Consider the following 72,089-nt stretch of genomic DNA (forward strand, 5'->3'; position numbering starts at 1 on the left):
ACATTCCAGAGAAATTTATCATTGAAAAATTCACTAGTAAGAACCCTAATGCAGTGCAATGGATGGAGAATTTTGAAAAAGAATGTGAACGCTTTAATATTTCAAAAGATGAAACTAAAATAGATATATATTTCGGTTGTTTTTAGAAAAATCTTAAAATTTAAAATCATTATTTTTTTTCAATTTTCGAATTTGACGCGCTTCGCGCGTTGATAGGTTGTCCAATAAGGATAGAGGACAGCGGCCTGAGACGCGTGACAGAAATGGCGGATTACGTTTAGATTTCTTATTATTTCTTATTTTATGGTCTTAAAAAAGACTTGTTGAAATGATATAATTGAGGAGGTGATATCAGTGATCTTTAATGTCGTTTCTTTGTATTTTCAGAGAAACAAATTGTGGTTATATCGCAACTCCTCAATAATATAATATACTTATTACTTAGATTTAAACGATTACAATTTCCAGTAAGTCTGGCCTTTGCGATGACCATTAAGAAATCGTAAGGAAAGTCGTTACAAGTTCCCGAAATCAGCTTGGAATTTCCCTGTTCCACACATGGACAATTATATAGTTCGCTAGTTCGCGGGTCGGAAAACCGTCTTCATTGTTTATTTAACATAACCATAAGCACCTCACAGAATAAAAAATATAGTTTATAAGAAAGCTTTAAATTGATAAACAGACTGTATCTATCCTCAACCAAACCTATCATATAACATATTCATTATTTCTAAATAGCCGGTATTTCAGGAAGACTAGTTTTCTATGTAAGCAACATGTTGTCGAAAACAATAACAAAAATAACATATAATGTCAGATGTCAACAGGATGGTACAATCTCTGAATTGCTCTGATGGAAAATTCAATAAAATAAAAATCAATAATTTGATTGATTTAAACACGTTACTATGGTAACAGCGATATCTTACAGAATCATGATAATTATATATGGTTGCGCGTAATATGTATGTTAAGTTTTTTAATTGCGTCATCTGCCGGCAAAGCCCCGCACTTCATAATGGCCCTGCGGCTGTTTGGGTTTCGACAGAACCCCATAGTTGGCGCTGCATCGTAATCATTGACAATCATCGTGTACGGCGCTAAAATTCAAAAATACAAAAATTCAAGATGACAAGATGTCAAATATTTTTCCTTCTTCTCTGCTTGATTGTGCCTCCGCAAACGTTGTTCTTGCTTTTTGTGAAAAATAACCTTCGATAGACCCGCAAGGAGTGCAGTGTTCCACAACTGGAGTGCCGTGATCCTGCGACTGGTGAGTACGTGTAGTTTGACGTAGTTTTAATATTTGTCATATATATTGCCGCACCGCACCGCTCCGCCATCAACTTACGTTTCTTACCAGTCCGAATCCCTCCACTTGGCCTGGAGCTATTTACACGCTCCACCAATATATATTTTAGCTGTCAAATAATTCTGAAAATAAAGCATTTCACATTACTTTTTCCGGAATATAGCTAGAAAAAACATAAAACGATAACCGGTCATCCACGGAGCAACCACGCAATCTTTTCTATAGCATAGCATCGCATATCAAAACATTGCGGCTATACTACTGGGGATTCTGGTAACGGACACAGCGCCGTGCCGCGGACCAGCTGTCTGCGGGTCTCCCAGCAACAGTCGCTAGGGCGCCGCACGCCGTTGCCGTCAATTTGTTTTTTTTTGACTTTTTGTGGTGTTTGTTATTGTATGTTTTGTAAAATATTTATTTCAGTTAATTTTAAGTGTAATTCCTAGTTTAAGCTGTGGTGTGGGAGATAGTGCCAGTCAACCTTCTTCTCAGGCACGGTTTTTTAAAGGTAAGCGGGGTCTGAGTGTGACTCGGTTACGCAATTGCAAACCACGTCGACGTCTGGATCTAACCCATTATACAGTTCTTTATCAAAATTCAAAAATTCTATTCCGGTATTAAAGCGAGTTCCTCGAGGCGCCTTGGCACAACATTTAGCAAGCTGTATTCGCCTTGCTGCCCGAGAGAACTCGCTAAGTGCCTGGGAACATCTTCTCACCTTCTCAATTTTACATGTCACAAGAATTTGGCTTCAAAAAAAGCTTTAACTGCCCAAATTAAAGATAATTGTAATGTTTCGGCCAGCAATTTGAAAACCAAATTTCTGACACATAATTTCGACACCTCGACAAAAGGAATCTTCTACCTGGTCGCAGGAAAACTAGAGGAAGGTGACATTAGCGGAGCAGCCAGGATTCTCTTTAGCAGTGATGAGGTGGCACCTTGCTCTCCAGAAACTCTCGTAGCTCTCGAAAGCAAACATTCCATACCTGCTGTCGGTCTTTCCTTGCCTGACCCACCTGATCCGAACATTCATTCCCTCACCATTTCAGCTCGAGAGGTTAACACAGCCCTTGGATCCTACAGGAGCGGCTCTTCTAGCCTGAGCTCCCAACACTTTAAAATCTTACAAGTTCGGGGGCTGAGGGGTCTGGCATAAGCTCTTGAGGGGGCTTACGGCTCTGATCAACCTAATGCTATCCGGCATGGTTAATGAGTCCGTCATCAACGTCTTGTACGAAGCCAACCTGTGTGCCCTGCGCAAGAGGGATGGCGGTATTCTTCTTACTGCCGTAGTATTATTTCGAGTAAATTTCAGCCCCTGCAACTTGGCTACGGCTCCAAAGGGGGCTGCGAGGGCGCAGTACACGCGTTATCGACCTTCCTTAATTTTGGCAGAGGTCGTCTTAAAGGTTGACATCAAAAATGCTTTCAACTCAGTAAACAGGGATACCTTGCCCGCAGAAGCTAAAAATGAATTACCCCAAATTCATAGTTTCTTTTGGCAATGCTATAGACAACCTTCAAAATAATTACATCGGGAAAACCTGTTAGAATCCGCTATTGGCTGTCAGCAAGGTGATCCTCTTGGGCCGGTGATGTTTAATTCCAAATTTCAAATTAAATGTTTGGTTTAAAGGTAATTAAAATGGTTTCTGGATGATGGGACCCCAGGAGGTGATGTAGATGTAGTTCTAGATGACTTCCTTTTTTTTTAAATAAATTCAATTCCATAGACCTAAATATGTCCAAATGCAACCTTTTCTCATGTGATGGTACAGATAGACAACATAGTTTCAAAATTTAATGCTATAGCTCCCTCAATTAAAATCGTTGATAAAATTTCTCTCCGCCTCCTTTGGGCCTCCAATCTATGATGATTCCCTTCAAAATTTTGTTTATGAAATAATGCAAAATTTTAAAGATATTTCGGCCATTACACTGATTCGTTTTTGCTGTTTCGGTAAAAAATTGACATACTACCTCCGTGCGTCTCCCCTATGGAAGCACCCTAATCTTTTAGACAAAATAGATGAATTTATATTATTTGCACCCCTTTCTTCGCCTTTAAATGTATCCATGAATGACCGGGCTTGGACCCAAGCGACACTTCCCAATCGGATGGGAGGATTCAGTATCTGCAAAATTTCTAGTATTAGTTTACCAGCGTATCTATCCTTGGTCCCAGGCACTGATAAATTAACCAGGAAAATTCTAGCTCAAATACCGGTTGATTTTGAAGTGCCGTGCTTCACCGAGGCTGTGGATGCCTGGAGACTCGATTACCCAAGTGGAAATTTACCTGGTTGCCCATCATCTCAGAAGCTGTGGGACGAGCCGCTCTGCGGAGTAGTTCAGGACCACCTGATGTCTATTTTTGCCACTCGTCAACCCGACTCGACCCGACGTCACTCGTCGTGCCAACCAAAAAATATTTTACTGATTTTGAAGAAGCGACTATTCAGGCTTATCAAGAATTTTTTTCGGAAGCACAACATAGTGGTTGCTATGTTCATTTAAAAAGAATAAATGGCGTAAGGCCAAACTAATGAAAATAAGAAAGAAACATCACAAGAGGATTGTCGCCTTATGTTGTGCAATGTGTTTTCTTAGAGAGGAATACTTCAGATTGTTGGGATATATAGAATCTGCATGTTTTATATTGAACAATGATGAAAAAAAAACACCATTTCATGACGTATATGAAGCGTTTCTGGATGAAACCGAGGGTAATTATGTTTTGGTGTAGTTTTGACGAACGGCATAAAACTACAAATCAGTTAGAAGGTTGGCATCGCGCTATTTAAAACTAAACCGCCAACGATAGCTTTATTTTTGAAGAAAATTACTGCAAATTTCTTTGCTGTTCGTGGCTTCCAAAACACCTACAACATGAAGCCAGAATAGCTCATTGTATGGGCTGAATGCACTATAGCTCATAAGAAGTCACTGGAGGCACTTGACAGGACGTTGAAAGATCTTCGTGACAAACAAAATATATTTGATGGGGCCATGATCTGTCGCCGGATGGTCCGACACTTCCAGTTATTCTTTGATCAACTGTCGTTGGTGAATTAAATGCGTAACTAAAGTCAAATTTGTGGCAGTAAGTAAAGACACTCCAATTAACAACGAACATGCGAGTATTTTTGCAACAAGATGCACTGGAAATGTATCTGCGAAGCAGTTGTTAGATATGGGAAATAATAAAGTTGCAGTGGACACTTCGACCGGATCCGTCACATTACCCGCAGATTTCTGTCACAGCACAGACTCAAAAGTGTTCAATAACTATAATTGGCTGGGTGAAAGAGCAATATTGGAGGAAAAATAAAGATGTCGACGATCTGAATACTCGCATTCAGGATTTTCCTCCAGGACAGTTGGTTTCCTTCAAATCATGAACCAGGATGACGCAGACGGATTTATTAAATTCACTGAAATTGCTTGGATGACCATCTCACAACTTGCACTTAAAAGAAATATCAGTTGCCATCGTAACAATAATCAACCTCTACAATGAAATGGAACAAGACTATATGGGGATAAAGCTGATGAAGAACGTAATTGAGGCAGCAATCATAAAAGGAAAACACAAAGGAGAGGACGTGTTGATCCCGCGGATACCGATGGTTCCAACGGAATTACCATCCGCTTTTTTTTTACTTTTTTGCTGCACAAAGTGACTGTTTATTGAATAATTTATGAGAATGGTAAGTAATAATTATATTTTGATTATTATTTGTTGTTATTAGAAACATTAAAGAAACCAAAATATGAAATTATAAGTAGGGGACGCTATTGTCCCAATATGCGTAAAAGGCCAATTTTATAGATATTTTACGATACAATTTATGCATGTTTTGTGATTTTATACATGGTCTAAACACTTATTTTTAAATTTTAGGCGCTCAAAGGAAACAGGATATTCCGTTTGACTGATTGCGGAATCGAGGAATGTCTCATGGCTGAGATGCACTAGTGACAATGAAGATGCACTCACTTTGGATGACAAAGACCAGTCATTTTTATTACGACGACATGCAAGCTGAAGGTATAATTGAGCCACCTGGTCCATTAGAATCTACTCGAAATTCAGATCCTCCTTTATACACTTCAACTACCATCATTATTCATTCACAATTATTGTGATTACCTGTGTTCGAGAGGAAAAAGAACATTTATCGCTCGTATGTTTTTTCTGAAACCTATTATGAATTTGGTAAGATTAACATTTCTCAAGAACTTCAGTCTCTAAAGCCCATAGACATATTTGAGGCAGTCTCAAACATTAGATTATTAATTACGGAAATTATAATACCAGTCTTTACGACATGCTCATCATAACGGTTCGGTGTTCACAACAGATCTCCGAGAAATAACAGCTTTCATTGGCATGAATTATGTCATGGGCTACCCACATTGAAAATTTATTGGTCCACTGAATCTGACATGGGTGTGCCCTATATAGCTAAAGTAATGCCTCTATCACGATTTGAAGAGATAAGAAGAAACCTACACTTCTGTAACAGCGCGTCCCAACCCTCGCTGACTTCATCTTTATTCGACCGAGCTTATAAAATTAGATTAGTAATGAACCATTTCAATTCAAGTTTCCAATCAGCTATGAACAATACAATGACGCAAGCAATAGATGAGCATATGGTAAAGGTCACAATATTATGAAACAGTACATGCAAAATAAACCAATAAAAAGAGGTTTCAAAATGTGGTGTCGTGCCGATTTTAGTACTGAATACCAGAAGGTCTAGTCGAAGGTCTAATACGGTCCAGTTCGATTTATATACTGGCAAGAAGAATTCAGGACCCGAAATAGGACTGGGAGAATCCGTTGTCCTTGAACTAACGCAAAGTTTGGTGGGGCTTGGATGTGAAATTTATTTTGACAATTTTTTTAACTCTCCCATTCTGCAATATGAACTTGCTAAACGAAATTTAAAAGCTTTTACTGTTCGAACACAATGTAAAAATAACCCTAAAAAATTACCTTAAGATAAAGATATGAAGAGAGACGATATGTACGCTACTAGCTTCGACGGAATTTCTTTTATCAAGTGGATGGATAATAAAGCCGTACACGTCCTCACCAACTTTTCATCACCGGTGCCAACTCAAAAGGTTAAACGTAGGCAAGTAGGATCAGCACAATGTCTAGAGATAATATGTCCTAACATCGTTCATAAATAACAAAAACATGGGTGGCGTAGATCTAATTGACCAGAAGAAGGTTATAAGAAGTTGAGGCTGAGTTGTCTGAGGCTTTTCTTTTATTTAAAGGACATTGTCATTGTGAGGTGAGCATTCCTATACGCGCATCCGTCACATTCAAAAATCATGTGCCAGTCGTATTTCTAGAATAAAACAATTGGGTGGAAAAAATCCTGTCATCCACATAAAAATATACAATAATATTTCTACACAATAATTGGGTTTTACTTTATTATTGCTACATCGCTACTACGTTTTGGTGACCCCGAGAAGAAAATGATGGAACATAAACAAGAATTAAGTGAGCCTTCGGACCTCGCTGCCATCTCCGTGCAGTCACGACTTCTTCCCTTTTGCAGAGAACATCCACGCATGTGGTTTATTCAATTGTAGGCCCTCGTAGAACCACAGAAGACCAGCGACGAAAACGAATACCGTTACGTCCTCGGTCAACTACAGCCGGCAGATCTTCAACACATCTCGGACATCGTGATCAAGCCGCCAGAAACAAACAAGTACGAAGCCACCAAAAATCGCCTTCTCTCCTAGTACGAACAGTCCGAGGTAAAAAATTTTAAGAACCTAATTAGCGGATTGGAACTTGAATGCGACGGATGCGCGTATAGGAATGCGAACCTCACACCATGAACAATTCCTACATTGTTTACGAAAAACTGCATGTGTAACATCGCATAGAACGGCATTTACTCTAATCACATGAATACCGCCGTTTTGGCCAGGGCTACGATTGGCAATTATTCTATACGTAAACATGCTTTGCCATCCACTACTAAGACCAAAAATCCAAAATATAGGACACAAACACTCTTTACCTTCGCATGTTCTGATTAAAATCTATTACTATCTTTAAAAAAATACCTACTTAAGATAAAAAGGCAGGTTTGAAAACAATTAATGGCGTTAAAAAAATGATAGGAATGATAAATGTAAAAATTAAAAGTTTAGAAGTTGAAAAACAGGTTAATATTTTTGTAATAGATGAAGAAAACTTTGACTAAAATTACTTAATTGGATTAGACTATATACAAGAATTTTATCTAACTCAAAATAAGAACTTAAATATAATACAAAGTATCCCCATCAATACTGATAATAATAATAATGAACCTGTCAATCGAATAACTACCAAAAATATATAATTAAGGATGGTACAGTTGACATCTGTCGGGCATGTTACTCCTCCGGTGAATCCTTGAGACATATAGTTTCGGGATGTTCTCGTCTTGCTAACGGTGAATACTTGCACAGACATAACCAAGTGGCCAGGATTATCCATCAGCAGCTTGCTCTGAAGTACAAACTTGTGGAATCTGAGGTGCCGAATTATAGGTATGTGCCCGACCCAGTTCTCGAAAGTGGTCACATCAGACTGTACTGGGATCGGTCTATCATCACTGACAGGACTATTGTTGCCAATAAGCCTGATATAGGTGATCGATCGATCAGAGCGTCGGAAAATGATTGTTGATATCACCATCCCCCATGACGAGAACCTCGTGAAAGCAGAAAAAGAAAAACAATTGAAATATTTGGATTTAGCTCCCGAGGTTGTCGACTTGTGGGAGGTGGACTTGGCAATAATTGTCCCGATAGTAAGTGTCAATGGCTTAATAGCCAAGAGCCTCGATTAACATCTTCGGAAGCTCTCGTTGGGCGTTTGGGTCAAGGGTTTGATTCAGAAAGCGGTACTTCTAGACACGGCGCGCATCGTGAGGAGGTTCCTCTCTCTGGAGCCCTGACCACCTGCAGCTTGGGCCCTGTTCCCGTTGCCGGGTGGACACTATTTTTTATATTTTTAAATATATGTTGTTTTTTTACATACCTATATTTGAAAATGTAATTTATATGTTATATAATTTAAATAAAGGAAATAATGAACCTGTCAATCAGCTAACTTCTCTGAATATTTTTATTTTCGAACACCTTTACCATATTTATTCAAGAAACAATATATTTATGATATTATTTATACAGGGCGCATATATTACAAAATAATATAAACTCAATAAACCATACTAAAATAAAAAATAGATGGTTGCGCGCTATATGTATGTTTAATTGCAGCAAAGACCCGCACTGCATAATGGCCCGGCGACTGTTTTGGTTCCGATAGAAGCCAATAGTTGTCACTGCATCGCCACCCATAGACAATCGTGTTCGACGTTAAAATTCAATATGTAAATTTTTTTCATCTTCGCGTGATTGTGCCTCCGTAAACTTCGTTCTTATTTTTGTGAAAATAACCTTCAGTAGATCGGAGACCGGAGACCGAAGGAGTGCAGTGTTCCAATAACTGGAGTGCCGTGATAATGCGACTGGTGAGTCCGTGTAGTTTGACGTAATTATAATATTTATCATATATATTGCCGCACCGCACCGCTCCGCCATCAACTACTTACGTTTTTACCAGTCCAAATCCCTTCATCTGGCCTGGAGCTATTTACACGCTCCACCAATTGAATTAAAATGAACCCGACGTATGATGACATACCTATGTCATCACTATAAAATATATTATAATCAGAAATCAAGAATAGATTTAAAATGTTGACACGAAGAAGAGCCGCACGCCCACCATTCCCGGACTCGCCGCCGAGCTCCGCCTCGCAGCTGCCGCCGGACCGAGCTCCAGCGACGAGCACTACTCCCCGCCGACGTCGCCAACACCTGTACGTCGGGGAGGCACCGGCCGCCGAGCAGCTTGGCGCCCTCAGGCCAACCGGCCTCGAACAGGGGTCCCGCTCCCGGTGGTGTAGTGCAGGGCATGAGATGGACTCAACGAATGAATGAGAACGTCATGCGCGCCTACTATGAGGCGACAGGGGGAAAAATTAAACTCACCGCGTCACGACAAATGATTTTATAAAAGTTATAAAAATAGTAACACAAGATAATAAAATTGATACTATCAGATCAATATCCAGGCATAAATTCAAAAGATTTCAAAGATTATTTAGAAAAAGAAGAGATACCTGTAGTTTTCACAGCAGTAAATGAGCCAATTTCAAAGTTTGAACGAAAGCCTTCTTATAAGCTTTAGATTGATTGTCATACCCCATAAATATTTCAACTTCGGAATTAGCATCGAATTTTCTTTCTTTGTCCCCTTTTCTTTATAGTACATTCATTTGCTTCAAATGAATTTATTTTAATTAAAATAATTTTCACCAGCGTGTGAGAACAAAACCAAAAACCACTTCGACCGCCTTTTTTACCTTTGCAAATCAGATGAACTTGCAAAAACACTTTTGTTTGTCAGGTATCTCGGTATTACACGTGGGATACCAGAAGAATATGTTAGAAACGACAAGAAACTACTTTGTCTACGACATATTTTTTCTTTCTTAATTCTTACTCATTTATTTTAGATTTATAAATTGTTCCTATTGGCATATGTCAAGTAAAAATTTACAAAAAAAACATTAGTCAATATCAATATATTTTCTGAAAGAGCACGCTAAATTTACTGCTAAAAAGGACCAGAAAATGTATGCACAAAGTCTTATTTCTGATAAGAAAATAGTTAGCCTAGCCTTAGAATGGGGCAAATCTATGGAAGCCACAGCGATAGAAGCATACGAGGGGAAAACCGGTAAAAAAGTTGAACGCTGTGGTTTATGTTTTCGTAGACTACCCTTTTATTGGAGCTTCTCCTGATGTATTAGTTGAAAACAACACAATCTTAGGAGTTAAATGTCCATATTCCATAAAGGATATAATGATCGGATCTGACAATTATTGTCATGTAGAGCATAATTCAAGGTACTTTCAACTGAAACAAACAAGCAACTATTATTATCAGATCCAAACCCAGTTACTTGTCACAGCTAAGGATTGTTGTGCTAAAATCAATTTAATAAATGAATTGATACTGATAAGATTTTGTTATTGTTCATTATGTTTAATGCGGAACAAATCAATTTTTTCAGCATGTCGGGTAAAAGTGATCTATGGAATCATATTTTCATAAAAAAAGACTAGACATGCAAATGTTGTCACCAGGACGTAAAAACTAAAGGAAATACAACAAACTTGCGAAATCATTTATCAAGACCGTAAGTCAAAAAAAGAAGAGTGAAAGTGTTGGTGGTGGTAAATGTGGTAATGTGCGAATAGATGATGGAAATGAACAAGTCAGTGAAACCTATATTTCTTTTCCATATATCATACCTTTGTTTTTGAATGCAGTGTTTTAAAAATTAAGAATCAATGTTCAAGAAGTAAAAATAACTATATTTTCTTTTTTTTAGATTGTTGATACAACATTAGATATCGTTCCAGTTTCAGATTTGCAGTATTCGGATACTGAAAGTGTAGCTTCTTCTACTGCCTCTGTATCAGACAAGCAGAAAACATAGACTTCTTGCCTAACAAATATAAAATCATTTGGAGGTAAGTCATTGAAATATACGTCACAACATGTATCTGAAATCTTTTATTTCATGAAAGTGAGATGCATACAGGATCGATAATTGAGTGTTTTTTTAATGGTGTTAAGCGTGGTCAAATAATGATTAATATATCTTCATGATAGCAAAGGATGATTTGCCTCTGAATACTGTAGAAAATAACAGGATTTAATTATTTAATGAAATTAGTATCACCATTATATAAAGTTCCAGTTAGGAAAACAATAACTCATATGATTGATGATACGAGGGGCCGTCAAAAAGTTCGCGGAATGGAGGGGTTAGAGAGGGGAGGGGGTATTTTTTTATCTGTCACTGCTTAATGACTCAATTTAATTATAAATACTAAGTTTCAGCTCAATCGGGTCATTAACCTTCGAGATATCGCTGGATAAACAAGTAAATCGGGAAGAAAACACCAACTATGGAGAAAATCGAGTTTCTTGGAGTGATTAAATTCCTTACTAAGCAAGAAAAAGCGCAAGCAGATCATTATGGAAGAGATGTCATCTGTTTACGGAGACCTTTATCTTGTTGTTGAAGATGCTCGTCTAAAGAAAAATTGAAAAAGAATTATGGCCGTGCCAGCAAAGACGGTAAATATAAAGCTGCCGACGTAAAGGAACTTCTATTTATCTCAAATTCGGACAAACGTGTATCTCGCTGACATTAATGTCCAAAACGCAAGTAAAAATTGAGAAAATTGTTTCGCGCAAGCCAAAGGATTACAATGCCTTTAAAGTACTGGTACCGGGAGACGAGATAAATTCGTTTTTATCACGTCGCTTATGATACGATTAATTTCAAGAAAAGATGGCATTTTGATAATAATTTACAACATATATCACAATAAACTTAATAACATTGAAAGCACTTTTGCCAATTCAAATGGTAAATCCATTAAAAGTGGGTGGATTCTGTAAGGATATTATGACGGATACTGATATGATTGCCTTACGAGAAAATTGGTTACAGCCACATGATATTCCTTTTCTTGGTAGCATTGATTTGCAACATGATTTTGCGAGAAACAGAATATTTGACATGGACGAGCAAATGGTGGAGTTGCAATATTATGACGCAAAAATGCTTATAAATGGTGTCAGAATAATAAGGATCAAATAAATATGTATATTATTGCTAATCAGTATAAAAATTAACATTATGGAATTTTTTGGAAACCAACAAATCGTTTGAATTCTAAGCAAGGTTTGTCCATGAATGTAGATGTAAGTGAACCCAGCGAGATTGGAAAAAATTGTTTCAAAAAATCGTGCCCCGTTTCAACGTCATCTGGATCGAATGTTACGGGGAACAGGAGGTGAGCCAAGTTTTCGGCTAAGGAAATAGTTACTGCTATGTTTTTTTTAAAGAAGGAATAATCACCCGGTCATTGGAACATTTAAGATACGCAGGTAAGCATTCGCCTAAGTTCTGGCCATGTTTTTTTAGTTTATGTGCCTGTCATTCCTACCTTCCAGCTGACTTGGTCAAGACGATAATGGTTCCAATAATTAAGAACAAGATTGGTGATAAAACTATAGGCTTATTTTGTAGGCACCAAAATAGCCAAGCTTTGGATAGCTGGACTTCTCGACAGTTCAGCATGCATCCAAATTACATAACGCTGAGTTCGGTTTCGGACGTCACTTGTCAACAGAAACTGCTTTCCTCTGTCTTAAGCGTATCATTCAATACTACGAACGAAACGAAAAACACCTGTTTACTTGTATTTTTTTTACAATAACTAGAACAAGTAATTTATAAACTAAAGTTTTAGATTTGCGACTGCATGAAATTTAAAATGTGGTCACGTGACCAGACTTGTCGCTGCAAACGAGCGTCTAGCGACTGCATGAGGCCGCACCTTAAAAACGAAGTGGACTATTTAGGTTATATATAACGAGACAAGGAATACGCCGATCAGAGGAAACATATAAACCAATCATTGAAAATCGTCGATCTAAAAAGAAGAATTAAGAACATTTTTGCGTAAACAAATTTATTGCAAAACTCTAGGAAACTGAAAACTATCCCGTTTCTTGGCTAACAGAAGCAAGGTTTTTGATAAATGCAAGGAAAACATCATAAACAGTTAGCAGTCGATATCTTAAAACACTCAAATAAATAGTTTCACGAGTCACGAGTCTCATTACACCCTTTGTAATCAATTTTCATCCTGGCAACAGTTTGACTGAATGTGATGCTACATTCAGTTTTGAACATGTGACTCCACTAGATATAATAAATGCTTTTAAGTAACTTAATAAAGACACAACTAAAGATTTCTGCGGCTGTTTAAACTTTTAAGTAAGAAATAAGCATAGCTGCTTCAGCTACAATTGACAATAAATATGTGTAATGTGGGCACAGATGTGTTCAGAGCTTATGAAGTATAGCAAAAGTTATACCATTCATGCTAGATAATATAAACGACATTAGTAATGTTTGACCTATTTTAACAGTCCTTAGCAAAATTAAGGCATTTCATTGCGTTCAGTTTGAAGTGAAGTGCGCCGGTAAAGCATCTATAACACAAAATTATAAAAACTCTGTACTAAAGATTTACCTTTTCTTCTCAAACTAAGCCATTGTGAAAAACACATGATTAAAATGTAATGTCATTTACTTTGATGGCAGCAAAGAAGACGCATTGTCGATTACATAATATCTGGTATGTAAATAACTCGAGAGATGTACATCGACCATATATTTCTGCAATAATTTGAATTTAATAGACATATGTTGCCTCTACAAAACTGAACACTACATTATCTGAAATCAGCGCGAAACGGTCAAAGCATAAGTTTCCCGCCAGAGGCGCTGCTTACATTCTATGTAAAATTTTCTTGTCTTATACACATTATAAAGACATTTTAAAATCAAGTGAACTCACAAACGTGCTAAATTAACTAAAAACAATTAAATTCAATGCAACTCAACTAGAAATTTCTCATCAGTACCTGAAAATTGTTTTGCTGGGCACTTCGCTAGATGGCGATAGTAGTCAAAATAGAAGTCGCAATGGTTTCGTTACACCGATTTGGTTACCTCGCCGGCCGCCGCCATTGCCTTTACTCACCTTCGAAACGTGTTCTTCATGAACGCCTTGAATTTTTATAGGAGCTCACCACACAAAGTGTTGGGAGCTTCAGAATACTTTCAGCTCTTCCCTACTCGTTAGGGATATCAGAAACTGGCATGTTTCTGATAGAAATTACCACTTTGTGTCACAGACAAGTTGGTAAAAGTCGTTTTAAACGTAGAACAATTAAACAGAAATAGTTAACAATACCAAAAAAAGGTCAGCTATTTAATTCTACGTTCAAAACCAAAGGAAAAAATTATCACAATATGAGCTCATTGCTGACTCCGAACGTGCACTTGCCAACCCTGTGGATAATGCTAGTGAATGTTCAAAAAATAAATTGCATGTAGATTAACTATTTACTATATAACACGTTATCGAAGCACAATGCTCTGGATATAACATGCAAATTACAAAATTCAAAAGAGACATAAAACTTATATTGTTATCAAAGTTATAATATTTTTATCACTGTGATTTTTGTTGTGTTATTTCGGTTTTGTTTTATTTTCTTATTTACACTGTCATTTTCACGCCCGTATTTTTTTTTTTATTTGAATTTATATTCAGTTTAAGATTGTACCAACCTAGTTATTAGTAAATGACGTGACTAGTATTGTACGCATTCTTACGTTAACATGTATGTTATTGTGTAGCTTCTGTTGGCGATCTAGAAAAACTTGGTAATTTTTGCATAGTAATCGAAAGCTATGTTGTAAAATAAGGTAAAAATAAGTGGTGTTCCATACGAAAAACTTGTAATAAGCGCTAATCGACCGACTAACGTTGTCAGCGGCAAGCAGCACCACATAATTATATACAGAATGAGTCGACGAAACAGACTGTCGATGATATTTCAACAAGAGAGCAAAGGAAGTGCTGAAAAAGAGCGAGGATAATTCATAATTAATTAATTAACTGCTGGATTGCAAAACGTTATCACGATTAAATTAGCTACTCGAGTTATATCGACCATGAGCATGGCAATGCCCGACGCAAATCAGTAGTATAATTTTAATATATTGGATGTATCAATGTATCTTCCACGATGACAACAAGGAAAATTCCACTGGCAATAGTAAAGGATATTCGTTATGACACTCAATCAGACGATTGGCGAATAATTTACGACGAGTGCTCTCAAGAATTGCCCCATCCGTCCGCGCTGTGTGAACTGTGTTCCCTCCAATTTGCTTTGATACAAATCACGTGGCTGTTCAACAAGCGACAGAACAGCATACCGAGTACAATGCTGATAGTGCAGTAAGAATATACCCAATTAGTAGCACCTCGACTGACACACGAGTATTTTGATTTAAAAAGCGAAAAATGAAATCAACCTACAAAAACAATCGCATGAGAGACGTTAAAAATACATTAGAACGATTCAATTCCGACCCAATATTCATAAAACACACTGACATGCAAACTAGTCAACAAGCTTCAAAGTGACGTCTTCCAACTCACCAGAAACCGAAAACCGGTCAATCAAAACTCGTCAAAGTTGACCACAAAGCAACCAAAAAAAACCGTTTAGTTTAATTTATAATTAGCACATCGAATTTACTTGTCGACGCTGGTGTCCGGTTCAGGTTGTGTGTTTGGAATCCATCAGTTTCTGCATTAAAATGGTATTTCTGCTTAAATAACTCAAAATTTTGTACCGAATTGTATATTGTATTGAATTTACTCAAGAGCGCTGAACACAGAAGTTGACTGCATTCCATTGGGGTATATAAATTCAATTGCATTTATTGGCTACCCAAACAGCTCCAAATTTATATTTCCCGCTGTCGAGATGATCCTGAGGCCACATTAGCGATCGAAGCTACAGGTCGGTTTGCACAAGTATTTGGCAAATGCGCTAGCTTGAACGATTATTATCAGAGCTTTACGACGGTCTTGTGAACAAATCGATGTCACTGCCATCAATATTTATGCGATCAGATGTATGTCATCTATTGAAGGTGGTTACTCAATGGCCAAGTTTAAAAGTTAAAGACAAGTCTTTGGTGCGGCGATTTTAGAAAAGTTGCGTTGGAAAGGCTTGCCAAATATCAATACTGGAAGACTTATCGTACTTTATAGAATCTGTTCTCGTCGTTGCTCTCAGCAAATGCATTGGATAAGGACCAGATGGCAAGCCACTGCCATCAATTAATCGAACACGTCTTCTAAACGACCAAATCAAAGGAACAGAACTGAAAAGCGACAGCGAACATGACGACGGTGAAGCTATAGAGAAATGTGACGACAGTGCAAGAATTGCAGTCATTTTCTAGAAGCTAAGTGGGATATCTGACTCCGAAAACTGGAAATTTATGATGCGGATGTATTTAGTCCATGGACAATTACGAGATTGAATCGAAGAATCTGCACCACGTGTTCCTAAGTTTAATGACAACTGCAAATCAACCTCGGCAAAACTCTAGTCTTGTTTAAAAATGCAGCCACTAGCTACGAAGCATACCTATGAAGATAGGGGGCTGTGTCGTCTTGGAGTTTTACGCACGTTATTTGAATAACAATTTGAACAATCTTCAATCGAATTACGGACTAGGATCAACAATTACGAGATATAAACGCTCATTAGAATTCGAAATAATAGAATAATTTGCAAAGGGAAAGGCAAAATAAGTGTTTTCAATCTCCCCCAGCAACTCCGGCCGTCACTCCTGAACGCTACCTAACAATTTGGCTTATTATTAACCCAAGCCTGTATAAATAAATGGTCATGTTTGGGTACCATAGCGCAATAAATAAATGTTGTTTTCGACTATACGAATAACTATTTTTATACTAATTATTCATGCAATTCTGCTGGCGCTCTCGGCCCTGATAAGAGACAAGAGGCCGGTTGACTGATTTCAAAAAATCCTTTTTTATGTACGACGACGGAGTAAGAGGCAAGATCCTAGGGTGAATGGAACCCGTTTGTTTTGGTTTCTTTCGTGAGTAGAGAATTTGAAAAAATGAGGCTTAATTTGCCGTTGCTTTTGATAGTGTTATTATTATAGATGCTTGATTCTGTTAAACCCTAAAGATAATAAAGACTTGACTTGTTTTTTTTTAATTTTACTATTACAACTGAAAATTGACGGTTGCCTCATTTGTTCTTATCAAATGGATTGTATGTAAGATTCTGAGTACACAGCTGGAAATGTATCGGACATTAGTATCAACGAAATATAGGACAAGGACAAAGAAATAAGGAACAAAATAAAGGACGGTACAGAGTTCTTCATATTTTAAGCTTGATATATGATATACGCTGTCTTGAAAAAAAGTATCGTGTCCATTTCCATTTTTTAATTTCGGACTAGAAAAACTAAAGTACGAATTCTACACACTTTATAGTCCGCTCTGTTAGGATTTCAAAAACTTAATCATAATCTTGTATTTTGGCGCTATGTGGAGCTGACACTAGACATTCTGCAAAAATTTGTTAAAAGCTTGAATTTATAACATAGAAGAGTCGCATAACTAGGGTACACTATCCCCTAGAATAAGTATGCTGACAGAATCAGCTGGTAAAATGCCGGATACATTGTTTTGCTGTTGAGACAGACATTCACAAATAGGTACAACAAACACTAGAAGATAATACGCAACAATATTAGAAAATTCAAAAGGCTATTCAGGAACATAGGCGAGGATATTTCCGATGGCTATACGTTTGCTTAAAATACAACGCTCTGGTTCACAAAAGCGCAATGGATGCCTTATGAATGTGGGTTTGAACATCTTGCGCACTTTATAGGTTTTCACTTTTTTACAAGTTTAAATACGAGTTGAAAAAAGCTATCGTAGTTTACACCCAGGAACAAGTAAAGCTTTTTTTTTATTGTGGATTCAGAAACATTCTGGACGCCTCCTTTTGAGTCAACAGTTTAGGATTTTAGATACTAAAACATGGGGAAAATCTAAGACAAGCAGAAAAACTCAAAGGGTAAGATGAAAGGCTGCAGGAGTTTACCCACTAGAGCCGGGAGTGAGGTTCGAAAAGAAGTTTTGACGCAGGCCCAAGTACCATCACTCAGAAGATTATATCGAGAAAATGTTTTTTGGATGCATTGTTTTTATTTTCTTATTGTATTTTAATTAAAGTTTATATAAATTTCATTGCAGTTTACATCGTACATTTTATTAACAATTTTATTTCCTTTAAACATCTTTGTTTGGTGATATTTTATTTTGACATTTCTTCATTCCACTTACTTATGGCCAACATTGTGTCAAGAAATTGCATTTTTTTCTCAAATAAAAAAACAAACCCAATTATTAAAGCTACTACTACTAAGGAATATTTAAACTACGACCACGAAACAAAAAAATAGACACCTGAAGCCTGTAGTGACCCTTCACCGCTTTCTAACTGCTGAAAAGCAACAAGTTTAACAAAAAAAAAAACGACCGACAACCTCATTCCTTATCAAATGACAGCAACAACTAAGCAATAAAGGGGAAATAAAACAAAAATAACAAACTTTAAATGACTTTATTTAATAAAGATACATTAACAATTAGTGACATACAGTTGTCCACTTAACATTAAACTTAGATCAGATAGAATACCTGTCTATAAAATACATATGTGTATGTACTATACTCGAAACATCTTTGATACCAATCGTCCTGACTAGGCGTATAAATTTTAACAATGTCTTTAGACAATCATCATAAATATAACATTATATAACACATGGAACACAGACATGTAGATGGAAGAGATGGAAGACATGTAGAGGTTTTACTGAAACCAGAGTCATCGAATTCGATTCATACGAATTTAAAATAATTGGAAAGAGTTAAATTTCAAAACTGACCGAAAGATTTCTTTACCGTTGTTTATGCATGCGAAAATCAAACAACTAGGCATCATTTTTATTTTATTTTTTTGAAGACAACAGAGCGTCGAAAATTAGACTGCGAAGCCAAAGTAGAGCCACGCGCGTATCCTTAGCGCCACTTCCTTCTATTTCTATGTTCCATGCTATCACGACAATACTTGTTGACAGTGTGACGTCACGCCGACAATGAAACTAAGAATAGATTTGTGCCAATTACACTGCGAGTGCACTGATACGTCATTATAACTAATGTTCATTAAATCTAAATTACATTATGCAGAGAACTTTATACAGAAAAAGACACTTGTGTCAATATTCATTTGTGACCTTCCGGGCGTCGACGTACTCGAATACGATCGATATTTACTACGATACTAGTCTAAATATATTACTAAATAATAAAGCTACGTATTATGCGAATATTAGGTATACACTGTATTGACTAATTATAAAATGATTACGATAAATTGCACCGTCTTACACATCGACGTACTATAAGGATAGTAAAAAACATATATGAAAAGTTTTCCCGACTTCCAAGTGGCGATTTAGCACGCCAAATACGTATGATGTATATCAATTTAATCCAATTAAAAAGTCATACTTTAATTATGTATTTAATTAATATAACAACAGCGTTTTCAAACCATCGTGGGGAAACTAATAACATTAATTAAAATAAATTGAATATGTGATTGTACGTCAATAAAATTATATAATATCGAATAAACTCTAAAATAAAAACATAAAACAACACGAAAGATGATTACATTTAAAAGAAATAAAAGTGTTCAAGATTTCCCCAAATATGTGGTCATAAAATATATCCTCTGTACTATGAGAGCGTGACAATCAACGTCTTTTATTAAAATATATCTTACTACATGTATAATGGTGTTTTTTAATCAATTCCTGAATTACCTTGGTACTTATTCATATTTTTAACAATAAGGTTATAAAATAGTTCTATTCCTGTGTAAATTACTTAATCGACCCTTTCGCGAGTGATTTTGGGGCAACAAATACGTACCTGCCATCATGCTTTTACTATTTATTTGGCGTAACCGGTTCTCTTTGTTAAGGTCAGGTTTCAATTCACAACTGGCAACCGCACTTTACAAATCCACAACCCACAACGACTGGGTATCACAGCCCCCCATCGACACAAGCTTTTTTCGGTAGTTACCTAATACAGAACTCGTGAAAGGGTTTGAGTATACTACGACTATACTTGCAGGCATGGGCGACAAACATAGCTAATAGGAAAATATACCTCTCAAACTTTGTAGGCTAACCAGAATATATTTATTAAATATAAATATACGTATACTACATAAACTTTTAAAATTTTCAGAAACGTTTATCAACAGTTGCTACGCATTTATAGACTAATCGATTGCTTTATGGGAAGACGACAATTTTTAGTCACCTATGTGTTATTATATTTTTGATTTGGCTCACAATTTTTTTTTGTACTGTAATAGAACAATATTAGAACTAAAAAGCAATTAATTTGATTATAAAATACACACCAGTATCTTTCTTGATCCTCGACGCAAAAACGACAGGATTTTTTTTTCTGTCTTTGGCGTTATAGCTCCTTTATTGTGACAGAAATTTTCCTGCCAAATTAGCCATCGGTTCAGTCTGTACATTTGGAAAATACAGCTGTCCCACACCGAAATAAATTCACAAAGCTCGATACATTCTCATATACACATTGCTAGTAGTTATAATTTCAGTTCAACATGTCATGTGATGACACTGTCAATTTAGTTTAATCTGCAATCACATGCCCACACCGACAATATGTCTAATGTGTCTACTCTATTGGCTTTCCTATAAGGCCAGTATTCGCACCTCCTTACATGTTATACGGCCTTCTTACTAAATAGATGGTAACTTTTTCACCGTGATGCCTACATTTTAATCTAGTGTGACTCTAGTGTGACATTCGTGTGACGTTCATGTCTTGATGGCAATCACCGCTGGCGCTAGCTGGGACCAACAAAATCAACACTTTAAGAGGTGGTGATCCCGAATAAAGATTTCGCTTAGCGGTCTTGATTTTAGATACTTGACGTTTTACCGGACTGCGAAAATTGAATCTTTTATACATAGACTTGGCACTGATTACTAGCTTTTTGAACTGAGTTATTTCTGCCAGAAAATACAAATGCAACCCAAGATATATTTTTTCTTGAATAAGTATTTCCAAATATTTCAACATCCACTATATGGGGTATGGTTAAGTGAGCTGTAGTTCGAGAAATAAGAGTGAGTTGGAAGTGAGTGGCCCGGCCGTAAGCCAGGCTAAGCCTAGGAAGATACTACACTAGTTAGTCAGTGTTTACTTAAACATAATGCCGCAGAGCTCATCGAATGACAAGAGAAATGTACAAACTTATCATACCTACGATAATCACTAAAATCTAAATTAACATAATTATAAAAATCTAAAATAAAACTGAAAGCTTTTATATTTATTTGTACGTTCTAATATCAAAATCGAATTGTTCGAATTGCAAATCTTTTGGCGTCTGACAGTTCAAGTAACGAGGAATCCTTCAGGCTATCGATTTCTAAGAGTCAACAAAACCAGATTCTTTCTGGTCTTGTTGACCCTTAGAAATCGATGTGTTGACAGGTGAAGCCGCGGAATTCATGTTATACTGAATATGGCTCGTTACACTGGCATAGCAGGATGGTAGATACTAAGCGTGTGGTCATTCTATGGTATTAGCGGTATACAATTCTGCTTCCTAGCAATGGGCATAGGGAGACATTAATAAATTTTGCCGATGACGGTTTAGACAAAAAAAAACAGATCAGAAAAAATCAGAATCCTTTACTTAATTGAGTTATAAATGCCATGAAACGACTGCTTGGATAGCAAAGCGAAACACCAGACCAGAACACATATAGCCCGATGTGCTGCAAGCTGGATCCCCGTATGGGGATTTGTGTGATCTGGATTTTTAGGTGCGTCATTTAGATTGTATTGGTAAACGCCATTGGGATATGTGATCCTATCTACAAGCGAGGGCTACTGGGTGAGAGGATACACAATAATCCTCGGTGCCTATTCAACTCGTTCCTACAAGCAGATGCGATCACGATCTAAATTGGCGACTGTATAATTTGACCCATCCTTCGTGCGTTCTGACGCGTAAACTGACGGTTTTTATTTTTGACATTACCAAATGTTCTTCGTTCCTTGAATTGCGCACGTGCGATGGAAACTCGTTATATAAATGTGCACAGCCAATGATGTAGCAATATTTATTAAAATACAAATAATTAAATGTTTTAGGCAAGCGTGGCGATCAATTGTAGACCATTTGACGGGAAACTTCCAAAGGGCGCAGCTGTTAGAGGTTTATAGGCTGGTATTACTATTAATTAGGACGCAAACGTTGGATAAACCAGCTGCTGGTGAAGAATCAGCTTCAGATTTGTTTTTGTGTTAATTGAACGATTACACAAGAAACAAAATAAGCGAAATCAATAATTAATAATTATTGGTATAAAAAAATAGTAGAAATTATAAATACGAATAGTATATGACAAAATAAAACTTTTTTTTCTAAAACGCCCCCTTTACTTAAGGGCTGTGTTACTTTTAGAAGGTTTGTCCAAAAATTCTGTTACTGTCATACGACCCAGTCATTTCCTTACAGATCCGAGAGTGCAACAATGCCAGGCCAGCTTACGAAGTCTCCACACGGAAGTACTCAATATGCTATTATCTCTATCTGAAGTTGCACGGACGCATGTAACCGGTTGCTCCAAAACATTGCGGTCATCCGCTTACAAACGATTCGACCGTCACTAATGCGTGCAGAAAAGTATTGGATTTGGGTCGTTTGGATAATTGTAAAGGTAAGGTAGGCACTCAGACCATATGGATTTTTTCTCATACATTATCGCCAGACATTGGGAAAGAATGTTATACTGGAAAAAGATAAGTCAGAGAAAAGCAGCAATGCGCAAATCTCCATGAACTTTTATTAGTAATTTAGGCGTTCGCAAAACGATTTTTCTGAACACATTCACATGACTTAGCATTGATCTTAATCTCAGCATGTTTGTATGCAGTATCAGTTCATGTCACAAGTCACAACGCTAAATATAGCCTCTTGCGATATCGTTTGTTTAGTTTCTAATTATCAAGTTTACACACTGCAAGTGGACTTGAGGCGTTACAATGTATTCGAGGTTAAAATTCTGACGTCATTCTGTTAGATAATGATTATGTGGATAGCTTATGGCCTTATATCTGGTTATTTTTCCTCTTGCTTTCCTAATTTACCTGTTACCCTATATTGGTTTTATGCTTTGCGCTATGCTGTTGCTATTTTTACCCGGCATGTTGGTTCCCGGTTTTACTAATGTAGGTCCTTGTTCAACTATGCTGGTTTGTTTCCGAGAGTCTAGCATACGGAACGTTAGACCCTTGAACCCGTATTTTGCTTCCAAGTTTCTCGTTATAGTATCTTTGTTTCCCTATTTTGCAGACATTTACTATTTAATGAGCACTTCAAATTTAGGCCACTTTAAGTCATTCACAATATACGTAGTCAATTAAGAAGAATTTAGGTCCAAATTAAATTTAAAATCTTAAAACTACTTAAATCGTCATAATATGAAAATTAAATTCTCCTCCTTTTGAAATTAATAAAAAATACTGTTAATATCACCAACCAATAAACATATTGAAAATTGAACAATTTATAACGTCGCTCGTCGCCAAAACAAAAAGGGATCAACTTGCGACATAAGACGCGACCTATTTAAAGTGTTTACGCTATCCCCCGGAATTTAAAATCCAAAATACATACATACATTCATAGTTGACACGGGATTAGCTGCATTTGGTAGTCGAACGGTATGCCCGTTGCATATATCAATTTTTACATACATATGTCACGACCGAAAATAGTTTAAAGATTTCTCTTTCGAGCGTTTTTTCACATCTTATGGCACAAATTCCTTCTATATTTGCCTCGGTCAAGTAATAACTTTCATAAAACTGAACGTTCTATCGATATACATAATACATATTATACATTATTTATTCTTACAAGCCTACAAGTAATCTCTAATAATTAAAGCATAAACACGCGGATTTTTTTCCAAATTCTAACCTAATAATAACTAACTAATACTAGAAAATTTTAATCGTATACAATATTAATAAAATAAACATAATTTCCAATATAAGAATCAGTCACACTATCGCCGATAGCTCAAGGATTTCAAACTTAATTTTAGAAGAATGTATCGCTATGTTATGAATCAAATAAGGCGAAAACTTCCGTATCTACCACAGGTGTTCAGTCCTGTTCGCGACATCTCACAAAACAGCCATTACAGCCTTATTTAAATAGGGTTAAGATATATAAATTGAAAAAAGTATTTGGAATAAATCTATCGATTGCCCTTGTTGACGCACTGACCAAAACTGGGCGTTTACGAGATCTATAGATCGTTTTAGCCATGATTGGTTTTAAATTTCACATAGTATTGGGCACTTAGTACTCATCTCTGCAACTAATGAATCTCTGCACCTGGCACGCTACCAAAATTTCAAGACAAGAAAAATGTATCAACCGAATTCATACACGGTCGCTTGAAGAATTGGCGAGAGCTGTTAATACCCGAGTTTTTGGAATGAAAACATCAAAGTTGGCATAAGGGGATAGCATGATACATACGTATATCTAATAAAACACTCATAGTACGAACCCATACTAATTCTGAGAGACCAAAAAGTGAGAGATTGTGAAAGCCGATTTAAATGAGATCTAATATGGGAGTTACTGCGCGGCCTAGTATCCTAGGGCACTAGCTCCTATACTGATGATATTTAACTAAAGTAAACCTTGATGTGGATCACTAATAATTTTTAAATTTAAAAAAAAATAAAACGCTTTCTGAAAACCAATGTTAAACATTTATAAAAATAGTTTTTTCTGTATTTATTTGTCTTACTTAATTCAATACCTAAGCAAAGGGTGTAGGCCCCTAGGCCACCAGACGAAAATAGACTAGGACACTAGACCCTACGATTCGAGGAACGTAGCCTAGAACTCTAGGACACTTGCCTAGAACTGTAGGACCTAGTAACCTAGGGAGCTAGACCCAAGGACCCTAGTAGGCTAGGGCTGACAGGCTGCGCGACCCATCCTCGTCTGAGGACGTCGCGCAACAGCCTGAGTACGAGCTGAGCGAGGCGCATGCACGACGCCGCTCTCTGAGGCGCGCGTACAGCGGCCGCGGAAACAGCCGCGCGCCGCACTCGGACGCGAACGCGGATGTCGCACGACACCATCGAGAACAGGACGCTGAATATCACATCGATACTAATCGATACAACTCTCGCCTCCGTATCGAGTCATACGATCAGATGCAATGATTTTTCTTACATTTTACGCTTCAAACGATTTTCTATTCGATACTTTTATGATCGATTTATACCGTAAGACGGTCTGGAATGGATGACGTTAGTAATCGGGCGCATTCGCTTCCCTTCGTTACAGTCACTTAAAGGTTTTTTGGTAAAGCAGCGAGAGGCGGTCCTGTCTGTCATCGTACGAATAGAGCAAGGTGATACAAGGTGAAATTTATGACATATATACCAATAATACTGAAAATGTTACTTTAAAATTCATATGAAATTAGATAACCACCACATACAGATAGTCATAGAAATACTAACACAACACATATACATCTCATGAAATTAGCTCAAAAAGAAATCTTAAAAATACTCGTCGTTCAAATAAGTTTATTTGATAAAGTAAGCAAAGTTAAAATTTGTTAAAATATATATGATCGAAGAGTTTACGTTAAGTGTATTTTCCTAGCGCCGCAAGATATACAATTTTAGTATAGAACGATATATAAATGATAATATAATACAAACATCCAATAGCTAATAGTCTCAAACAAAGGAATTAAAACGGTGTAGGGTAACGCAGGTCACGAGTTCAGTTTATAAGAGGTTCGAGTTCGTTCGGGGTAATAATGACCACATCTAGGTATGATAGTAGTTCTGTACTAGGCGAGTCTGGCTGGCGAGTAACCACCGCGTATGCCATGAGAAACACTCTGGCCGGGCGCGGGACACGACACACCTTATTACACGTAGCCATTAGATTACCAAACACAACACCTTTAAAGAAACTTACAGATACGCCTCAGTATCATGTGCCAAATTTTCAGAGCAGTCACTTTTAATGTCATCGTTATTTAAATACGTCAAGTATCAAAATTATATCAAACACCGCTCAGCTAGGGAATATGAGTCTAATGGAGACGTCAGCAGTGAATACAAGTGTAAATAGTTCGCTTAGCATACAATTAAAAAAATTGCATAAAGCTATTAGGTTCCAGAGTTTTGAGGTTTTGGGATCCTAAAATCTTTTACCGTCACTCAAATATATAATACAGCAGAGTAAGAATGATCACAAAACATTCGCAAAACAGTACAAAGCGGTAGGGGACTAAAACAAAAGTGATGAAGATGAACTGGCCCGAACAGTGAAGAATTATATAAAATAACAGCTTTACAACTGGTACAAGAGGCTTTGGTGTATTGCTATCAAAGTGAGATACCTTAAAAATAACACGTTTTTTCGAACTTAAAATCTAAAGATAATAATTTCTGTAGTCAGCGTCTGCTATTGCCCCGACGGGTCTGTCGTTTCCCCGAAGCCTGATTCAGAAACGTGTTCGAAGTCAACCAAGTGAACCAATTCAGGCAGAGTTCTAGAAGTTTCTTTCCAGTTCGCTCTGGTCCGCTCGCCGGGTCCGCTTCAACGTCCAATCGTCCAAATGTTGACAGCTCTAAACTATACGTGCTACGTACCGTCTAATCTAAGCAAAACATGAGAGTTGCGTGCGGGCTGGTGTCGGACGAGCCTAGTCGATGTTGTGGAACTTGAGGATGGCTCGGCCTTGGATCTCGGAGTTGCAGAGCTTCCTCACGACCTCCTGGGCGTCCTCGGCCGGGAACACGGAGTGCGGCGGCGGCTCGATCTGTGCACAAACCGTACTTCTTATGACCGAGCAACGTGATGCAAAATATATATTATATTTCCTTTCTTTAACCTTAAACATATTAATTACATTTTCAAATATACCGGCAACGGGAACAGGGCCCAAGCTGCCGGTGGTTAGGGCTCCAGAGAGAGGAACCTGTTCACAATACGTGCCGTGTTTAGAAGTACCGCTTTCTGAATCAAACCCTTAATCCAGACGCCCAACGAGAGCCTCTTAAGATGTTGGTCGAGGCTCTTGGCTATGAAGCCATTGGCCCTCACTTATTATTATTTATATCTCTTCATTTTTTCGGAATAACTTTATGAGAAGACACCGGACACAGGTTCAACATGCATAGGCCTTATTGAGAATTTTAATCTATTTTTTGTTAGGTTATCTATCAGGGGCCATCCAACCCTGATCGGAAAACAGCCCTACTCAAATCGATACAATAGGCAAGCGGTACGGTGCTGAAATAAAGACCGCAGCAGTCAATTTTATAACAACCCTTTTACTTAATACTCGAATAAAAATGTTATTTTAATGCTTTTATTAAAAACAAAACCATAAAAGGAACAGCAACTGAATTCGGTACCGCTTCATAGAAAGTATGTACATCTAAACTGTTCAGACAAATTATTGTCATATTGATTTGGTGATCAATTGTTCGCACTCCCATCGCACCGACCTAATACATTCGTCCTACCTGACTTTACACAAGGTTGACTCTGATCGCAAACAACAACCAACAGAACACTACCCTTATAACGATAAGATAAGGTTCAAATTTGTACTACACATGCAAAGAAAGTCTACTACTCAAAATCGACTTTATCACATGACAATAAGATTCAAAGTCCTCCTAGATGACAAACTACGTCGGATTCTCTAATTGGTCTTTCCGATTCCCGGCCAAGTGGTCTATAGTAGTGATATTATTTATACAAATACGTAAGTAACAACTGTCGGCTTCGAATTTACAACACATGTTTTTAGATCTTGAAAATCCTGACGCATTTACAATCAAAATACAAGCATTAAGAAGGAAACATGATACTAGAATATAAATCTGAAAATTTGTAAAGCCATCATTAGATATTAACAAAAATTTTGATAAAATTAATTTAAGAATAAGATCGGCCTATACAAAATTACACACTAATCAGACTGAAGAAAATATAAGTTTCAATTTTTTTAAATGAATCCGTCTCAAGTTTAAAACTACGTAAATAATATTAGTCTAAAAATAATCACAAAAATAATCTAAATTTAATCAAACAACGGCATCTTTAAATGGTGCTTGTAAAATGAATTGGACAACGAAACATCAAAATAAAAAACTAAAAAAGAACAAGTAAAGGAATATGAAAATTAGTTTTCTCTGCCAAATTTTAAACATACCAGAGAAAGGGTATTTACACGCACTTTACATTTTCATTACCGCATATTAGTTTATAAAAAAATCTACAAATTTAACTGACCGATTTGTAGAAAAAAAATAGAATACACCAAAAACAAAATCCATAAAAAACAACAGAACACAATAATATAAAACAGCACTTTAAAAAAGAAAAGAATTTCGCATAAGATGAAAAAAATAAATAGAAATAAAATCTTACGCAAGCGGCTTCATCGATGGACGCGGAGCGAGACACTCATGCGGTGCTATCGACATGGAAACAGAAACACGATTGCACTGGCGACATGCACCGCCGCGACTCAAATATCCACCGGCTATTGAAAAGTTAACACTGCAATTGGATGAATTGGTTTAAATTGGCCGTGCATTGAGGGAGTGAATAGCCCCTTGTGAATCAATCAGTGCAGCTCTATTCATAAGCTGTGTATATATAGGATGATGGCGCGTGGGGTCAGCAGTCCGTCGGCCGCGACCCGGCCTCGGCAGCCGCCGCCTTCCACGAAGGCTAGGAGGTAGCCGATACACTCCATGTTCACCTTTGATACCTACACGGACCTACCGTTTCCGAACGCCAGGATGACTTTAGGCTACGTAACAAATATTGAGAGCAGTTCCAACCAATAAGAAATTGGTCAATATTTCTCCAGTTTTTGCTCCGTAGCTTCTCGGTTCGGAGTCCTGTTAGGGATTAGGTCTATGCAGGAATCAAAGGTGAGCCTAGAGCTTATCAGTTGCTTCTGATCCTTCGCGGGTATGACGATGTTGACGACAGATGGCGTGGTGGCGGCCGATGGACTGAAAGATAACCTATCATACGAATTTGACTGAAGAGTCTTCATACTCTAAATAGGGTTCATTGTCTCACGTAGACCTTATTAGAGGAAAGATCTGATCCGGTCTGACCTTTAGACAAAGACTACATCTCCGAGCGCGATCGCCGATCGATTCAGCCAAATGTATTGAATTGACAAGTTTTTTAGATGATACGAAAAAGGTAGCTTGACAACTTGTCTAACGACTGCACTGATACGCCAATCCCCTAAACCGCGACGTCTAATAGATTTCACGTAAGACAAGCATTTGTGTGATCTGGGTGTCTTAATGCATGTCGTTTTTTGTAAGAATTAAATTGAACCTGATAGTTAACTTTATATCCGTAAGGCTGGACGGTTTTCCCGTTAAAATTTCAATATTAAATGCTCTCGATGATGAATAAATATTTATGGATCAACCGATTTGCACAAGAATGATATTCTTTACGTCATGGGTTCGATAGGGGTCACTCCACCCAAAGGCAGATTTAAAAAGATGGTCTTTTGGTGTAGAAGGGGAGGGGGATAAACGCCACTCCTGATATGCACAGTCAACACGAAATAAACAAAAAAAGTGAAAAATAGGTCTTTAGATTTTTTCTATATCAATAATGCTGAAATTACGCAGTGTTCAATAGTCAGCGTCACAGAATACGTAATTGAACTCCTCCGAAGCGATATTTTACCTCACCAAAGACTTTTACGGAAAAAGATCTAGCTCTTCTAGCCGCCTTCCCAGTGTTTCGGTAACGCCACCAGCTAAAATCAAGGAATGATTCTCATGTCCTCACCTCGCCCCGCGCCACTAACGTGACCAGTTCCTTCAACTGCTCTATGGAGCCGTTCGGCACGACGACTATGTTCACATTCGACTCCTCCACTTTCTTCGCGAATTTCGGCTGGAGTTTTTCACCGACGTCCTCGGTGACAAGTACTACACCACCCTGTGAAAGAGGCACAGCTGGTGAGATCTAGCGAATATCGTTGGGAAATATGTAGGCTTTAGGTTTTAGACTTTACAGTATCGCTTTTGTTGTGCGACTTGTTAAGCGTTGAGAGTACACAATGGATTAGGAGAATATATATTAAAGTCCTTAATAAGAATAAGTGGAATTCCTAGTCGCTTATATCACATCAAGCCTACACCCGTCGACCACTCAAGATAGAGCAGCAACTATACGTGTATCTTACTCTTACCTTTAAATCTTCCTCTTTTATGTAAGTCATGCTGATCTTAAATAGGCAAAAAATAAGTCTAACGGCACTTGGGAAGTGGGGATTATGAAACAATGCAACGGTTTACTCCTGCATTAAGGGATGGCCCGACTAGTTTCGTATCCAACCAGAGTGCCACCAAATCATGAGCTGACGTGCGAAGTAATCCGTTGCATCATTTCATAATGAGAAATTCTCACGACATTTACTACTATCTAATATTATAAAATTCTCGTGTCACGGTGTACGTAGTTGAACTCATACGAAGCGGCTCTACTGATTCTCATAACATTTTGTCTGCATATTGGATGGGTCTGAGAATCGGGCAACAATTATTTTTAATACCCCATTTTTCTCTGTCGCTTGGTACAGCTAGTAAAGATTAATAAAAGCGTGTTATAAATGATCAATCTTACATTAGCGAGGCACTGTAGCGAGCGATGCAGAGACCGGGAGGTGGTACCGAAGTTGAGAACGACGTCGACGGGACCGCCGCACGCGTCCGTCGTGCGCTCGATCAGCTGCTTCTCGTACAAGTCCTCCGTCCACTGCACCACGTTCACTCTGACACAAGAGCAACGCTGCCTTAATCATACATTAACAATAACAAAATCATTTTTTAGAATTATTCAAAAGAAGAAGACTCCCGCATCAAAGAATTGAATCCTTGTGTAGCGGTGGTTTCACAAACATTCAAGTCACACCACTGATGTGATGTCGGGCGTGGTGACCTCAACCAATGTGCAATACAGTGATATGATTTGAACCTACGCTCGGTAAACAGCTACACAAAGAGTTAAATCTCGATTGCTGCTCGATTGGCACAACCAAAATCGTTTTAGGACAAAGCCTGCAGCAGATCACGACACAAAGATAGATGAACAGATTTACTGCCACAGACTAGTCATATAGTCTGGGCGGTTTTTAGAAAAGGGAAGAAAAGTGGTAACTCACTCGTCACACCCCTTGGCCAGTATGAAGCCCTCGTCCTTGAGCGTGGCGACGCAGATCCTGATGCGGTTGCTATACGCGCCGTGCTTGAAGTGATGTGTGGCGATGCGCAGCGCCCACAGCGCCAGCCCGCCCGTGCCCACGATCAGAACCGTCGTGCTGTCCTTCTTAGAGGGCCCGTCCAACACCCGCTTGAGACACTCGCCCGCAGTGTACACCGTGTTCATCGCTAATAACGCCCCAGTAGGCAACATGGCCGCCACACTCAGCGGCAGCTGATCAGGTATGGGCACCAAACATTTGAAATCTGGCACGACTATATACTCGGCATAACCGTTCGGAACTCCCTCGTAAGGGTACAAAACGATCCTGCTTCCTTCTTTAATACCGTCGAGTTTCTCGGCTGCTTTGCCGATCGCGTCGACGACGCCAGCGACCTCGTACCCTGGGAACAAGGCGCCGTCCCTTAAACCTATATGCGCGGGCGTAGTGTGGGTGTGGATGCCGAAGTTCTCCATTTCGCCGGAGAGACTGCCTATGGAGGATATGGAGGAGGTACTGCAGACGGAGGCCGAGCGGGTGGGCCTGGACTGGCGGTAGCAAGCGCCGGCGTACACCACGCGGATGCGAGCGCCGTACATCGGTACGTCGGGAACGGGGACGTCGAAACTGAACACGCACTCGCGCAGCGTCGGCCCGGGGGACTCGATGGAAACCTGTCTGCACAGCTTACTCATTTTTGTATCTGCCAACAAAAGCAAACTTGTTCAAATGTGTTTCTAATTACGCTACACATGATTCATAGTCGTGAAGATGTTAACGGACCTTATCATGCGACACTCACTCGATCAGACAAGAACAAAACAGTTTAATAGAATTATTGAAAACGATAAAACTGCATACAATTCAGAGTCTACAAAAACTAAAGAATAAAATTTAACGTTTAAGGGATTTTCAAAACAATAGCACTAATAATATTGCCCCGACTTATAAATAAAACAAATCACGCACAGTATCGCGTTAAGACGAGATATCCCGAGCAAGTCTCACTCACAACACACGTCTATCAAATACTCAACCACTCGTCATTAACTAATGATCACTTAACGAGAAAGATAATCACGACACATATAGTCTGTGCACTGTAAGTGCATACGATATATCTCAATTAAACGTACTCTACGTGATTGTCCACACATTTATTGAACAGTAGTAAGAAATGATTCAACTTTATATAGACCGACCTTTTGACATTATAACGGGGCGCACGTGACTTGCACGTGATGGAAAAGGGAATGCGTTTCATCTGCCCTCGGAATCAATGTACAGTGAAAAACAAAGTCATGTTAGGTCGATTTCAGACGCATAAGTCCTAGGAACGTTGCCGCGATGATGAGAGCAGAGAGAAACAAACGAAGATTATTTTTTTTAAACACGAAATGTAGCCTGTGTTGTAAGAGAAATGCCAAAAGAAAATGCTTGTCTCAGACTGCTTTAGGCAGCTATCTATCAGCAAGTTTTAATAACATGACAATGATTAATGTTCGTTTCTTTCAAACATTCGAAAATATGATATCTACAAGCGAGTATCCAGAACATGAGAGCTTTGCAAATTGTCCGTCATATCGCGTAATTCTCAATTTAGGTAATGCTATCGCTTAAAACGATAATTTCAGTTAATGACTTGTTCAAAAAAATACTGTCTACTGAAAACTGTTGGACCTTGCTAAATGAATAAATGCATCATTTCTGTGTCTTTGGGAACAAGAAAACAAAACTATTTAAAGTAACAAATTGTGAAATGGAGCCAAATTCGTGACACGACAAGCTTTTGCGAATATTTGTGAAAAACATCAAAACTGTCCACTTTAGTAAATATTTACGTTGCTTGTGAAGGACTAAAAAACTGATTTTCGACACTTTTTAAGATCATTATCTTCAAAACGTCTTGACCGAATTTGATAAGATTATACAGTAGCCGAATTTAGCAAGTAACGCTTGCTTAATCTACCCGAAAAACAATATAGGTAATTATAAAATGAGCACAAAAAACCGCATAGTCAGACTCGAGACACTGACGGCAATAGGAAAAATACAAAAAAAAAAATGGTCGCCCATCAAAGTTATGTCCTTTACAATCGCTGCTTAACCATGATTTTTATTATTAGTATTTGTTATCATAGTGGCAACAAACACACATCATTTATAAATGATTCTACTGTTAGGTCATGTTTCATGCAATACAACCATATGACGGAAGGAAGGATAGACGAAAAGACAGCAAGCAAGTAGTAATAGGGTTACATTCACACCCTAGACGTATGGAACTCTAAAAATGTGATAAAGGAACGCAACTAAACGGAACCAGGAATACATAACGAGAACTCTAATAAAATTTGTATAAAGAGTTTTTACAATGTACCACCTCCTTTATCCGCGCAAACAACGTCACAGGTTCGAACTGGGGTACAACAAGGACATTGCAATTGGCTATATATTCTAAATCGACCGGTATTATCTGGCACTCGTGCGGATTGATTGTGATAGGCAGCTACAATATGCAATGCTTAGTGATAAATTGCAAGCTTCAATTGGAGCGAATCGTCGCCTTCCCGTCATCTACGAGGCGCGAACTTCATGAACCAACTCATATATTCCATATCTATAGGTGGCACAGCATATCAGTTATTAAACCTCAAACTATTTTCGTTTATTGACAATTTAGCAAGCTTGTTAGATACAATACTAACGTATGCTGGCTGAAATTAAAAGGTACATGGAAAGAAAAAACAATTTTATTTCCCAAGATGATGAGATCGAGTCGAAAAAACAGATGTCTTTAGTTTTCTTTAGTGAGTTGAGTAGTATCATATTGTTATATGGTCAGCCATCTATACTTCTATACTAATATATAAAGCTGAAGAGTTTGTTTGTTTGAACGCGCTAATCTCAGGAACTACTGGTCCAAATTGAAAATATATTTTTGTGTTGAATAGACCATTCAACGAGGAAGGCTTTAGGCTATAAACCATCACGCTGCGACTAATAGAAGCGAAGATACAATGGAAAATGTGAAAAAAAACAGGGCGGGTATATGTAAATCATAACTTATCTCTTCTACACACAGTGTTATATAAAATGCAAAATTTATACTTTATCAATCAAAGCTTTTCTATAAATATTTTTTCTTAAATAAAAATAATTATAAATATAAAGTCCATATGTGTTTATTGGTAGTTTGAAACTTTGCCAAATGAAGGATGTTTGATTTTTTTAAGATTAATTTTATCAGTCTAAGAAACTTACTGACTCCAGAAGATGTTAGGACAAACTGAGCAGAACAGCTATCGAATGTCTAAAGACAGTGAATAGAAAGACAAAAGACATTGAACCTACAGCCAAACAGTAACAAACCAAAATTATACCCGTCAGAGTTTTTATGTGCAAGACATTTTTTTTTTCTATTTAATAATACAATAGTTTCCAAACTTAAATGAACTTTGAGAACCTTCAGAGATAATCAAAAATAATGTAATAAACAAAACCTTATCACAACCACGAAATTTGAGTAAATGTATGGATGTTTGTTAAGTTTTCACTCACTAATGACTAGACTTATATTAGTAAAACTGAGTTAGTTGACACAAAAGAATTAGCAGAAATGCTTATTTCACCTTAACTGTATCAAGAACTGAACATATTCTTAACTATAACCAAAAACCATGCAAGCAAAATCAAGAAAAATACGATATATTTCTGATTTTTACCATAAACTTTTTGTTCTTCGTAACTAGAATGTTTGAAGAACAATCACTGATCAAAACATTTGACTAACTCAAGTTCTAATTACAAATATTTAAATATGAATCACAAATGTCAATATCACTGCCAGGAATAGTTCTTTTTTTTAATATTTCAAGGAACTTGTAATCAACCTCCTTTTATAAAACTTTAGTTGTTTACCTGATTATTTTCAATAATTTAATATACCACAATGTTTTCTTATGTGAACTTAGCTGAAAAGACATTTTTCATCTTCACAATGGACATAGGTATTAAAAAAAATATTGAGACTATTAAAAATAATTATAGTGTTGGGTACGGAAAAGGAAATAAAGATCATTTTTCATTTTATAGTAAGTTATCTAAGCCAAAGTCTTTAGTTAATCAGTTACATTTTAAAAATGGTTCAGACTATTTTACTTCAATTTTTTTAACATCATTTTTTATTCCTGTTTTGCAAACTTTTTTTTTAATCATCTGTATTTTATAATTATTTATACATTTTCTCTTTAAGAACTGATTTATTTTATGATATACATCCAACAGTTAATAATAAACATAACAAAAGATATTAAAATTAGTTTTCACTCTTGTTTGTATTAATTTATTCATTATGTAATATGCAGTATAATAGTGAACTTAAGAAATGCGAAGCAAACTGATAAATGACACACATTCAAGAGTGCGGACTTCATTTGTTTTGGTTCAAGATTCTTTGTTCCCAAGGATAAAGGAATATTAACACACTGGTATAGTTACATTCAAACAAGTATTTTAGCCTTAGCACACACGATCACACAACACAATAGTCACACTCACCTCTAAACCAGATTGGCCTAACCGAATTCGTATGTTGCGGACTTTCGAGCACTTTTTAATTGAATATTACATTACCAAAGTAAAGAACGCCGACATCGATACTAAAGTCCACTTAGAGATTCTATGCCTCTAAAAATAGTGAGAGAAAGAGGGGGGACCTGATAACAGGCGGCTGTTTTGGATCCAAGGGCCGGACAATGATCGCGATCACCCTACGCGCGAGTGATACAACGAAAACATTCACAAATTATATAAACATGTGGTGGATGACCTTCCCTTACGCTGAAGGTCACCATGAAATAGCAAAAAACAAACAATGAGCACGCAGGTACCAAACAAAAACACAACAAGAGTATGTTATTAGGGCAAAACCAATAACTCGCTCCAGCTATTACATAAAAAGGTATTTATAACGATATGTAGGCTCTTTTTCTCAAACAATAGAATAATATTTTTTAATCGACGTAAATAAACACCCGAAAACATTTATTACCTTATAATCCTTAAAACGAACACAGTTTTTGTATCAGCGGTAGCTAACTCCGCGTAAATTTTGAAATTCACGTTTTTATTTACAAGGACAAAAAGACAGGAATGACGTCAGTGACGGTTTTTTTTCTTACGTTTCATCACAGATGTTTAATATTTTATAAGAAGTTTTAATTAATCAAATGATTCTGTCAAACGAAGAAAAATGCGTAAAATGAAACGTAACTGTAATATTTTGTAGATGGCAACATGTCGACTACAATGTTGTTAATTATCATAGACTAATTATTATAAACTGTTAAATTATTGTACTCATTATATTGTTTTTTTATTTAAGTGTTTAATATAATAAGGCAGAGTAATAAATGCTATGCTCAGAGGCAGGTTTAATAAATCTTCTACCCGAGATTTTCGAAAATGGAGGCTCACTATTTGTTGTCCAGCATTTTCATATATATCGTCGTTTTTTTAACCCTCATAACCTGGGTTTGGATTATGCTAGAACAACAACATTTTCGGGATATATTATCAATAGCGGACAAGAACTATAAGAACTATTGTATTTAACACAAAAGTAATGAACAGTGAATTAATTTTTCACCTTACGTCTATGTGAATGTAGCGAAAAGGACCAAGTCACATATTTTGACTAAGGTGTAGACTTTGTGAAGTTAGGCCTTGTAGAGTAAGAGCCTGTAGTGTTACAAGCTTGGCGCTACATGAGATCTGATAACTTTCTGACAGTGCGAGTCATATGGGCTGGTCTTGGCAACATTTTACATGAAATTGTTTTTGGTGGGATAAGCAAATCTTCCAATAATAATTGATTCCAATAGTAACTGTTGTTAACTTTTACATCAAGGCACTAAACCAATATAAGTATATTTCACCACGCTAAATTAAACCAATTGAGCGCGAGGAACCGCGGTTCGATTCCAGCGCATGACAAATATTTGTGCGATCCACAAACGCTATATCTGATTGTCTCTGTGCTTGTGAAAATCTCGCGCCACAAAGATAAAATTCCTTATCGTGGGAGTCGTTTTATTTTCAAATAAATAATATATATAATAACAGAAGGAGCAACTACCAGTTCTTGTATATTCTCTCTTTGTTATGATCTCAATGCAGTTTATACCAGAATCCTGCTACAACGCGTCATTATCTTATCTGCTTTCTAATTGACATCTCCACAGTAAAATCTGGATAAAGACCTACGGATTACCACGGCAGATACCTTACGCTATCAACACAGAACTCCTTCCAGCAGTGTTGACTACTTCGTCCGGTCCTCTCAGGGTCCGGGAGGATATTTTGCTAACACGGCCATGGTTCAGATTAAGAATTCACGAAAAACATGCCTTTCAATTGAAACGTAAAATTAGATAATATGTATTTACTTTGAAAGATGGTGATTGTGAAGATTTTTCTTTGCCATAGAAAGTTGCAGAGTGGTCGTAAAATTATGTGGAGCCTATTACTATTGAATTTTATTGAGCACTAGTCGTCCCAGCGAACTACTTACCGCCTAACAGTTGATGTACATATTTTTTTGCAATTTTTCCATCTTTTGAAACTGTTTAAACCAAATCTACCTATTTCGAGGCTAAAAAAGCCCAAATCGGTTTAGCCATTCTCGACTTTTAGCGAGACTAACGAACAGCAATTCATTTTACATTGATATATATAATTGATATTATTTTCTTTTGATGGTTACATACACGACCTCTTTTACTTGCTCAGTTTTATATTGCACGACTAAAAATGTTGTAAAACAAAGTAATCGGTTTGGTCTCGACATGATCACATGAATAGATGGCGCCACGAACATAAAAGGTCCTGAAACGGCAGTAGCAAACAAAGTAGCAGTCAAAGAAGGAAGTAAAAAAGTGATAAATATATCAAACAACTAGTCACATTAGTGCCCAATCGTGGTTAACACGCACACTTTATAGAACAATTTTGTAACTTAGAATTCACAATATTTAAAATAGTAATACGATATAAGAAAATTAAGAAAAAAGTTCCTAGAAATAAATGTTTGTTAATGTTTTATTCACATTCCACTTCTTTTGTTCTCTATCACCATATAAAATAACAAAGGAAAATCGGTTACCACGACTCTCGTCAAATTTTATCCAAAATGAGCGTGATGCAGACCTAAGAATGCACTCGCATGCAAACTTTACCTTCAATCTTGATTATTGAAACACGAAGAAGAGAGTCACTCACTTCATTTTAAACATAAAACATGTATAATACTTAATCATTATACAACCTATTTTAAAATCGCTTTAAACTATTTTATTTTATTTTTGAAATTGAATACGTGAAAAATCAATATTTCTACAGAGAACTGACATAGTCAAAAGGACTTGTATCCAAATTTCTAAATTTCTGTAGTGGTAACCCAGATTGGCGTGGGTTTTTGTCTCTGATTTCGATGCATAAATTTGTTGGCGTGGGTTAGTTTAGTCTCTAATTATTTACAACATATAATCAGCAAAATACTCTGCTCGAGTCTCGTAGAGTCCGCTCGAGCCTAGTGCTCCCGATTAGTGGGTGAGTACTATTGTGCAATTAGTAGATTAGGTATAATAATTAGTCTCCGAGATATTTTCTTTGTTATTGATTGATTTCGTCTTCGAGGTGGTCTGTTGGTAGCGGATGAAGCTTATTTTTTACACCTGGAATTTTTGTGCGGGATATTTTTTGTAACGAGGTATGATTATATATGTATTTTATTATATTATTTATTGTTATTTACTGCTATCGTGTAATATATACGCATTTTCAGCTAATAGTGTAGTCCTTGCAATCTATTTTACGAGAATTTTCGTAAAATAGGTGTGTATTTTAACAAGTACCCTCAACTTTTTATCATGAATTAGTGCGGAAATCTTTCTTTTCTTCTATATTTTAAGTATATTCTTCAATGTTCTATTATTCCTAGGTGAATAATTCTTTATTTTTCAGCTTTTTTTGTTTGTTTTGACTTGTGATCAATGATATTTTGTTCTTGTTAAGATCCGATCTGTATCCCTTTGAGCTGATTATAAAGTAATATCTGAGATATTTAAATATATTTTAGGTGGGTTTGAACATTTCTAGTTCATTTTCAACTTATACTTTGAGCAACGGACCAACACCTTGTCATTTTTCTGATACTCAATTTCAGTTTAATTTTCATTTAAATGTAGGAATAAGCTGTTTAGTATTGAAATATTCTCATATTATTTAGTTCAGCCTAATTTCATTAACTATATTATTTACATACTTAAATTGGGAATTACTATTTGAACGGAGAAAAATCTACCCTCAAATAATTTTGTGAAGCCTCCATCTTGTCTTGAGTGGGATTTGAACTACTTAGTAGAATGGTTAAAGCCACATGGAGTTATAAAACCTTTTTTTTGTGTAGTCTTACTGGATTCAATGAGGAAGTCATAGTCGAGAGACAGTAGATGGAAAGAAACCATTCAATTAATGTTATGCTTTTTCCATTTTCCACAGAACGACTACTTCAGCCATCAAAATAGAACCTTCTTCGTGTCTCCAACAAGTACGTACACATAGCTTTTAATTAGTGCTTTCTTTTGCAATCAATTTCTTATGGTTGAAGTTGATGTAGTCGCTATGCGAAGAGATAACTATGTGACTGTTTGACGTGTAAGGTTTTCAGTTGACCAAGGCTTTTAACCAGTGTTAACAAGATGGTAGTTTTGTGATCATATGAGTGCAGTAAACATAATTATTCATTTTTTTTGTGATAAACTCAATAAGTTTGGACATATTGTGTCTGGCTGAATTTCAGAGATTCCACCTCCTCGTCTTTCTTTAAACATAGTTGAAGTCACTGCTCTCTAATTAGACTAACCCTTCTACATCTGAAATGACCAGGAACACAAAAACAAATAATAAATTACTATGGTTTGCTCCATATGATCAAGAAATCAAACAGAATAGCTTAGAATCATCATACTGCAGTTGCGAATATATTGTTATTATTATTAAATTTTTTCTTATCTGGACCTTTGAGACATTTGTTATTCTCCATACACACCTGAATTCCTACCATTGTCTATAAAATGTAATCAGACTTAACTAAATTGAATTTACTTATTTACACAATTAAATTTGCTCCCTTTCAAGATACCAATGTAACATTTGAAAATCCATTTCAATATAGGTTGTGATAGAACAATTATAAATGTTAAAGGTCATGTTGCTAGCATACAGGAAGAAATGTGCGATTTTTTATCCTAGTTTAAGTATAATGCAGTGTTTTATCCAAATGCGAAGTGTTTAAGCTGAGTTGTGCAATAATAAATACTAACATAATATAACTAAAAAAACTAAAATAACATTAAAATTAAAATAATTGAAATTTTGAAGCTTGTAAGTTGATGCATAGATGATTTTGTTTTATGTTTTTATAAATTACAGAAACTTTTACTTTTAAATTTCAAATTAGTGAGGAACACTTGTAAAACTAATCTACACAGATCCTTATTAATGTTATGTCTAAAAGACTGACTTGACCGAGCTTCGATAATTGGATTTATTAAGTAGGTTTTGATATTGTCACAAAGTTTTTGATAATAACTCATCCAGCTAAATACATATCAATTGTTCACCTGTTCCTATAACCCGATCAATACATTTTCAATTGGCTGTTATCGTTGTGTTGCAAGAGTTGTTGAGCATGCATATGTTTCAAACCAAGGTGTCTAATATACATGAAAATAAATTAATGCTTTGGGCACGAAAGTGGAAGAAACATCCATTTATCTGAACATTCATACATACAAACCTTGGTGTTTTAAATATTAGTAATTAATATAATTAATTTACATCCCATTACATACAGAGAATTTTTTATCTCAACTAGTTAGGATTTCTCTTATTTTCGTTCAGGAATAATTGTTTTTTTCAAGCTCTTTCCATCCAATGGAAGCGAATGTTCTTTATAAAGATTAAATCTTTGATTTGTTCTTATTTGTCTTTTTGTGCGAATTTTATTTCTCTATTTAAGTACGTATTTGCGAAATGTATTCTTTAAAGAACACTTGATTCCCAAGGGCCCGCTTATTTCTAAGTAGGCTTATAAAATTCTATGAGAAACATTAAAATCAAGAAGAATACTTGAGTTGGATAATATTCAACCTTGTATATTTCAATTTATGATTATATTCTTATATTAAAATATTTGGTTAGTAACAATATTGTTTTTGTTCTTACAAATAACAGACTATGTGCTGTTGCTACCTGCTCTTGTATAACTTATTCAAATTATTGCTCAAGCATTTGATTTTTTACTTTTGACATGACCTACATTCAGTTTGCACGGTGATCGGTTCATTTACATCACAATAAGTCTGATTTTTTTATGATATTATTACAGAATGTCTCAGCAGTACAGTTTACGATGGAACAATCACCAGCCGAACTTCATCAGCATGTTCACAAGTCTGCTGAACACGCAGACGCTGGTTGACGTCACACTGTCTGCGGAGGGCAAACAATTGTTGGCACACAAAGTCGTGCTCTCAGCTTGTAGTACATATTTCCAAGTAAGTTGTGTTCATATAGAGCTTCTGTCTGCAGAAACAGGGCCTATATTGAGCGGCTCCAGCATATTGTAGTCATGCAAGTGTGGCATCTCTCTAAATCTTGTACTGTTTAATTAACTGCACATCCATACTATAACTTTGGTGTATATCCTAAATGGAAGAGCAATATCATGTTGCAATCAATAAAAAATCATTATAAATATTCTGTGGTACCAGCTACTGTCATTTAAATTGTTTTCTGAAAAATGCATGATAATGTGTAGTTAATATAGGTTTTTCTTCATATCTTAAGCATATTTAGCCACCTGTCTGTAGCTTTTGTAAGGAACTCATTTAAAATACAAAGCTATTTAAATACTATAAACTTGAAACACAATTTCAGAGCTTGTTCGTGGACAATCCATCTCCACATCCAATCGTTATATTAAAAGATGTCACATATGCGGACCTCCGCACTATGGTCGATTTCATGTACTGCGGCGTGGTCAACGTCACCGAAGAACAGCTCCCTAAGGTAAGTTCAAAAGAGGTTTCATTACTTATCTGTACAGATCTTATCAGAGTTAATGGCCAATATTGGATGACAAAGAGTACTTCTTGTCAGTATATGTTCCTTACAATATCATATGGCTGTCTGTTGCTCTGAAAAATATAACTGCAGAATAGACTAGAGTTGCACCCTAAATCAATAGAAACAAGGTTTAATTTAAACTAATACTAATGTACGTTTTTTTATATGCAGGTGCTGGACACTGCTAAACTACTTAAGATAAAGGGGCTGACAGAGATGCCGGATTCGACGTCACTGACACGCGCGCAGTCTGAACGAAACGGCACTGAGCAAGCGGACTCTCTAGATTCGCAGAGAGAATCGCCCGCCGAGTCGTCAGTTAATAAGAAAAAGAGGTTCGTCGCCTTATCCTAACTAATATTGTAAATGTGAAAGTGTGGCTGTTTGGATGTTTGTTACTCAATCACGCAAAAACGGCTGAAGGGATGTGGCATGCATATAGCCATTGACATGGAAAAGAACATGGGCTACCTTTTATCCCGATTTATTAAGTAGTTTTCGAGGTAAAACTGAAAATATGTGTAAAACAACAAGTCTTAACATATATCCTTTAACCACGCGGATAAAATCGCAGGCAACAGCCAGACTAATATAAATTCCACCGATTATAGAAAGAATGTTCTTTCTCAATTGGTCTGAATCATATATTTACGTTCTTTACCACAGAACTTGGGACTGGATGAACCAATTTCGTGATTAATCTAACGTGAAATAGCTGTAATGTGGTCCCATAAAATTTTCAAGATCTTGCTCGGTTGTATATTTTAGTTTTTTATAATAATAATGAAAGACTTGTTAAATGATGTATAGATGTTTGTTAATGGACCTAAGTGCGTGAATGTGGTTCGGTATATTCTATTTTTGAGTAGTTATTATGTCGTGACATATATCTGACTGTATTTATTGAAATAAAACTATTTTTACGGATTCTATCCCCGACGTTTCGACACCTTTGCAGGTATCATGGTCGAAACTAAAATCTAAAATTCAACCGCGATAAAATCCGTAAAAGTATTTTTATTTCAATGCCTAACATTCGCGTAAACCTAAGAAACCACACAAATGTATGTTTATAATTAACAGACGCAGGAAAAGCTCGTCGGGCTCGAATGCGGTGATGGAGAGCGAGACCCGCACCGAGGCGAGCCAGACAGTCGAGCCCATCACGTTCAGCAGCGTGCCGCAGCGGCGGTACAACGAGATACGTACCATCGACAACTCGCAACAGGTACCTTCACACACACAGACGCACGCACACGCACACACACATCACACACGTAAAACCCGCGAGACGAGACACTTCTCTAAAACGTTACAGAAGTGATTCTAGTTGCACAGTTGATGAGATTCGAACCATGGATAGCTCGCAACAGGTATACCTACACACACACACGTCAAAATCAAATAGACCGTTTTCCAGGCAGTTTTAAAACGTTACAGTTGTGATTCTGGGTACATGATCCAAAGTGTCATTCCTATGGAGAAGAACCGGCCTAACGATACGGTTGTACCTATGTACTTTTAATAAAAGTATATAGGTACAGTACAATTTATTCAATATTAGCTGTTGCCCGCCACTTCGTCCGCGTGGTTAGAAGATATAAGTTAGGAATTTTTGAATGAAATCCCTCGAAGATGAATATTTTTTTCCTGGTTTTTCCACATTTTCCATTGTATCTTCGCTCCTATTAGTCGCAGCGTGATGGTATATAGGCTATAGCCTTCCGGGATGAATGGTCTATTCACCACAGAAATATTTTTTCAATTTGAACCAGTAGTTCCTGAGATTAGCGCGTTCAAACAAACTCTCCAGCTTTATATATTAGTATATATTATTAATGTTATCAAAACTTGTATCAAATAGCAAAATGGTAAGATTTACAAAAAATAATGATATCCGATTATGGAAGAGAAAGTGTTACTATGAAGTACCTCGACCACCCACATCACACACCACACACGAAAGACCCGCGAGCAGAGACACGTATCTAAAACCACTAGCGTTGATAATAAACTTTCAAATGTATGAAAATGTGTTATGATATTCCACAACTCTCAGACAACGCCATCTAGTCTCGAACTTACCAAAGCTCGTATTATGAGTTCTAGACAACTCAGGTAGCTATCTTGAAGCAATTTTTATCGAATACTAGCAGACCCAGCAAACGATGTTTTGCCGAAGATTTTTTTTTTTCTAGTAATATGTTTTTTTAATTCAACATTATAAAAAAAATAAAAACAAAAAATTTCGAACAAAAAATAATATATTTTTTTTAGTGTGAGCAACCCTTATCACTTATTATTAGTATGAAAAATAGATGTTGTTCTATTCTCAGACCTACCCAATATGTGTACAAAATTTCATAAAAATCGGTCGAACCGTTTCGGAGGAGTACGGTAACTAACATCGTGACACGGGAATTTTATATATTAGATAGATAAGAGCACTCCCGACTACTTTACATTTTAGAACCAGACATACACAGAATGCATTAACACGGATACACTCAGAAACTGACACAAATGCAGAGACACACACACACCATTTGCCTAATACAAATACAAACGAACATATTATAGACTTCTTTGCTTTAATAAATGCCCATTTAGCAGTTTTGTTCTAAGAAATTGACTGCACATATAAATTTGTAGTGAGTATTGTCTACTTACTAAACATCTACACTTCTACACTAATATTATAAAGAGGAAATATTTGATTGTTTGACACGAATAGGCTTCAAAACGACTGGTCCGATTTGAAAAATTCTTTCACTGTTGAGAAGCTACATTATCTCCGCTGAACATAGGCTATAATTTATTTCAAAAATTTTAGGGTTCCGCAAGAAAATTACGAAATTGTAACCCAAGGTGTCATAACTCATATCTTCCAACCACGCGGACGAAGTCGCGGGCAACTTGCTAGTAGTATATAATTTGTTAATTTGCAATTTGTTCTGGATAAATGTAAATGATAGGTGATTATTAGTTTTATTTCATATCTGATGGCATCGGAAGTAATAAAGTTCCATATAGTACTCGTATGTATTGATTTCGATCACCATTGATCTTCATGAACTACAAAGGTTTTGTACTGAAAGCGTCATTTTGTTCGTCATTCTCGGGTCCTGCTGTACGTGTGATCTTTTAACCATCTACATGTATGTGTTGAATGTTCCAGACACAAGAGACCCCAGAGACGGCGGACCAGTCGGACGTGATGGTGGACAACCCCGGACAGATCCAGACCCAAGGTAAATGTCATGCTGTGTTTTGTGCTACATGTCGCGGGTGTTCTGTGATGGCGTCACACACTGACCGGTTTATATGTGTACACTGTACACAGATTTAGGTATCTTTACATTCATTTTAGGCGATATATATATGTATTGATAGTTAGTAGTAGAGGAGGAGCTCGTGGCTAAATGAAACGCTCAGGTTAAACTACGCCTGACGCGGTTGGCCCCTATGTGTCGTAACGAGTTCCTCCGTGTGTCGGAAGGTACGTTAAATTGTGGGTCCCGGCTGTTATTCCTACATATTTGACAGTCGTTGCAGGTAGTCAGAAACTTGAAATTCTGTTTCCAGTCTAACCAAAGGGTGTCATGTTGCCCAGGTATTATAACTGGGCCATATAGGCAGTCGTTCCTTGTAAAACACTGGTACTTAACTGACACCGGTTAGACTGGTAGCCGACCCCAACATAGTTCAACCGTGATATATGTATTGATAGTCGTGTCTCGTCATTGTATTTGACTTGAACTGAATTAAGAAGTGTCGGAAACCTTTATCGATATGTATTTTCGCAAACGCGCGCTAACCTGACGGTAAACAAGCTTGTAGATAGTGCAAAATAGAACAAGGCTTGAGAAATCTTTTGAAAGCGAGACGCCTTTCAATATAATTTAAAATGGAAGTATATAGTGTCGTGTCTGCGTTGCTGCCGAACTCTAGTCCACGCAAGAAGAAACAAGCTCGCATCGAACTCGAACGCAGTTAGTACAGCGTTGTCTACTCACTAAAGGAAGTACTTTTTTAGTTAGTCATCATATCTTGCCTCATAAACTTTAAAGTACAGAAATCGGGCATCAATCTTGCTCTGAAATAACGTTAAATTTACTTTCTCTCTGATCTGATCTCTCAATTGAAGTATTGCGTTTCTTTTCTGTAAAATCGAATATGATTTAAAAATGAAGAATGATTTAATAATTTTAACCTCGTGTATTTGTATTGCACGCCCAGAGGATAGCCCGATAGTCGAAGTGATTGAAAGCCCTCGCAGTGTGCTACATGCCACGCCCGTGTACCAAGGTAGCTAAGCCACGTACTATGAAGTCGTTGTCGTAGATTGATGTCGTCATCACACAATTCCGACATTTTTACATTTATTTTTAACGTTTATCCTTTTATTTATCTCATGATACGGATTTGTAAGCTTATTGATGTGTAGTTAGTCGCAGATTTTTTAATATGTAAGCGAAATTCAAATGTCGTATGTTTTTTTTTTCTGTAAATCGTATACCTTTGTACGATCTAAATTGTAAAGAGATTCAAAATTAACAAAGTGAAAACTAAAAATGTACAGCTTTTGTGTTGAGCTTTAACGAAACGCGGAAAAGGCAAGAAAGGACGGAAAATTAAAACCGCGACTAACGAATGTCCCATCAGAATCTGTTTACCTGTTAAGGAGCTGCTGTGCCACAGACAGACGCACTTACTGACATTTGTGAAAACAAAACTTTCGATAAGCCGTTTTCTCTCATTTTGATCATTTATTGAACAGCAGTATTCATAATTAATTCCCTCGCAGTTCTGCTAGCATTCTTATATCGTTTCATAACCTCCATATTGTAAAAAAAGTTAGAACTTAACACGTGTAAAGTAAAATAATGTATTAATTTAAATATTTTTATCATATTTGAATTTCGCTTCGTTTACGTGCGTTATCAATATTGAAACTTGCATCACTTTGCGAATTTACGAATAATAAATATTTATGTCGTCTTTCGAAACTGTTTTTTCAGTTTACGATACGAAAATATAAGGATTTCATAGGTATCAATACATCGGCGCGACAAATACATCGGACAGAATCGTTTTTATTCAGACCACCAATTATCTACAACTAAGGCTTTATTATTATAATTATAAACGTATGTGTCGCATGAAAAGTTTCCAACAAACATTCTGAATGTTCACTTATCTTTAAGAAAAGAAAGCCCAAGACTATGAAACCATTTGAGTCTTTTTTTTCACTCATCAAAAATAAATAATTCATTTTGACTCAAAATGTTTGATAGTCTCGAGGCCTCTAAATGTTTCTTCAATCAACAGGGTATTTGACAAAAAAAAAGAATTGTTTAGTCCGTCAGACAGATTTCCAAAAAATATCGGATAATTATTTTTGCTTTTATTTCCTGAACAAAAAATGAAGGTGACACAGCTATTTAAAATCTTGTGTGACGTCACTTGCTAGTAAACAGCGTACTTCTTCTTAGCCCCCATATTTTTTTAGAAATCTGTCTGACGGACTTAACCGATTTATATTATAAGATGTAATCAAATACCCTATTGCGTCTTGAATCAATTATTGATGTTATTGTTTACGTTTATTGTAAAACATTATATCATACTTGTGTACCGCCTTCATCGATGTTTCTCATTCATCTCTAAGTGTCGATCATTCGCTTCTATCTTCCCTTCGCAGTGCATGTGATGTACGATGTGTAGATAGTCACCACATTTATATTAAGGGTTCCGAAGATATTAAAAATGTAACTCCAATCGTTTTGTTCTAAACAATTTTTAAGCATGGTGTCGTGAAAATAAATACTCATTTCATTCTAACTAACAATTTACTGACGAACTGAAGATTATTTTTCGAATTTAAGTTTAAAAGTGTTTCGTTTGAATTGACGGAATACAACGGTTTTCTTTAAGTAAATGCGTTTATTGATATTTTAAAATTCAGGAGATTTGTGTGATTAAGTTGAGTGTAGGTTCAAGTTCTTATTATGAAGTCATGAATATTGTTATAGTTTTTGAAAGTCAAGACATTTAATTCGTTATTAAGTAAGAGCTGGTGCAGGCTATCGGTCTGCACTCGTAACTCGCTGCGGCTAGGATGGTTATACGCGTCACGATACGGACCCATGAACAGGTACAGTAGACGAATGCCTCTAATAGAATGTGTTACAAACAAAATATCAGGCGGCCGTTTATACCAGGGAAGGGAGATCAATGAGAAACATTGTATGCATAAACCGCGTAACTAAATAAATAACGTGACCGTTGTACTTGGCGAACTTTATTAAAATACGTACATTTATCTCTCTTCCCAGGAGGCCTATGGACAGCGGTCGAAAACTCGTACCCGCGCTACACAAACGCGTGCCTGGGCGCGGGCATGCTGCAGAGCGAGCCCGGCATGGGCTACATCGCGAACGTGGGCGGCGCGCAGCACCTGGCGGGCGACATGCACTACGCGCAGGCGGTGGAGCTGGCCGGGCCCTCGCCGGGGCCCTCCGCCGACAAGCCGGCCGAGCCCGCGCGCGCGCGCCTCGCCGCCCGCCGCAAGCGCGCCACCAACCCGCAGTCCGAGGAGAACTTCCAGCGCGCGCTCGAGGCCGTGCGCTTCGGCGGCATCGGCTTCTGCAAGGCCGCCAGGCTCTTCGGCGTCAACAACAGGACGCTCTGGCTCGAGTACAAGAAGAAGGGCTACCCCAACAACAGGCCCAGCATACGGAGCAGGATCAAGAAGGAGCACAGGCAGCCCTCGCCCAAGTTCAAGCAGGAGGAGTCGCAGCATCACATGCTCGTGTGCCCGCAGCAGCAGGTGCCCGCCGCCAGCTACGTGGAGTCCGGCCCGCACGGCTTCCCGCTGCAGGGCGTGCCGCAGAACACCATCAACCTTCTGGGAACGTCCGTCACCTTCAGCAACATCCAATAGAACGGGGCCTGCGGCGTGTCACTAGACGAGTCCTACTCGTTGTGACACGAGTGGCAAGGCGCGGAGTACGGGCCTCCGCCCTACTACGTGCCTTCGCCCCCGCACCCCGGCTTTCAAATTTTGAACTTACACTATTAGGAATAGTTCCGTATGGTCTATGATGCGTTGGAGGACGGCCTGGCCGCACAAATTTTACGAATTCCATCTGCAATTACATATAACGTGCAATTTTAGGAACATCCAGGGTTGTTCAATTAGCCACTGCTGGTATTTAGAGATTTTATTTGGTACTTATTAACAACACTTAGATTGAAGAAAAACAAATGTATGGAACTTATTAATTCTGATAAAATATCTTCGGAAAATACCAATAGGATATAGGAATTAAATTAGTTATTCTAGTTATTACTTTATGTAATATTTAGCATAATATTTATGAACAAAATAAAGCATTGATCTCATCAACCCAGGATTAGGACTCAGATTGTGTAGCATGATCTTCAAGTGCGGTTTAATACATGTTTCCAATGGAAACGTTCCAATTTCGTATTTCATCAGCTCTTTGGTTAGCAGATGTGGGAGTGATAGAAGTACATAGTGTATTCATTTATTGAGAGCTGTTGAAATCGATACGAGTCTTACTTGTTTATAAGCACTTCTTCACACTATCGCGTGTTTTAAAGTTGTAATTCGTAAAGTCTGTGCAGTTGTGTTGCCTCCTAGTATCTCGAACTATTAGTATAGACGTAGGCTGTGGCGTACTGTAATGCATTTGTCGTTAACGGACTTTGTTTCGTCTCCAAACGAATCCTCATTTATCTCGGGTCTCATCGCGGACCTTTGAAGGACGCCGGCGTTTTGCAATCATGTTATATATATTTTTTATTATTGCAGAAATGCCAATTTATATTCTTTACTTTATTTTTTTGGCTCGTTCGATTTTGAATGGGTTCTGCGTGTACTTTTTTATACCTTGTAAATGAACGGAAAACTTTATTTGCATTAAGATTACGGAAACAGTTCTAATTATTACGTTTAGTAATAGCAGTCAGTTGATAAGAGAACGAACGTTTGAACGAGCTTCGTTTAGTTTAGTCCCAAGCTTTGAGGCCTATTTTGGTGATAACAGCGGTCATATGATTACTCGGTAACGTGACTGCCATAGTTTTACATAGTAGTATAGTACCTGCCAGCGGGAGTGTACTTAGTGTCCGGTTTATACCTAGATTTAGGTAGCCATTTTTTTTTTTACATATACGAATTAGTCTTCTGAGCTGGTAACTTATTCTACAATCTATAAAAATAGATTGAAGTAACTGTTTTACCAAGCATCTCCAAATTGTTTATATTTGAGAGACGAAAGACTTAACCTAAAATTTTTGTTCAATACCAATTTCCCGAATTGAATATTTGGTTTATTCACATTTGATTTTTTCTTTTAATATTTTTACCAAAGTTGGCCTTGGAGTTTGTGTGCGCACGGTTCAGTGTTCAGTGATTAATTTATAAGTAACAAGTGGCAGGTTTCAATCAGGTTTGAATTCGTATCTACCTCTCTATATAAGTATTTTAGTTTATTTTTTTTTGCGGTTTCGTTCACGAGTCACCAAAATCCAAGTACCTATGGCGTGTTATTCGCGTTGAGCAATTCAAAAGTGTGGCAATGTACTAAAAGTGTTATATGGCAACATTATTTTTTGCACAAATCCTTTTTTTTTCTTGTTCATGGCTCGTTCCTTTCTTCTTTATACTGGTTTCTTCTTTCTACTGAGTTTTTTTATGAAATTCAAACTTTATACATATTTATTATAGAATTTGTCGTTTATGGAACAGCCATTCATTTTAAAGTTATTAAATTAATTAAAATACATTGTCACACTCGGTATATTGAATTGTATCTGGGGAACACATAAACCGACTTTAATCTTTTGATATTTTTTTATACAGAAACTTATATTATTTAGAAGCAGTGATATAAACATGCCGCGGACCGTTCGGATGATGCACTCGGCCTCTGTGCTTTTACGTTGTGGAGACTGATTTTTAAATCGCACATTTTTTTTTATTTAGCACTTTATTTTTGGAACTTTTTCGAATACGTTAACGGCAGCTCGTGCCCAGATATATCAACATTCAGGTATTCAAATCGGCCGTGATCCGTGAAGACGCCTGTATCGCATAATACCACAATCGAAAACTATTCAATCAAATTTATAACTTTGATTTTGATACGAAAAATAACCTGCTTTTAGGAGCGAGTTTCCCAGTGATGATCGGAATATTTTACGCACATATAGAGTTTTAATATAGTAAATTTATCGAAATTTAAATTGTATACAGGTTTTAGATTAAGATTATATAAGCATTTTTAGCGAAACCGTTTACTTAATACAACCAGCCGACCTCGATTGTGGTATTAGGAGCTTAATTAATGAACGCTTGTAATTGTAAATTTAGTAACGATTTGAATATTTGTCGTAATAAGTGTTAATATTGAATATTACCAGTGATCTCGATCGTGTAAAATAGTTAGACGTGAAGTGTAATTATGCATTTATAGTGTTAGTTAGAGATAGGTTAGTGTACACGGTGCCACGTTTGATGTTGTATGTCGTGCAGCTTGTCTCGCGGCGGCTCCCGACCCGCGCCCACGAACGCTTACCGACAACTGACTGGACCGAGGAACAAACTGCCAAGATTCCTCTTAGGACGATATTTTTTATACATTTTTCTTTCATACACCCATTATATTAACTATTGGTCCAGTCATCAATTCAGACGGTTGGCTGTGATAGATCAAATTCTTTACCCGGATCGGTAATCACGTTTTTCCGGTTTAGGACTTCTTGACAGACGTAAAACGGTCTCCCCTATAGAGGGCGCTGTCGGCGTATAGTTTGCCTTCACCTGCTTATGTTGCAGTTTGAACAATGTCAGACATATCCTGAGTAGTCAGTGTACTAGTAGTATATCATAAACGTCTTAGGGAATAGTATTTTTGTACAGATTACAGTATTTTTTAATATGCTAGCCAAAATGTATATCAGTTTTAATATTTATAAGTGTAACGTAATAATAATCGCACTTAATCACATCGGCAGTACTTTAATGTGAGACGATAACTCTTTGATTTCGGCTAGTCATTGAAAATTAGCCCGTTAATAACTACCTCTAGTGATACAGCGTTAGTTTGTAAACATGCATTACCTTTAGTTGTAAATAATAATCAATTAAGTTTCTTTTCAATTGAGAAGGGCATTCGTATTTTGTATTATTTTTGTTCCTGATGAAATGGCCGCGTTTTCAGCCAAGTATATTGAGAGCCAATAGAATCGCATTACCAGTAGTAGTATTCGTTTAAGGCTAGGTTATAGGAACGCAGACTGTCGACCAGTTACGACAGGTCTATACGTAGGCAGTAACTGGTTCCTTTCTACGTAATGTATGTGTTCTGAAGGAGGGATGTCGAACCGCTCGCGAGTACAACATGTGATGTAGACACTACCGTCATTATACGAGTTTATGAACTAAATAATTATGTAGTAGATATTATATTTTTCTATTCGCCTAGATTTACAACGATAATCATCAGTTTCGGCGTTTGCGATCTCTGTAAATTTTGATAATTTAGACTGATTTTTTGTTTTAATTAATTTAGAAATTTCTCTCGTTTAGGCCGGCAACTATGCTGCTTCGTTTCGGAGGTCATTCAAATGTAAATACATGTATATAGTTGTTTATCCCTGAATGTTGCTCTGAATAGGATGTATCATGAAAGACTGCTCAGAAATGGGATGCTTACTTTAAAAATGTACAGATGATCTCTATAGTCTGGATTATTTTTTTTTGTATTTTTTTTTGTATCAGTATTCAAGGTTACAAGCGTAGTTTCTTTACTTGCATTTATTAAATCTTTATAATTTAAACTATAAATGTAAAATGTAATGTTACGTGTTTAGATAGTGTATTCCTAGCGGTGACGGCTGGGTTGCACGCCTCACGCCGCGCCGCACTCGGGCCGCGGGCAGGGAGGGGGAGGGGGAGAGGCCGGAAGGGGGAGAGGGGGGAGCAGCTTACAAGGTACAGTGCCGAGTATACAATAGGTGTCCCAAGCGCCCGCGCCCCGAGTGTGACGCAGCCGACGACTCTCATTCGTATTCCCCCGCTGTCTTGTTTAAGTGCCATTTAAGGTGATTTATAAGTATTATGGTGGTCATGATGCAATTGGCCCTGAAATATCGATGTTACCAGATAACAAAAATTTTTAGTTACTAAAACTTGAGTGGACGTAATTTTGCGTACATTACGACTGGCAGACGTTGATGATGAGTTGTCACTGGCCATACTTGTATTATTGTCTATGTTGAGATACTTAGTAAAGTAAGTCTCACTACGTTCACGGGCCCAGTAGCAATGTATCGCAAGATCGCGTGCCGCCAGGCGAAATGATTTATACCAGTGTTTGTCAAACTAGTATTATTCCTGTAAAGTTTATTATGATATTGTATAGCCGTGGAGCTAGACTAACCAGTCGTGAGCATTGACCTAGCGGCGTCACGCGAGCGTCACGTACGAGTCGGGTTTCGGGCGGCGGACCTATGTACAGAACCTTTAGTAACGCTTACTAAAGATCTGTGATTATAGTATTGATAGAAGCAATAATGTCCACGTGATATAGGTCGGCCATAAGTTACGCACGACGTTGTGATACAATGTTGTGCGCGTGAAAGCAATATACAAGTGTTTAGGTTAGTGTGGCAATGGTCACGACTGCTGGTGTCAAACAAGGTTGGTCAGAAAGGGCAAAATTATGAATTTGTGCGTAGCACTAAACTACCAAAATAGATAATAAATAATTTTGAATATTTTGTATATCTGTATTTTATTTACCCTGCTTTTAACCTATTACGATTGGAATAGTTCTTTTTACCAAAGATATTTCTATTACAAGTAAATGTTTAATGGACTATAAGATCAAATGATTCATGAAAGTGTTTTGATCCATACCAAATAGTGACAATTGTTTGTGTGAGACCTATTTCAATCGGAACTATGATGGATGAAAGGCGGTCCTAATTGGACTCAATTGACGTACAAGTAGCGCACTTTTACAATACACCGCTGATTTTATGCGATATGAAGCTGAGATACTAAAGACAGATGCACATACTAACCGCATTTACAGTCTGCCACTGGCGAAAATAGTCCATTATGACGGAAGTATGTTGATAGTAATAATCGTTTCAAAAACATGAAGAAAAGTTTCGTTTATTTTTCAACTATCGTACTTTAAAATGTTTATTTATTTATACACAAATTTCATGAAATATGGATAAGCGGTGTTTCAATAATCACTTCGAGGGGCGGAGAGAGGTTGATTGAGGAACTAGTCCCGGTGTGTGTGACGTTTGCGCGTGTGTTGCAGGCAGCCCGAGCGGCGCGGGGGGCGCAGGGGGCGGGGGCGAGGCCGCGCGGCGGGGGCGCACGAAGCCGCTGAAGCGTCAGGCGCGCGTGCCCGACGAGCGCGAAGTGCGCAAGCAGAGCTCGGAGCCGGCCGCCAGCCAGCCGCGCCCGCACACGCTGCACAAGCACGACTCCTACCCGCAGTACATCGCGCACAAGGTACAACAACTATATGGAAAGAGTAATCAAAATAATGCTGCCACAGACCATCCCACGGTCTGCCCCTTAAAGCCTAGATTCATTTTGACTGGTAGGGAGTAAAAATAACATTTCAAAAATGTAGATCACTTAATATTTTTCCAAAAGAGTTACGTAATTAAGCGTTCAGGATTTTTTGTCTCTTTTAGTATATTGCAGATAAATTTGTTAGGTATTAGATTTTAAGAGGGAGTCCCACAGACGATTCCATACCATCCCCTAAGGATGAAGATAGGCCATTTTAGGAAATTTTTTCATGCTGCGTTATGTGTGCTGCAGACCGTTGTGCGGCCCAAGCCTCGGGCTGAGGAGGCGGTGTCGCTGTTAGTGCGCGCGCTGCCGGTGGGGGGCGCGGGCTCGCTGGACGCGGGGGGCGCGCTGGTCGCGGGGGGCGCGGGCGTGGTGGTGGCGGGGGGCGCGGGGGCGGAGGGCGCGCCCCGCGCCAGCCACACGCCGGCGGTGCGCTCGGGCCCGCCGCTCAGCTGCAACTTCTGCTGGAACACGGTGGACGAGTGCGGGCGCATCCTCCGCCGCAAGACGCAGTACCACTGCCCCGAGTGCCGCACCAACCTCTGCATCGTGCCCTGCTTCCACGAGTACCACGACGGCCCCGAGAGCGACTCCAACGCCAGCGCCCGGTGAAGCCACATTGGCGGCGACGGCGACGGCGTCAGGCGATTGTCAAAGAAATGGTGGGTTTTCAGCTTTAATCCTTAGGCGGCGCTCGCTCGCCTCGGGGAAGGGCACGCCCTCAATGTCGCACGATACATGTTACATACTCGCTATCTGTGGTGAGCTGTGAACTCTCGATGTGATTTCAATGTTTTATTCAAACTAAACTCCACGTACAAGTTTACGAGCTTTTAAATATCCAACTCTGAGGAATGATCTGCTCTAACGATGTACTTGTCTGTAGTTCGTACTATCGAGCTCCCTTCTTATATCTTGATGTCGTAGTATGTAGATGTTAGTTGGATATATTAACCGTTACAGGTATTTTGCTCTTAATGTTATGTCCCGGATCTCGAACATTGTAGGGATAAATATGTTAACGATTGCATCGAACTTTATGGTCATATTTAACCTAACGATGAAGATATTGTGAAGTGCGTTCTGTTGTGGTCCTTGGAAACGGCTGAAGGACCGTGTTTTTAAGAAGACGAGGCGAGATTGGGTAAATAGATGATTTGTATCGTATTGTCTTGTTCATGAGCTGAGCTTTGTGTGACTGATGATAGTAAACTGGTAATGTCGGGATATGTCTCCGGTGCCAAAAGGACACTACTGACCTTAGAAAGTAAGTTTCATGATATATCGACGACGTAGTGTCACTACCGACAAACATATTGATGTTACAATACTTTACTTATTCTAAATGTGGTAAAAAAAAAATGAAAAAAACATTTACAAAAAAAAAGCAACTGGCATTTAGCTCTTACAATTACTGGTCTAAGTGTTTCTAGTACATACAGACTTATATATTTAATAATACATTATATATATCTGGGTATTTCGATTGTATATAACTTCTAACGGTAAAATGTTGCCACTGTAGGCATGTCCTACGTGATTTGATTGCGTTTTGGAAACTTTTCACGCCATTTCTTTGACAAGTACATTAGTACACATTTTTTTTAAAGATTTTTATATTTTGTAAATAATGTATTTTTAAGTTATTATTAGTGTCGATACAACGGTGCGACCGTTTTATGAAAATGTTGTTTTAAACAATCTATCGTTAATGATTTGTGATACCCCGATTGGTTAAGGGCCGAAGCTAATTGGCGAAAATGTGGACATCGAAGTTGTTTTTAGAAGTTGGCGGTGTGTTTACATGGTATTTGTGGACTATAAAAGATGCGATACGTAATTTATGTAACTTTTAGTATGTACACTTGTATTTTTTAGTCTTCGACGTTGCTTAGTCGATCAAATATATAATTAGTCGATTATCCTGTTGGAATTGAGAAAAAAAGTTGAAAGATTCTGACCAATTCCTGTTCTTGTATTAATGGATAAATGTAGAGCGGTTTTATGCTTTATAATCGCCCATTAATTGTTGAAATATAAATATTCGCGAGCAGTTTACTCCGAGTGTTGCCATGTAAGCATCACCGTTCAACGAGTTGTAAAAATAATTATATTTATTGTAAATACTTATTCATATCATTGATGAGAACGAGCTCATTTTTTTTTATACTTTCGCTCCAAGCGTTGTAATATATTATTGATATTAAAACAATTTTGTAGTTCTTTCTAAATGTGCCGTTTTGAATATTGCTGTTTCAAGCATAAAGTGCAATCGTTGCTACTCTTGTATAGAATACATTTATTATAATATTGACGTTTATAAATTAATTTTGATGTGAGTTTACAAGTAGTAGGAAGCACAAAAACTATTTGTAAGGGATCGGTGCTCGCGGTGGTCATACTTGGAAAGCATCTCAATGCATGTAGTACGATCGACGAGCAAACTTTGTAAATATAAGACTATTGTCTAAACATACACTGATGTTATATTTAACTATGGACGTATCATACTGACTATATATATTATATACGATGTGACTGTCTGCTTGTAATTCCCGCTCGAAATAAAGGGACTTTTGAATAGTTGGTCTTTGGAGGCGCACTCTGCCTGATTTGTTGAAAACGATTGTGATTGTAAATGTTAATAATGAGAAGGGTATTGCTGAATATTTTTGGGCTATTTTTAAAGAGTTGGAAAATTTCGAACGTATGAATATTGTTCAGAAGAGTTATAGTTTGAGAACTGTTTAATTATTATGAGTATAATATTATACCTGAACGAAGTAGACGTTCATTGAAGGTTTTTAAACTACAGACTTAATGTTTAGATGATGTTGTAACTTCATATTTCGATTGATACGATAAGACTATTTCATATAATGACGTAGATGATACAGCTGTTTAAGATGAGACTCATTTATTAAAGTAATGTATAATATGATGTAAAACAGGCTGTCGGCTAGGCTGAAGCAATCAGTGACTTAGAATATGATTCTTCGCGATAAAAATATAGGATTTGACTTAAGCAGACGAGTGTTGTACTTAGGACAGGGGTTTAGTGTTTATATATCACTGATGATAGTATCGTCACAGTTAATAAGTTAAGAATTAATGAGAATACATAAAAATCAAACTCCTTTAAAGGACGGGTCGCGTGTTCAATCCCGGCGTTAGTGTGATCCACGAATACAGAAACTGGGTGTCTTTTTGTATGTGACTTGAATGTTTTTAAAACACGCCGCGAGTAAAAAATCTTCGAAAATAAAAATAAATAATCTTTTTAGTCTGTCAGTTAGATAGTACACGGTGGACACGTGTTTTTTTTCTAATCAAAAAAATAATGTATCAGTTGCCTGGGTTACTAGGTTAAGGCGTACAGACATGGCCTGCCTGTAAACACTGCACCTAACTGCGACCGGGTAGGTTCGGCTGTGTCTGCGGTCCATGAATAAAATATACTTACGGTCATTTTCAATATTGTATTTATGCATGGATTCTGGTAATATCCCAAATTAGTCTAGGTACATATAAAGGGGAAAACAAAGATGGCGTATCTGAAAGTTTACCTTAAAAATATATATATATTCATCGGTACATCCGTTCGGGGCTACGATGCCACGGAGAGAGAACGTTTTTACGTGGGGGGTTCTTAAAATGCAACTAAAACAAATGAAAAACAATAAAAAATATTACACGATCAAATATACCACCACTGAAATAAATCAGTCGTTTATAATCGGTCTGAATTTGGTAAAAAAAAAATACTTTCATGTAGACACCTAAGCAAATTGAATAAAAGATCTTATTTCGTCCTAAATTCGATCGGTAGCCAAGTTCATCCATATTTAGAGTATTGAAAACGACCGTTAGACTAACGAAAAAAATTTAACGAGTGAACGCTTATGACGTCACTAGTCTGTAACGCTGAGCGATGCGAAACGTATCGGTTAGTGACGAAGCGAATCCACTCAACTGAATTCGCATTATGCATTGTGTCTGCTGGGGACAGAATGGATAAAGCGACGTGATATTAATAGAAGCTGTGATATTCAAGTGGCTACCTCCACACAAGCCATAGCCGCCCGACGACTAAGGCATCGGAACAATTCTGTTATTAGGTGAGGGTAGACGAAGCGGGGTTAAAACAAAGACAAAGCAGTTTACAGATCACGGTAAAAGTCGAAACTAATTCAAAATTGTAGAGAAACCAATAAAGAGCGATCAAGAAATCAAAAAGACTTCAAAAACATTGCAAGTCCAATATTAGGTGTCTGGGGGTAGTATGGGCGTCCCCTTGTGGTCTCGGTTTCGAAACCAACTCAATACTCGAGATTTGAGTGTGTTTTGAGTCAATATCACAGCTTCCGTGTTTCAGAAGGCACGTGAATTGGGTTTCATGGCCAATCTCCTTCTGGTAGTTATGTGAATGCCGGGTGGGACGGCAATTGTCGCAGGATTATCGTACCAACAGGTATTGACAATATAGTTGGATTCTGACCGGTGATATACAGCGCATTATCCTTTATCACCGTTCAGTGCTCAGCTTAACGCAACAAAGTGTACCTGTGTTTGCGCAAACACTTGTGCAATGTTATACATTGTGCGCACTTGTTTGGTGTCTCGAAGAGTCACCATGGCCGAAATCGTGTTTTTTCATGTCATTAGTGTTTTGTAAATATAATAAGAGAAAAAGTACGTGTCTTATTATATCTTGAATGTGTAACTGACAGACGTTAAATACTATGAATGTGCTGATAATTATATTAGCTATACATGAAACGTTTCCTCAGGGCTCAAAGTTCTGATAAAGTTACGAATTTCGCTTTCGCGCTTCGAATTTAGGTTTGGCTCAAAATGGTCCTCTTGGACACCTCCCTCGGCAAATACAACAGGCAGCGTCAGACTCTTACTGATTGAACCTAACCGCCGGGCGACGTTAGTCGTTTTGCCGGCACGTGGAAATGTTTTTGCATTACGTGCCACGAATTGTAAGATTGTAGGGGTCGATTATTTACTGAACCCTTCCAAACTGAATAGCAACATATTTTTAAAGAAAAATATATTAAACAATGAATAGCTTAGCAATAGCTTGCTGCTTTTGGAAGAAAAATACTGGTGGCTGTGTACCCATCATAACTTTCGCGATTGATCATGCGGTTAAACCGTAGCCAGCTTATAAGCGATCCCTTCAGCTACGCTATCTCCACCACCCTTTCTCCAACTGCGATCGATGCATCCTTCGTCTATTCTGAAGCGTAAACTGACGCTTTATATTCTTTTTCCCAAGGAAAATGACTTTGAAAGTATTTAGTCCCGACTTTCTGCTGAACCCTACTGGAAATATGGCTTATGAGGCTGAAGCGCCGCTGTCAGCTTGAGAGTTGACCTCAACTAGATTATTACGTCACCCAAAAACTGCTATCATAATTATAATTGCCACGGCCTTCTTCCTACTATGCACGATGCATCTTTCGTGTGTTCTGAGGCATAGTCGGAGGGTTTATATTGTTTCCCCTCTTCAAGATTGTCTTCAAAGTCGAAGTCCAAGTCTTGCCGCAGACCCCATCTGGGGTCCCTCCCATCAATCATCATCGCCAGTTTTCGAGTTGGATCTGACGCAGGTTTTATTTGCCCCGGGGGCGCCATACCACTCACATCTACAACGATTTCTAATCCTGGACCCTTCCATCAACTTCCGCGGCTGGTCATTTGCTTGAAACGTGTCCAGTTCTGGCCCCTGTGGCGATAACTGATGTCCTGTCTCGAGTGTATCGTCCATGGCATAATTGATGACGTCCTCAGTGCTTTTTTAGTCTGTGAACCCGTCCACTGGATAGGTTGAGGCATAATTAGCTAGTTAGGATCACTGTCTCTCTGACTATGTAGCATTGCAGAGAACTTAATGTACTAGAGAGATACACAAAATCAGTCCAGCGCTACGAGAGAGTTAGTCTTAGTTCTTCTCTTTCAAATTCTCTATTAACTACAACCCATTTACCATCGCTGATTTTCTACCGCTTCACGCGACGTTTTCTCAAATCCTTTCATTGAACTAAGTCTTCGGTCGCAGTGGAAACTTTGAACTGGCATTGCTGTTCTAAATACCGACACCGCTTCGCTTTAGGACAAAACTATCAAAATGAATTCACCAATTAAGCACCTGTTTTCGTCTGTTCTAAAGATATTTATCCAGTTCCTGATCTGATAGTCCCTCTTGACCAACCTTAACATGTATTTCCTAATCCTTGTCTGACTGCCGTCCACTCTTAAGTTTTGATATCAATGACAATGATTGAAATTGATTGAATATGAATAAATTCGAGTCCGTTCTTGATTGTTATTCCTAATCGTTTAATAGCATGTCTGCATTAACCTAAAGCTGTATTTTTCGATCGAACTTATAAAACAAAAAACTGTTTGGTATATCTTAAAAAAAAACTAAATATTTTGATAACAAAGAATCTATAGTATCTCTCGTTCCATATGTGGGTCTAGGTCTAATAAATCTACTCTAAAATGAAACTATTTTACTTGCTTAATGCATCTTCTTCGCTAAGCGTTGTGGTTACTTTGTAACCAAGGAGAGAAATGTAAAACGATATTTACATGTGGGGTAAATCTACAAGCATAAAATAATGAATGAGCTCTTTGTGCCTCAGTACATGCTAGAAGCACCCTTCATGGCAACTCTGCCGTTGCCTCTGACGTCATATTGTGACTTGTTGTGAATAATATTAAACTGTGTAGTCACACGTCGGTATAAAAATAATATATATGTAGGTAGGTATAAAAATGTATCAATTTTGATGTTATATTTGTATCATAGTAATGAACAACAATTATATTAACTTAAGCCGATTGAAGGCACATATCATACGGGATTACAATTGACTCGTAAATTAATAAGTAGATATAATATTGTAGTATAAATTAATGTATTTAACCATTTATATGATAGTAGACGTCCATTTTAAAAAGTGATTTAAAAACATGATACATAGTTGTTTCCCGACTACATTTTCCGTACTACTATTTCTTTGTAAAAGATGTACCTGATACAAGCAAGTCTAACGCACTAAGTTAATTACGTGATTTTATGTGAACTTGCTAAGAAGCTTTCCCTAAGGCGCCTGCAAACGTAGACACACATTATGCTAATGATACGGCATACCATCCGAGGGAACCTTAGTTGCTGTGCCAACTAGCGGGTGATCGGTCGTAGTTTACATAATTGCAAGGACTTGGTGATTTCATACTGATGTCATTGAAATCAAAACGGAAAAGAAAATTCGTAGCCTCAGGAAAAGATGGAAGCGATGATTAATGATCTTATTCGTATTTAACTCAAGCTATAAACATATTGAACAAACACAGAGAGAAGTCAGAATAAAAATTGATAAAATATTCTCTCTAGATTGTACTTGACAGAAGACACAAGTGTCCACGTTTGCATCCTGCCTAGTAGTCAGACAAACTATGATCCCAAGCTAATCATATGTGTGTTATGATATAGTAGATATGAATATTTGTGTGCGTTAGACAACACAGCAAGACAAACTAATCCCACGTATGTAAACTATGAAAATGTCGAAGACACAGAAAGGTCTTAGACTTCTTGTCGTGTATCATATTGGTTTGGATAAATTGCATACGTTGTATACGTCTGTCTTTATAACAACTATTCTTTATAGTAATGATAATGTTTAAAACATATTTGGTGTCTAATCACGTCTGCCTATATTTTAGAGACGTACTCTCTCAAACTTGTGGATGTATTCAACGGTAACAATACAACGTACATATATGAATGTAATAAGTTGTCTGTCCGATGCTGTGTTAGCGATTTACAGCCCTCAGTGCGGGCTCTTCATTGATGTTCAAATTAAAATGATTTTCAATGGCGTACTCTTTGTTTCATTCCTCACTAGCTGTCCCGGCGAATTATCTTTTTAATATAAGCAAATTATTCTTGAAACGGTGACAAAGTGCAATTCATGTTCATTTGAACAGGGCATTTTTTTGCAGTTGATGCATGACCTGTCGAGTGCTATGCAATCATCGCTCGCATCCTGCAAAGACCGTTGCAAGGAATCATGCCAATGTTCAGACTTGACAAATTTCATTTCTACGAAAAAATATACAGATATTCCCAACGGCAGATGTTGCTTGGTTCGTTTTCCAATAGATACTGCGCTAAGTGGAAAGCTCAACGACTAATTTCGCGTGCATGCTGCGACAGGTCCTTCAAAACTTCAAATGTTAGTCAATATTTTTGCTCGTTGAAGGAGGTTCTTTTGAAAGCTCTTTCTTGTCACGGACGCTCCTTGCTATATTTAATATCGCAATACATTTTGTTTGCCAATAGTCTGCTATGAATTGCCTGGAAAATTGAATAGAACCCACAAGCTGACATCGCACTAACTTAAGCACCCCTTAAATGACCTCATTCCGGTACTTTTCCATTCAAAAGAATTAGGTATTATGTTCGCCGTCATGGAATGATTTATGAAATCCCATTCGGGACAATCTTTGGTTGCCTGTATTTTCCTGTGTATAATCATTTAAACAACATGTTTCCTGCACATTCTAATCATTGTCTGCTGGAGTATTATCGTCTCACGATGACTGAACTATCTTATAGGGGAAAGTGGGGGAATTGCGGACGCTGAAGGGAAATAACGCACAACATGCGTAATATCAGAAATAATCAGTCTGTCTTTATATATAATTAATCTTTCATTATTCATCTACAAAAACAATTATACTTATTAAACGAGATAAATCAACAGATAGAATATTTTTAGCAAAAACAAAACCTTGTGTGTCCGTAATTACCCGTAGCACTTGGGATAAATACGGACTGACCCTGGGTTAATTACGGACAGCATGGGGTCCCCATCACAGACCAAAATCACAAGTAAAACCTTCAGAAGAACTTTCTGCAGTTCTCACTTTTTCTCACACATTCTCACACGACTTTTTTAGCCAATTAGATGTAGTTTTATTTTCTCTTTATTGAGCTTTTCTTTTTTCTTTTCTCATCCATGCAGTCGTGCGTCGTGTTACTTTTTCTCGAAATTCTTTTTTTCGGTATGACGAAATGTTATCTTCTGGTCTTTTATTTATTGCGTAGCTTTTTGTAAATGTATCAATGGTGTATGACTGTATGTTCTTTTTCTCTTTTATATTTCCGAGGCACTTAAGAATGAGTAGTTATTGATTAATTTCATAATAGTTTATCGAATTAGGTGGTTACGGATGTCCGTATTTACCCCGCAAAGCTTGTCCGAAATTAACCCAACTGGGTATTCCTAAATCAAAGAGAGAAATTTGTAGGTTATGATAACGGTCCATAAAAACAAAAAAAAACACTAAAAATTGGATCTTCCGACACTTTCTTTTTCAATTCTATATACCTTTCAAACAGTGCGCAGTTGGCTCTCGTAAGTTTTTGCGTGGCACTAAAATAGCGGAAAGAAATAGATGGAAGCTTCAAAATGGGAATTGAAATTAAATGCATACCTTTTATTTGGGCCCAAATAAGCTCAATACCGATGTATTGACAGTGGTAGGGCGGTAGTCGAAGGGCCTGGTGGCCTTTTTCTTTTGCCAGAGCATATATAGGAGTTAATGACTTATGATGCCGGACATTTGTTATAAAAATGTTAATGTGCTGTAACTCCATTTTCACTCAGCCACTTTACTAACTCGCTTTTGCGGTTGGATTGATTTGGGGTTTTATTGATTCGTATCGTATGATGCAGGTTGCATTATCTATTATTATGATCATAGGCTCTTTTAAATTATTTAATAGACCTATAAACCAAATTTTTATATTTTTCGTAGTCCATCTCATGATACTCGATAGTTTTTTTTTACTTAAAAGCCAGCAAACAATATGGAACGAGTCCATCATACGATATGCAAGATCCAACAAAACTCTGCGTAAATCTAAATTATCATTATACGACACAAGCAGTAAGGGCTGAAAATATAAGCAGATGTAAAATAAAAGACAAAATAGACATCTTTTGCTAAAGTTTATCTATATACATATATAACAATGAAAGTCGTTTTCCGTTGTTACGCCATAACATGAAAACGGCTAGACCGATTTGGCTGATTTTTTTTTCGTAGTTTTCTATACTCTGTAGGAGGTTCTTATGAAAAAATTAGTAAGAATCTATCACAAAGATTAAAAAATATACATTTATTTTTCATATTTAAAAAAACGCGCGTAACGAATGTCAACGTCATACGACATAGACTATATTAAAAGAGCGTCGTATGTACGGAAACGCGGTTACGTCATTAATTAAATTCTATCGCACTCATTTATTATTTTTGAAAGTAACTTGCCACGGAATGTTTAAAATTATAATAAATCAATATTCTATTAAAAATCAATATATTTTTTGTACCCTTAAAATAATTTACCCGAAAATATGACTTATCGTATTGAATGCGAATTCCTCCTTGATGTCGTCGCTTTTCTCCGTAGCTTCATCGTCGAATTGTTCGTCGTCGCTCTTCAGCTCTGTTCCCTTCATTTCGTTGTTTAGGAATCGTATTCGATCAACCGATGGCAGGGGCTTGTCATCTGCTCCATTCCCAATACATTTGCTGGCCATTGAGTAACCATCTTCAATAGATAGTCTTAGAATCCAGAAGTGAGGACAGGTTTTTAAAAAGAAAGCACGGTTACGTCACAAATAATTAAACCCAATAATTACAAAGATAACTTGAAGTTAATACATCAAACTCTAATTACTGCAAAGGAATAGGTATGAATGGCAATTATCGAAATAACAATATGGCTGCTATGCTGAATAAATACAACGAAGGTCACGGAGATGTTCCAGCGAAGCCAGCTGACACCGGAGAGAGAGCGTTGCTAAGAGCGCTCCGTCTTTTATAGCGGACTGCTTGTCAAATCCCAGGTTCGAAAGAGGTTTCACTAAGGATCTTGAAGGAGGTTTCACTTTGAAAAGGAGGTTTTGTTAACACGGCCGTTCCTGACAGCGAGGCGTCCTCGACCGCATCTTGCTTGGAGTCTTCACTAGCTCAAGCATCACCAGACTGCTGTCGCTCTCAGACTAGAAATAATCATCTGCAAAATGACAACAACACATACTAAACATTTGTTTTCTTGCGACACTTGTGTCGAAGCTGGAAAACTGAAAGCATTTGAAGTGATTTTGTTAAGTACGCGATAGTGAGCGTGCACTCCCACCATCAAGTACCCAACAAGCGAACAGAAAGATTTCAGGAATGTTATTGAAATGGTAAACTTAAAAGCTATGACTTAAAAATATTGCACAGCAAAATCAATGATTCTTAAAAGTAAATAAACTTAAAAGCTAAGACTTAAAAATACTGCACAGCAAAATCTGATTCTTAAAATTAAAATGTAAATGGAGCTTAGTAACATTCCAAGCAATGAAATTCCCAACTTTCATTGTGTAGAATGCTAGCCAAAATAAACAGATGGTATTGAAGCTGATATACTTAACCAGATCAGAAGGCATGAACTGTAGGTCCAGGCCAAACAGAAGCCATAAGCCAGAGGTTCAGACCAAACAGAAGCCATGAACTATAAGGTCCAGGCCAAACAGAAGCCATAAGCCAGAGGCTCAGACCAAACAGAAGCCATGAACCAGAGGCTCAGACCAAACAGAAGCCATGAACCATAAGGTCCAGGCCAAACAGAAGCCATAAGCCAGAGGCTCAGACCAAACAGAAGCCATGAACCAGAGGCTCAGACCAAACAGAAGCTGTGAACCAGAGGTCCAGGCCAAACAGAAGTCTTCCTGTTGCTCTGAATTCTCGAAGACAGCACAGCATGCGTCCAGCATGGCTCGCCGCGCCAGAGCACCATACGCCCGGCAGCCGCAGCCGAACCAGCCAGCAGTTCCAGCTCGCAGCGATGATGTAGCTGTACACGTAGGAACTTACAGGGCTCCCGCATGCCAGAGTCCAGCTTTGCTGCACTCCACGAAGCCTTCTACAGAGTCGCCAGCAGCGTATTCTCGTGGTTGTTTTGGTTTTGGTGAAGTCGTATTGACGCCGCTGATTGTCTGTAAACAATTCTGAGGCACGCTATCTCCTGAGAGACATAAATGCTTCTCGATTAGGGTTACGGTTGTCAAGTGTTACGTCACACACTATACAGCATGATACTTGTGTAGAAGCCTACCAGCCACTCAATTTTTCTTGAGCTCGGCCGCTCCTGACCATTATCAACAAAACGTCATCTATTAGTAATCTATTTCAGTATCTACGAAAGAAATATTTTTAAATTAACCGAATAAAAACCAGCATTCGTGACAGTACTCAAAACTTGACAACAAATAAAGTCCTTCTTGACACATAGGTACTAACAAAAATTCAACTAAGTCTGTTATTTTAAGTTTCAATTCGTCGTCGCATTCGTCGCAGCAGCCCTTATTCGAGTATCAGTAATTAATACCTCTGACTATTATTGCAACTTTCAGATCGTCAGACAAACCTTTTTGGTATAAAACGCAAAAGAGACTTTCGGCATATGTCATGAACTTATTTAAATGTTACACATAACCTCAACGAGCTAATATTCAACCTAAGGCCCGATCACGCGTGGAATCACGGCAGCTATATGAGTTATCACAACGTCTATGACCACTTCATGGACTACGGAACTCACGGTGTTTATGCGACGATAAAGCGATCTACTTCTCAACATGCGAGAACAATTACGACACGATCTACGCGAATCGTTTTGGTTTTTAACACTTTTTCAAACGTTCGGGCATGTCTCGGGAAAAGCAGAATAAAAATAAAAAGCTCACCGATACTCGTGGCACAGTCAAAAATAAAATTTGCAGTAATTATATGAAATTCAACAAATCCTTTACTTTAACTAAAACAGATGGCACAAACAGCACAAAGCACGTGGTCTATCCCACTTCTGATCTTAGAATCCAGAAGTGAGGACAGGTTTTTAAAAAGAAAGCACGGTTACGTCACAAATAATTAAACCCAATAATTACAAAGATAACTTGAAGTTAATACATCAAACTCTAATTACTGCAAAGGAATAGGTATGAATGGCAATTATCGAAATAACAATATGGCTGCTATGCTGAATAAATACAACGAAGGTCACGGAGATGTTCCAGCGAAGCCAGCTGACACCGGAGAGAGCGTTGCTAAGGGCGCTCCGTCTTTTATAGCGGACTGCTTGTCAAATCCCAGGTTCGAAAGAGGTTTCACTAAGGATCTTGAAGGAGGTTTCACTTTGAAAAGGAGGTTTTGTTAACAATAGCATACATCTAATGTCAGAAATGTTGATGGCAGTGTCATCGACTTATTTACAATAGCGTCGTAACACTTTTGCAAATAATCAGTTAAGCTAGCGCATTTACCAAATACTTGCGCTACCGCAATCATCAAAGACCATCCGAAGTCAGTTACGACGATCGGTGGAATGGGAGCGTTAGCAGCAAGGATGTGACATAAAAACCCATTCACGATGATAGCGCGTTGATCAGATGAAACCATCTGAAAGGCTGGCATGCTACCGTCTTTCGTCACGAGCACGCATTGGTATAAATAAATATGGTTCTGGCCATCGAGTTCCGCAAACCGACCCGTAGCGTCGAATGCTAACGTGGCCTCAGGATCATCTCGACAGCACGAAATGTAGATTTGGAGCTGCTCGGGTAGCCAATGAATACAATTGAATTTATATATCCCAATGGACTGAATGCAGCCAACAAACCTTCCGTGTTCAGCGCTCTTGAGTAAATTCAGTACAGGATTTCCGAACTGCAATCCATATTTACTCAAGAGACGCTGTTTCTTGGCTTTTCGGATGGCAGCATTACTCTGTAAGATTGACGGCTCTTTATCTCCAAACCTTTTAATACGGTTGGCTTCTTTTCTTCGCCATGTCACCGCGTCTTTACGACCATCGATAAGACAGTCAGCCACTCTAAGGCGGCGAGCACTTCTCAACTTTTCTTTTTTTCCCCGAATGGTATGCCGCTCTAATGCCATCTATGTCACATTGTAGAATTATATCAACAGCTTCAGTCGGCTCTTTTGACAATGAACATTGCAGCCTGGCGTCGCATTCACGGCAGAATCCATTTATAGTCAAGAAGAATTTGGAAATTGCACTCAAGTATATGTTGTGATTTTTGAATACAAACACGCAATCTTAATGGAGCTGCACCCACAAAGCCTCAGAAACCACGTCTGTCCATCCATCCCGCAATTGCCAGTAAATACGTTTACCGTATATAGTTTCTTTTGGCTTGATCTTTGACCATTTTTCACCAGAAATCACCAAAATCAACTTTATTGAGTTTAAGCTGGTTCCTGTGTCGGTAGTCTGGTTTTCACACTCACCGTCACTGTAATTGCTACTGTCCACGGAAATGCTCAATTCCCGCTCTCTAATGCCGAAAAGATCCAAGATGAGATCTTTAAACCCATTACGATTATTATTAATTATAGTATGAACGAGCTTAGGCGTAATGACAGACCCTTTATCAGCCATCATATAATTTGCTATTGTTCGATATACCTCATGGGAAGGTGGAAAAAGACGTCCACCATCATCAATGGTACGACAATCAGCATTCCATAGAATTTGCTGTAAAGCAATTTTATCGTTTTGTCCGCATTTTATTTTGATTTTGCTTAACAAGTTGTCGAACGGGAAAGATCGTTGGAAGGGCCTCGGCGAGACCTATTCAACGGTGTATATACGGAAGGTTGGAATGAATATAAGGACGGAAGGAAAATTTAGACTTATTGAAAGAGAACTAATATTTTAGAGAACTAATGAAACAAGCTGATAAGCTAAAAAAAAATTATTAAAACATACGTTAAAAAGGACAATAAACTAAATTATTTCGCGCCTAGATGGTATAGAACACGTCTAGGGTTTTGGCGGAGCCAAGTTAAGCAGGCAAGGATCGAAAACCGCGAAGGAATACAAAATTTTATCACAAAGTGTTTTCGAATGTATGGCGGTTTCGTACCCTACAGGTAACCTCGGTTTCTATTGGAATTTCAACGAAACTCAAAAAATCTGAAGTTTCACGCAAAATGGGTGAGGTGTCGTGACCTATTCAATGGTCTATATATGTAAGGTAAGTGTAGTGTATTTTTTTTAATTTAAGGCCAAAAAACGTTTTTTTTTTGTACAAAATTTAGTCTCATTCAAGGATATGATAAGGATCAGATAAGGATATTCACTAATATTTTAACGCAGAAACTGTTGGATTCCAAGCACACTACGTGAACCGGACACCAGCCTCGAAAGAAAGTAAATTTCAAGTATTGTAATGAAACAAACTGATGAGCTAAAAAAAAGTGAAAATTTTGAGACTATTTGGAAACGTTAGAAGTGATTTTTTTCGAGTTTTCTAACGGTTTTACCTGATCTGCTGATACTTCCAGGTGAATTCTGGGCTGCGACCAAGTTCTGGATTACAGTTCTGTTACTAATGTGTAAGAAACAAAGGAGTTCTAGCTTTTGAGAGTTGTTTGAGACGTTGGAAGTGATTTTCTTCAAACGTTTGATCTGCTACAGGAGGTCAGCAGACCATTTCATTCATTCACATTTTTCCAGGTGAAGACACCAGAACTATTTTTTAAAATTATCACGAACTATAGAACTCAGCTACAAGCGAAAAGAACTCAAACTTTGCTTTGACTTTGACACTATATTTATAAAAAAAAAATCCTTTGAGAATTTCTGAGATCAGAGCGTTCAAACAAACAAACTTAAAATTCACAAAAGCTAAAAACCGCTACAAATTCATTTCCTCGTAAATGACTTCTGCTTACTTGGATAAAGGTTTGCGATTTCAAACAAAACACACACCAGTGACGTCATGCCCGAAATGAAAGAGATAGAACAACAACCAGACAGAGAACGGTATACAAGAAAACATTATTTTATTGAAATTTCACGTTTTGATATCCCAAGCTGTGAGACTTGAACAGAAACAAAACACACGCCAGTGACGTCATGCCCGAAATGAAAGAGACAGTGTAAAGATAAAAAAAGCGTGTTAAAAAGAGAAAGATATAAGTGCGTGATAATTTAAAAAAATATTTTAAAATGTTATTATATTGTTCGAATTCCGGCGTTACTTAAACTTTGTGGTGCTATTTGCCGGGAAAAAATAAACTCTAAGTTATAAGGAATAGGTCTCACTTTGAAAAATCTTCTTAATAAATATTAAAATGAACAATTAATTTATTATTTGTCTGATTTCTTATTTCTCAGAATAATATTTTATTTTTAATTTAAAACAGTGTAATCGTAATTGAACTTTACCCTTTCACAATAAAGTGTATTTTACATTAATGAAGACTAAAATGTATACATATCATGTGGAAGCATCAGGAATAGTTCCGGAGCGGTGTGTCTGTGAACCTAACAGATCACTTACCCTATTTGATTCCCTGCCTATAGAAAACCGTCACGTGCCCGCTATTCTCGTTACAGCGGGGATCGCTAAATTGTACTCTATGTCTAGGATGCTACGTTTCATATTGCATTGCTGATTTCCGGCTACGTTCATCGGAAGGTAAATTTGAATTAATGTTTCAACGGCCGCGTAGCTCAGAGGTCAGAGCGACCGATCCCAGCATCGGCGGTCGCAGGTTCGAATCCTGTCGTGGCCACCCAGAAGCATAAAACCTTTTGTTACTTTTAATATTCTTTCTCTTAAGATGAAGTTTACACAAGTTATGTTACCAAAATAATATACATAACAAAGGCATTTATATAAGTAACTAAGTCTTATAATAATTCAATTTTTCACTTTTTAGTGGAAAGTTAGTGATTTTTAGTATGGGT

The 72,089-nt window shown here is 37.5% G+C and overlaps 2 protein-coding genes and 1 non-coding gene across 7 annotated transcripts; 2 read left to right on the plus strand and 1 right to left on the minus strand.

Annotated features, from left to right (window-relative positions):
* Nucleotides 1–18,543: 18,543 nt before the first annotated feature.
* LOC113503982 (quinone oxidoreductase) lies at nucleotides 18,544–36,586 on the minus strand. 4 transcript variants are annotated; one of them, XM_026886124.1, is made up of 5 exons: nucleotides 36,452–36,586; nucleotides 31,360–32,101; nucleotides 30,822–30,969; nucleotides 29,982–30,134; nucleotides 18,544–26,955 (listed from the first exon to the last, which is right to left on the minus strand). In XM_026886124.1, the coding sequence occupies exons 2-5, from the start codon at nucleotides 32,091–32,093 to the stop codon at nucleotides 26,839–26,841; spliced, it is 1,152 nt and encodes a 383-aa protein (XP_026741925.1). In that variant the 5' UTR covers nucleotides 32,094–32,101; nucleotides 36,452–36,586; the 3' UTR covers nucleotides 18,544–26,838. The 4 variants fall into 4 exon arrangements, with proteins under 4 accessions (XP_026741925.1, XP_026741926.1, XP_026741928.1 ...); XM_026886125.1 differs by lacking the exon at nucleotides 36,452–36,586 and adding an exon at nucleotides 35,959–36,436; XM_026886127.1 differs by lacking the exon at nucleotides 36,452–36,586 and adding an exon at nucleotides 32,368–34,294.
* Nucleotides 36,587–38,868: 2,282 nt separating this feature from the next.
* LOC113503668 (zinc finger and BTB domain-containing protein 14-like) lies at nucleotides 38,869–54,379 on the plus strand. Of its 2 annotated transcripts, none has more exons than XM_026885704.1 (8): nucleotides 38,869–39,009; nucleotides 39,961–40,009; nucleotides 41,852–42,020; nucleotides 42,403–42,534; nucleotides 42,763–42,926; nucleotides 43,675–43,819; nucleotides 45,770–45,842; nucleotides 48,930–54,379. In XM_026885704.1, the coding sequence occupies exons 3-8, from the start codon at nucleotides 41,853–41,855 to the stop codon at nucleotides 49,535–49,537; spliced, it is 1,290 nt and encodes a 429-aa protein (XP_026741505.1). In that variant the 5' UTR covers nucleotides 38,869–39,009; nucleotides 39,961–40,009; nucleotide 41,852; the 3' UTR covers nucleotides 49,538–54,379. The 2 variants fall into 2 exon arrangements, with proteins under 2 accessions (XP_026741505.1, XP_026741506.1); XM_026885705.1 differs by lacking the exon at nucleotides 38,869–39,009 and adding an exon at nucleotides 39,029–39,169.
* A 17,462-nt stretch (nucleotides 54,380–71,841) lies between these two features.
* Nucleotides 71,842–71,914, plus strand: Trnaw-cca. Its single transcript has one exon. It is a non-coding gene; the product is annotated as a tRNA-Trp (tRNA).
* The last annotated feature ends 175 nt before the right edge of the window (nucleotides 71,915–72,089 follow it).

The sequence above is a fragment of the Trichoplusia ni genome, chromosome 20 (assembly GCF_003590095.1).
Source record: "Trichoplusia ni isolate ovarian cell line Hi5 chromosome 20, tn1, whole genome shotgun sequence".
Classification (NCBI taxonomy): Eukaryota; Metazoa; Arthropoda; class Insecta; order Lepidoptera; family Noctuidae; genus Trichoplusia; species Trichoplusia ni.

Coding starts and splice junctions, on each gene's coding strand:
- LOC113503668 (XM_026885704.1), top strand. CDS start 41,853: ATGTCTCAGCAGTACAGTTTACGATGGAACAATCACCAGCCGAACTTC. Junction 42,535..42,762: donor CCGAAGAACAGCTCCCTAAG/GTAAGTTCAAAA, acceptor TTTTATATGCAG/GTGCTGGACACTGCTAAACT. Junction 42,927..43,674: donor TCAGTTAATAAGAAAAAGAG/GTTCGTCGCCTT, acceptor TATAATTAACAG/ACGCAGGAAAAGCTCGTCGG.
- LOC113503982 (XM_026886124.1), bottom strand. CDS start 32,093: ATGAGTAAGCTGTGCAGACAGGTTTCCATCGAGTCCCCCGGGCCGACG. Junction 30,970..31,359: donor CTGGCCAAGGGGTGTGACGA/GTGAGTTACCAC, acceptor CTCTTGTGTCAG/AGTGAACGTGGTGCAGTGGA. Junction 26,956..29,981: donor CGTTAGTGGCGCGGGGCGAG/GTGAGGACATGA, acceptor GTTTGTGCACAG/ATCGAGCCGCCGCCGCACTC.